This window comes from Solanum dulcamara, chromosome 9, assembly GCF_947179165.1.
Source record: "Solanum dulcamara chromosome 9, daSolDulc1.2, whole genome shotgun sequence".
Classification (NCBI taxonomy): Eukaryota; Viridiplantae; Streptophyta; class Magnoliopsida; order Solanales; family Solanaceae; genus Solanum; species Solanum dulcamara.
Genome location: NC_077245.1, coordinates 13,125,503 through 13,197,591, shown reverse-complemented (window position 1 = coordinate 13,197,591; position 72,089 = coordinate 13,125,503). Strand labels below are relative to the sequence as shown.

The 72,089-nt window shown below is 35.8% G+C and overlaps 4 protein-coding genes, 1 long non-coding RNA gene, 1 other non-coding gene and 2 pseudogenes across 9 annotated transcripts; 1 reads left to right on the top strand and 7 right to left on the bottom strand.

Annotated features, from left to right (window-relative positions):
- Positions 1-535: 535 nt before the first annotated feature.
- LOC129903542 (uncharacterized) lies at positions 536-1,601 on the bottom strand (the record flags this gene model as incomplete). Its single annotated transcript, XM_055979094.1, has 2 exons — positions 536-608; positions 1,243-1,601. Coding segments are annotated over 2 exons (432 nt in total), but the record flags the coding sequence as incomplete, so codon positions are not given.
- A 28,085-nt stretch (positions 1,602-29,686) lies between these two features.
- Positions 29,687-30,558, bottom strand: LOC129903541 (actin-like; annotated as a pseudogene).
- Positions 30,559-31,477: 919 nt separating this feature from the next.
- On the bottom strand, positions 31,478-34,820 carry LOC129903490 (actin-53). Of its 4 annotated transcripts, none has more exons than XM_055979057.1 (5): positions 34,773-34,820; positions 33,005-33,074; positions 32,525-32,918; positions 31,832-32,445; positions 31,478-31,685 (listed from the first exon to the last, which is right to left on the bottom strand). In XM_055979057.1, the coding sequence occupies exons 2-5, from the start codon at positions 33,062-33,064 to the stop codon at positions 31,620-31,622; spliced, it is 1,134 nt and encodes a 377-aa protein (XP_055835032.1). In that variant the 5' UTR covers positions 33,065-33,074; positions 34,773-34,820; the 3' UTR covers positions 31,478-31,619. The 4 variants fall into 4 exon arrangements, with proteins under 4 accessions (XP_055835032.1, XP_055835033.1, XP_055835031.1 ...); XM_055979058.1 differs by lacking the exon at positions 34,773-34,820 and adding an exon at positions 33,825-34,275; XM_055979056.1 differs by lacking the exon at positions 34,773-34,820 and adding an exon at positions 33,190-33,280.
- On the top strand, positions 33,784-33,897 carry LOC129904815 (U5 spliceosomal RNA). The gene has a single exon (XR_008770492.1). It is a non-coding gene; the product is annotated as a U5 spliceosomal RNA (small nuclear RNA).
- A 3,308-nt stretch (positions 34,821-38,128) lies between the features above and the next one.
- LOC129902186 (pentatricopeptide repeat-containing protein At2g32630) lies at positions 38,129-42,082 on the bottom strand. Its single transcript, XM_055977268.1, has 2 exons — positions 39,510-42,082; positions 38,129-38,462 (listed from the first exon to the last, which is right to left on the bottom strand). The coding sequence occupies exon 1, from the start codon at positions 41,995-41,997 to the stop codon at positions 40,177-40,179; it is 1,821 nt and encodes a 606-aa protein (XP_055833243.1). The 5' UTR covers positions 41,998-42,082; the 3' UTR covers positions 38,129-38,462; positions 39,510-40,176.
- A 6,484-nt stretch (positions 42,083-48,566) lies between these two features.
- LOC129902187 (uncharacterized) lies at positions 48,567-49,235 on the bottom strand. The gene is made up of 2 exons (XR_008770057.1): positions 49,137-49,235; positions 48,567-49,061 (listed from the first exon to the last, which is right to left on the bottom strand). It is a non-coding gene; the product is annotated as an uncharacterized LOC129902187 (long non-coding RNA).
- A 6,140-nt stretch (positions 49,236-55,375) lies between these two features.
- LOC129903539 (pentatricopeptide repeat-containing protein At4g11690-like) lies at positions 55,376-63,729 on the bottom strand (annotated as a pseudogene).
- A 6,124-nt stretch (positions 63,730-69,853) lies between these two features.
- LOC129904120 (F-box protein At5g07610-like) lies at positions 69,854-71,187 on the bottom strand. Its single transcript, XM_055979652.1, has one exon. It carries the CDS (start codon positions 71,114-71,116, stop codon positions 69,854-69,856), a length of 1,263 nt encoding a protein of 420 aa, XP_055835627.1. The 5' UTR covers positions 71,117-71,187.
- Between the last annotated feature and the right edge of the window lie 902 nt (positions 71,188-72,089).

The following is a 72,089-nucleotide window of genomic DNA, read 5'->3' as shown; positions in this document are numbered from 1 at the left end:
ATTTATGTGCATGAAAGCTCAACTTTTCCTATATTTTGGTGTTCAAAGATATTAAATCCATTCACTCAGGATTTCACCTCCTGTGGTAGTGGGGATTTGACATTGGCCCCTATCTTATTTATTACTAATATAACCAAAAAGCTAGTACAAGGAGGGGAACAATAAACCTTACCTCTACAAGATCCTATTCACGCTAGTTCTTGGCTGGTTGAATTCCAATGCTAAGTTCGTAATTGTTTCTTAAGAATTTAATTTATATTATTGTTAGTATAAAGATTTTTTATACTATTACGCAGACAAATAAGAGAAGAAGAGGTCTTATAGATTTGTCGTACAAGTGGGCTACTTTGGTTATAATCAATGAAAGATTATCACAATAGAACTTTCACGTGATTAAGTAGGTTCTCAATTGAAATAATAAAGAGAATTCAATTTTCATAATGATGTTACTACTGTTTGTTCAACTTTAAATGACAATCTAATCAGCTTTAAGTATTAAGCTGTCTTGAAAGCGGATTTTAAGTTCTCACAAAGCTTAGAGACACAGCCTGTGGAAAATTGAGGGACCAAATTCATCATACTCACCCTTCGTTATCAACATTTGCATAGGATGTAGTTATTAGTGTTGAATCCCTTGATCTTAAAATCGTAACTCCTTGGAATGGCGAAGTAGTGGCAGTTACAAACTATTTTATAGTACCAGACTGTGTGGATAAGGATCTCAAGGCACTTGAAATGATAAAAGTTCATGAATTTCGAGAACTCCTCTCCTGAACTTGCTTTCATGAAGCTTTTGATGGCTCGTTGCCTTACACTATAGAGGTGATAGTTATGCCTACGAGATCACTCGAGGATGATGGATTCTAGAGATTGTACCTTGAACTCGAGATCACTCGAGGTTGATGGAGTCTAGAGATTGTACCTTGAACTGCTGCAGTTTCCTCCAGCATCACCAAATGTCGACATACTGCTTGAAGAATTCCCTGATGATAAGTATTAATTTTAGCTAGCTAAGTTATACTATTATTATAGCCACATTAATGATTTGTCAACATTAAGTTTCATTTGTGCGCATGACAGCTCAAAGTTTCCTATATTTGGGTGTTCAAGTTAATATCATATATTGACAAAAATAATTCAAAAGTGTTTTGTTATATTAAATCTATTCACTCAGGCTTTTACCTTCTACAGTGGTGGAGAATTTGATATTGACCCCTGTCTTGTTTATTACTAATAACCAAAAAACTAGAACAAGGAGGGGACCGAATTGATACTCCTATCCAGGTGATGTACTTCCTCTCAGGTGGATCAACTAACTCGATCGTTGTGTTGCTTGGAGCAACAGCGGTGATTTCCTTGTTCATGCGTTCTACTATGCCAGGAAACAAAGTTGAGCCACCACTAAGCACAATGTTTGCAAATAAATCCTTCTTAATACCAACATCACTTTTCATGATTGAATTATAAGCTTTTTCATGGATTCCTATCGGTCCATTTCCGACCAATGATGGATGGAATAGGACTTCAGGACAACGGAACCTCTCAGCACCAATATTAAGGTCTTGTCCGCCAGGAAGCTTAAAGACCTTCTCAACAGAAGATCAGCCATCTTGTAAGGACTTCAAAAACATAGTATAGTTTGATTCTCTTTTCTAGCTCAAGGATAGATACGATTTTCATATTTCTAGTTGAAATCACTAGCTATTAACACAAGAACGAGTAATTTTCTGCCTGTGAAAAGAAAAAGAGCAAAATGCTGAGTATTAGTGAGGACACTTATGCGGGTAATCTAACGAATTATGTGGGTAATCTGAAATCATATTCGATAACAAATTAAACACTGAATCCGATGTATCATCAAATAAAATTGAAGCATATGCATCTTTATGGGAAAACAGAGGACTTTTTCTGGTATACACAAAAATCAATCCATGAGATTTATGCAGAGAGAGAGAGAGAGAGAAAAATGAAACTTACCCAAATCATCATCGCTACGTAACATGAAATAGGGGTATCAAATGGGCAAGTTGGGCTAATATGAACAAATTAAACTTGGATTTGAAATAAGTGGAGCGCTTACCTTCTAACCTATAGTATGACTTAGGGTGTCAAATGGGCAAGTTGGGCTCCTATAAATAAATTAAAATGGGTTGGGCTCACCTTTTACTCTGGCCTCCCCCCCCCCTCCTCCACTATCCATCGAGGGTAGCCTTCGTGTCCAACCCACAACCTCGACCATCACCTGATGAAACCCCATCCCGACTTAGATCCAACTTGACCAAAGACCTAACACAACCCAATCTCTAATAAGGACTCGATCCCCAATCCTAACCTAGGTCCCAACCCTAACTCGAGACCCAAGACCCACCCCTACCCTAACACTCAACCTTGACTTGGGACTTGATCTCGCCCCGACCCAACCATTACCTAGGACCCGAGCCCCGAACCTTGGTCATAACCCGAGACTTAGACTTGAGACCCAAGATCCGGATTGGACACTAACCTAACTTTGACTGGAGATTTGAGACTCGGGACCTAAACCTCAATTTTGACCCTGACTCTAACCCTAACCCAAGATCAAAGACTCAAGACGTGAGACCTAACTTTGACCCATGACACAATCTTAACTTGAGACCCGAAACACCACCCCCTACTTTGACCCGAGGCTCAAGCCCTGACCCTAACCTAAGACCTCACCTCATCTTGAGAACTGAACAAGATGTGAGACCCAAGCCCCAACTCACAAAAATCAAAGTAAATCTCAAGTAGTAAACACAAATAGAGTGAAACATAAAAAGGGGCTAGAATTAAGCTCAATTGAAGATTACCTTAAAAATGAGTTATGGTGGATTGGGCTAAAATGAGCCTAGTAAGAAATTATCTTGTATCCAACTCATAAAATTTTGAGTGGGTGGACAAGCCATTAATTTTTGGGCCCGCATCTCTAGTATGACTTGAGATTAACACAATTTTTTTTGTCAACTTGTTTAGATACCATATACCTAGTGTCAAGTGAGAGTGTGAATGTGGTTTTGAGAACTATTGAGTTTTCAGATTGTTTTGTCCACAACATATGATTTGATATATATTTTATTTTGTATATTTGAGATTATGCAACAACCTAATTTTTTTACATTAAAATTATGTATAGATTGTTTTTTCCATTTAAGTGCATATATATTAAGGCTTTTATATAGGTAGTATGTATAGAACTTGTTGATGAACATTTTTTTCTTTTAAAAAAAGGTTTTAAATAAAAGGAGGCCATAAGGCATTTACATTGCTTCCCACCCAAATCAAACTGCGGGCATCTTGGCTCTTGCAATGGAGTGTTTAGATGGGGTCAATGGCGGAGTCAGAATTTTCAATAAGATGATTCAAAATCTAAAAAAGTAGGCACACGAACTAACCGAAGTGGGTTCGATATCTACTATTTATACATAAAAAAATTATTTTAATCATGTATAAATAGTATAATTTTTGGTCGAAGGGGGTTCCCCCTTAACCACCATATGGCTCCGCCCCTAGTTGTGGTGTCTAGACGTATATTCTCAAAGTTTGAGAGCTTAGAAGCAAGTTAAAGCCAAGTTAAGGTGTCCATCTAATGAAATTTTGTCTTGGATTTATTCATAAATGTTAAAATTGACAAGATTCTATATAGTCTTAATGTAACAACTTGGTAGGTGAAAGTTAGGTGAAAGTTCGGGAAACTTCGTAGGTGAAAGTTTGGTAAACTTGGTAGGTAAAAGTTTGGTAAACTTTGACATGTTGACAAAATGTGATGTCATGGATGACATCAAGAGAGAATTTATTCCAAACAATAGGTAGTTCTTAATTCATTTGAAACACACATCAAAAAAGTTTCTCTCTTGTCTTCTCATATTTTAAGGCATTTACAAAATACATTAGAAGAGTAGAGAATTGATAGAGCAATTCTCTTAGTTGTATTTGGGATCTCTCTTCTTTCTTTGTTAATATAAAGGCAGTTGTTCTTTGGTGAACGTAGGATCATTCTGATCTGAACCACGTTAAATATTGTTGTTCTTTCTTGTTATTTATATTTTCATATTTAAGCTAACAATTGGTATCAGAGTCAAGGTTCAATTTGAGTATGCTCTATGGTTGCAGCACAGTCTGAACTTCTACATCAAAAAAGAATTACTTTGGTTTTCTGTATTTCTAAATAGTTTCTAGTAGAAGAGGAAGAACAAGTAAAAATGAGTTCAATGAAGTTTGAAATTGATAGATTTAGTGGGCGCAACTTCTTCAATATCTGAAAAAACCAGATGATGGCACTTCTACGAGGGAAGGTTCAATCCACGCTATTAACAAAAAGTACCCTGATAATACATTGTGTTTCCGACAAGGCAAAGATTAAATAGGATGCATTGAGTGTAATCCAACTATCCCCTGCACCTAATGTGCTTTGTGAAGTGAGTAACCTAGGATACGGTCAAACAGTTATGGAATAGGCTGGAAGGGCTTTATTAGGACCGGTCGGTTACAACAAGGACGTTACAACGACATCTTCACACATTTAAGATGGAGTCAGTTACTTTGTTGTAAGACCATCTAGATGCATTCAATAAACTTGTGATTGACTTACAGATTATCAAAATTAAGAAGGATGATGAGACGTTTGCATATGTTTTGCTATTTTCATTGACTTTAAAATATCGTAATATTGAGAATTCAATTATGTATAGCAAGGCTCCTATCACTCTTGAGCAAGTGCGGAAAATACTTAACTCTTGTGATGTATGAAGGCATTTTGAAGGAAACAGATATGATCAAACTAGTGGGCTCTTTATAAGAGGTCGTACTAGCCAACAGGGAAGGAGCAAATCAAAGTACAAACCAAAATCTCATATGAATAAGAAGAATACAAAGTGTTGGGGCTTCCACAAGAATAGACACGTTTAACGAGATTGTCCTATGTCAAAGTCTAAAAAAAGGCGAGTGCATCCATTGTTGAGTAGGTACATAATTCAGATGATGAATATGTACTAACAATAGCATGGAATAGTGGAGTCTATGACAACAAATAAGTGTTGGACTCTGATTGTACTCTACATATGACATTTCGAAGAAATTGGTTCAGCAACTATGAGAAAAATGGAGGAACTATAGTAATGGGCAATAATTCAACTTGTAAAATAGTTGGCATTGGTTCAATTCGGGTTCGCTGCCATGATGGAATCATGAGGACTATTACCGAAGTCTATCATGTTCCTGATCTGAAGAAGAATTTGGTATCTCTGGGTACTCTAGATAATCAAGGCTACAAGTACATGAGTGATGGAGGTACAATGAAAGTGGCTAAAGGTTATTTAGTCATGCTGAAGGCCAAGCTAGAGGATGGCCTCTACACACTAGCAGGAAGCACCATTGTTGGCTCTGTTAATGCATCTACAGTGCAGAAGTTATCTGATGATGATAAGGCAAGATTATGGCAAATAACACTAGGCCATATGAGCGCACGAAGACTGGAGATGTTGAGAAAACGTAACCTTTTGAACAGTGAGAAGATCATCACACTTGAATTTTGTGAGCATTGCGTCCTAGGGAAGCAGAAGAAAGTCAGTTTCAGCACTAGCAAGCACAAGATAGTAGAAGTACTAGACTATATCCATTTAGATTTATGGGGTCCCTCTCAGCTTCCATCGAAGGGAGAAAAGAGGTATTTTCTCATACTCATTGACAATTTTTCACGAAAGGTTTGGGTGCGTTTATTGAAGGCAAAAAATAATGCTTTTGAAGCATTTAAAGAATGAAAGATTTTGGTTAAGAATCAAATGGACAAAAAAATCAAGTATCTTCGTACAGATAATAGCTTGAAATTTTACAGTGAAGAGTTAAATAATTTCTGCAAGGTTCATGGGATAGCAAGACATAAAACGGTCAGGAACATACCACATTAGAATGAAGTTTTTGAGAGAATGAACAGAACTATTCTTGAAAAGGCTCGTTGTATGCTCATACAAGCCAAAATATCCAAAGTATTTTGGGCTGAAATAGTTCACACTGCTTCTCATATTGTCAATTAATCTCCAGCATCAGCGATTGACTTTAAGACTCTGAATGAGGTATAGTCAGTTAAACCCTCTAACTATTCATACCTTTGAATATCTGGGTGTCCGGCTTATTATCATGTTAATGAAAGAAATCTTGAACTAAGGGCTAAAAATATATTCGTAGTGTATGTAGATGGAGTAAAAGGGTACAAATTTTGGTGTTTATCTTTACTCAAATTTGTAGTTAGTAGAGATGTTGCCTTTGATGAATCCTCTATAGTTGATTCTCGTAAATTTTTTGTGGAGTTATCAAGAAACAAGAACAACGAGCAGGTGGAGATACCGGTGGAGCATACCAAGGAAAAGGATCAAGAGACTCAAGTTGATGAGTCAAAAGATACAGATCTTGAAGAACATGCTGTCAATAAACCATACACAATTGCGAAGGAAAGGGACAAAAGGCAAATACAGAAGCTGAAACATCTTATAGAGCAAGAAAATCTTATTGTCTACGCGTTCGTAACTACAGAAGAAGAGATTAAAGACCTCGAGCCCTCTTCGTATATTGAAGCAACTTCTTGCAAAGATATTGCACAATGGCGGTTAGCCATGATGGAAGAGATAAAGTCTCTTCACAAAAATGACACATGAGTCTTAGTTGAAAGGCCAAAAGGAAAGAAGACAGATGGATACAAATAGATCTACAGAAAAAAAGAAGGTATTCCTAAAGTGGAAGATGCTAGGTTCAAGGCGATATTGGTTGCAAAGGTTTTAGTCAGAAAGAGGGAATTGACTATAATAAGATCTTCTCTCCAGTCGTGAAACATAGCTCAATTCGCATGCTACTAGCATTGGTTGCATAATTTGATTTGGAGCTTTAATAACTTGATGTCAAAACTACTTTCTTACACGGTGATCTAGAAGAGACAATCTATATGGAACAGCCTAAATGTTTTCTAGCTGGGGGAAAATAAGATCATGTATGCCAACTGAAGAAGTCTTTTTATGGTTTGAAGCAATCCCCTAGATAGTGGTACAAAAGGTTTAATGCATTCATGACTACACATGGATTCTCGAGGAGTGAATTTGATAGTTGTGCGTATCATAAGAAAATGTCTAGTAATTCTATGATTTATTTACTATTGTATATTGATGATATGCTTATTGTTGCTAACAACATCACAAAGATAAATATTTTGAAGAAACTATTGAGCAAGGAATTTGACATGAAGGATTTGGGAGCGGCAATGAAAATTCTTGGAATGGAGATTTCAAGAGAAAATGGTGTTGTACATCTTTTTCAGAAGAGGTACATCAAAAAGGTTCTTGACGAATTCAATATGCAGATAAGCAAGCCTGTAAGTATACCGTTTGCTTCTTATTTTAAGCTTTCATAGTTACAAACGCCTCAGTCTGGGGATGAGGTGGAGCATATGTCAAAATTTCCTTATGCTAGCACAGTTGGTAGCATTATGTATGCTATGATGTGCACACATCCAGATATTGCTCAATCTGTAAGTGTGGTAAGTAGGTACATGGCCAATCTAGAAAAAAGGCATTGGGGAGCTGTCAAATGGATATTGAGATATCTCAAAGGAGCTTTTGATGATGGCCTAACCTTTCAAAAAAAGTAAAGGTATTTCAGTTCTTGGCTATATGGATTTTGACTATGCAGGGGATCTTGATACATCTTTACTCTCGTTGGCAGTGCCTTTAGTTGGAAATCGACTTTACAATCTATTGTCTCTTTGTCAACAACATAGGCAGAATATAAGGCAACAATAGAGGCAATGAAAGAAGCTATCTGGTTGAAAGGTTTGGTGGCAGAATTGAGTTTGGTTCAGCTGGAATCAACTCTAAGATATGATACTCAAAGTGCTATTCATTTTATTAAAAATCAAAGATTTCATTAGCACACCAAACATATTGATGTCAGATTCTATTTCATTCAAGATGTTGTTGAAGAGGGAGTTATCAAGGTCGAGAAGGTTATCACAGATGATAATACTGCAGACATGTTGACCAAGATAGTCCCGCTTGCCAAGTTTGCACACTACAAGGACTTGGCGGGAGTATGCATCAACTGATGCAAACTCTTGGAGAAGAACTGCTAGGTGGAGCTAGTGTGTTCAACAAAGGTTTGATTCTTCTTGTTTCTTACGATGAGATTGCTCAGTAAACGTAGAAGTTTTGGACCGAGTTGTTCATACACATGCTCGAAACGCAAACCATAGTAGAGATTGAAAGAGTTAAGGTTTAAGACACAATCAAAAGTTGCGGAAAGAAAGTTGAAAATGGAGAATCTTGCCAGGTGGAGATTTGTTAAAATTGACAAGATTCTAGACAGTCTTAATGTAGCAACTTGGTAGGTGAAAGTTAAGTGAAAGTTTGGTAAACTTTGACATCTTAACAAAATGTGATGTCATGGATGACATCAAGAGCAAGAATTTATTCTTATAAATAGGTAGCTCTTGATTCATTTGAAACACACTTCAAAAACACTTATCTCTTGTCTTCTCATATTCTAAGGCATTTGCAAAATACATTAGAAGATAGAGAATTGATAGACCAATTCTCTTAGTTGTATTTGGGATCCCTCCCTTTTCTTTGTTAATATAAAGACAGTTGTTCTCTGGTGGACGTATGATCATTCTAATCCAAACCCCATTAAATATTGTTGTTCTTCATTGTTCTTTATATTTTTACGTTTCCGCTAACAATAAAGATCACCTACACCAAAAACTGAGAGGTATGGAACAAAGGCATTTGCTTGCAAACAGGTAACAAATGAGTATAACAACTTCGAAGCAAAATAAAATTCAATTCGAACCCACAGTATAGGTATTTGCAGAGATAATTTTGGAGCTATGGTAAAGTCTTTTCATGCTTAGAAAAGATATAGCAGCAACCTTGTGGAGGTAAAGGCAGCCCTTTTTGGCTTGAGATGGTGTGAGAATATAATGGTGTGAATCATTTATTCTTGAATGCGACTCTCTTTTGGTCGTTGATATGTTACAAAGGCAAAAGCATACCTCCATAGCAGATGCACAATACAATTCAGAAAGCTAAGAAACTAATCAAACAGAGAAATTGTCGGATTCAATATTGCTATAGAGAATTTAATCAAGTTATGGATGCTTTGGCGAAATATAGTAAAGGAAGAGCAAATAGAGAAATTGCCAGATTCAACATACCTTTGTCAATAAGAAGTGGTCGAATATCCTTCCCATCAGCCATCCTATAAGGACTTCAAATATTTATCTCACAAGTACAATTAAGATGAGAAACAACTGGCATGAATATAGAGAAAAAGTGAAATTGTTCATAAAATCAGCCCAGTCAATGACCACGTAGGTTATTGTGAGACGGATTCGAAATCAAACAGAACAAAGTTTCCAATGGTACCATGGAAATAGTTGGTGGAAAAATCAATCATCGAATATATCTCCAATATGCGTACAATTCTCATTCCTTTTCAGAATAAGACTGATCACATAATTCCTCATAATAGTTCGGTCTCGGGGAGTCAAGGTTCACTGGAAATCCTATTTTTCAAATGCTCTACCGACACATTTTTCAATATTTATTAGTGCTTCAAAATACTCACATTAATATGTTGACAAAGAGTCAGTGAAGAAATTTAACTACAGAGGATATTAAGTTCTCACCAAGTTTAGAAACACTTCCTGTGAACAATTGAGGGACCAAATTCATCATATTCCCTATTTGTTATACACATCTGCAAAGAACGGCCTGGTTTGCAACATATATGGCTGGAACATTGAATGTCTCAAACATGAGTCATTTTCTCTCGGTTTGTCTCGGGGTTAAATGGTGCCTCAGTAAGAAGAACAGGATGATCCTAGGCAGAGACATGGAGCCCATGGTAAAATGTATGATGCCAGATTTTCTCCATATCATCCTAGTTTCCTACTATGCCCTCTTCAATGGGATATTTTTGTTGGGGTGAGAAAGCACCACAACTAAAGTTTGATATGATGAAAATAATGAAAATAAATTAGACACGAGAATTTTACATGGAAACCCCTCTAAAAGATAGAGGAGAAAAACCATGGGGTAGAAGGATCTCACTATTTTATTATGGAGTACACAGCTCTTAAATACAAGGAGAAAACAACAATTAATACTTCTCTCTTGTAAAAGGAATAACTACTAAAGAGGACACTCAAGACTAAAATATTTATCTTAGTGTATAACTCTCTTTGTTTTCTTACTCTCTCTTTCTGAGATGGGATAAATGAGGGCAAGAGGTCTTCTATTTATAGGAAACTAGAAACGAGTAAAATCCGCATATTGAACCTCCATTCTTGACTACGCATTCAAAATGCGTTTTGTTCCTTTTTTGACTATGCGTTCAAAACGCGTTTTGTTGACTACGCGTTCAAAACGCGTTTTGAATATCTTGCATTCTTGCATTCTCCCACTTGAAGATTTAATTGAGAATCAATTAAGTCTTCACACCATCCTTTCGACCCAATTACTGTAATGTTACGTTTCTGCTAGGCCAATAGAAGATCGACACCATATAAATTTGTTACTGTTGATCAGCTTCGTAAATATATCTGCCAGGTTGTCATTGGTGTGAATTTTTTGAATATCCACACTGCCTTCTTCCACCTTCTCACGGACAAATTGATACTAAACTCGTATGTGCTTTGTTCTTGAATGAAATGCCAGATTTTTTACAAGATGCAAAGCGCTTTGACTGTCACAAAACAGAGCAACCTTCTCTTGTTTGTGCCCGAGCTCCTCCAGTAACATTTGCATCCATATTACCTCTTTGCTAGCTTGTGTAGCTGCTACATATTCTGCTTCTGTTGTAGATGTAGCCACGATAGATTGCAGTTTTGAAACCCAGCTTACAGCTCCTCCAGCAAGAGTAAACACATAACCTGTGGTGGACTTACTTTTATCAAGATCACCTACATAATCTGAATCAACATAACCTTTAACAGTAAAGTCTGATCCTCCATAACACATTGTAACATCTGAGGTACTCTTGATGTATCTCAGGATCCTCTTAACAGTATTCCAATGCTCTTTTCCAGGATTAGCCATGTACCGACTAACCACTCTCACTGCTTGTGTAATGTCAGGTCTTGTACATACCATGGCGAACATTAAACTTCCCACTGCTGATGCATACGGTACTCGAGACATCTCCATCCTCTCTACTTCATTGCTAGGACTCATACTTGAGGATAACTTAAAATTAATAGGAAGTGGGGTAGAAATTGACTTACAATCTTGCATCTTGAAGCGTCTCAAGTTTTTTCTTCAAGTAGTCTTTTGAGAAAGCCAAATCTTCCTATTATTTCTATCTCGGTGAATTTGCATCCCTAGAATCTTGTTTGCTGGTCCCAAGTCCTTCATTTCAAACTCCCTAGCCAACTGTGCCTTTAATTTTGTAAGACAATCTTTGTTGGGGCCTGCTACCAACATGTCGTCAACATACAACAGCAAAATAACAAAATCGTTATCACCAAATCTCTTGTAATAAACACAAGGATCTGAACTATGTCTGTTGTATCCAAGGCTTATAATGAGGGAATCAAATCTCTTATACCAACATCTCGGCGCCTTTTTGAGACCGTATAGAGATTTTTTCAATCTGCAAACTAAGTTCTCTTCTCCTTGTTTTTCAAAACCTTTTGGTTGGAGCATATAAATTTCTTCTTCAAGCTCTCCATGAAGAAATGCAGTTTTGACATCTAACTACTCTAAGTACAAGTTAAATGTAGCATACATCATCAGAACCACTCGAATTGTTGTGAGTAGAACCACCGGAGAAAATATCTCATTGAAGTCTATACCTTCTTTCTGAGCGAATCCTTTCACCACCAATCTTGCACGATACTTCTCCACTTGATCATTACCATTATGTTTGATCTTGTAGACCCATTTGTTTCCAATGGCCTTCCTTCCTTGTGGTAATTGAACAAGATCCCATGTTTTATTTTTATGAAGAGCTTCAATTTCTTCTTGCATTGCTGCCACCCACAGAGATGATTCTTGGCCTTTCATAGCCTCATAAAAATTTGAAGGCTCTCCATCTTCTGTTAGTAGACAGTATGCAATATTACTCTCTATAGAATAATCTGAGTGCCAAGATGGTTATCTTCTCTCCCTAGTTGACCGTCGAACTTATGGAGTTTCGATCTCAGCTTGCTCTTGTTCTTCGTGCTCTGGTGTTGCTTTAGAAGAAACTGGAACTTCTTCTATTTCTTCAACTTCAACTGTAGTAGTCTCTGATTTTTCTTTTAAAGTGTTATTTTCTTTTGCTTGTATCTTGTTTTCAACAAATATAACATCCCTGCTGATTACCACATTGCGGGCTATGGGATCCCACAAGTGATACCCCTTGACTCGATCATCATACCCTAGGAAAATGCATTCCCTGGATTTTGGATCCAACTTCGATTTTTCTTGGGTGTTGTACATAACATAAGTAGGACTTCCAAATATATGTAAGCGAGAATAATCAGTTGATTTTCCTGTCCACATCTCTATTGGCATTTTCAGATTAATTGCGGTTGATGGTGACCGATTGATCACATAACAAGCGGTTTTGACTGCTTCTGCCCAGAATGGTTTTTTCAGCCCTGCAGTTGCCAACATAGCTCTTGTTTGTTCCAACAAGGTTCTATTCATCCGCTCTGCTACTCTATTTTGTTGTGGAGTATATGCCACCGTAAACTTCCGTTTAATACCTTCTTATTTATAGAAGTTATTAAATTCATCACCAGTGTATTCTCCTCCATTATCTGTCCTCAAATACTTGATCTTTTTCTCAGATTCAAGTTCCACCCGAGCTTTAAATTCTTTGAAAACTGGAAAAAATCCGCGTATTGAACCTCCATTCTTGACTACGCGTTCAAAACACATTTTTTTCCTTTTTTGACTACGCGTTCAAAACGCATTTTGTTGACTACGCGTTCAAAACGCGTTTTGACTATTTTGCATTCTTGCAGTTTCAGAGTCAAAATACCTCTATTACACAGAGCTTGATCACCAACTTAAGCATCTTTTTGTCCCATTCCAACCATGACACCAGTATGACGAGGACGACTAACTATACTTGGGAAAACAGCCCTTGGAGAATCATCCCCAGCAAATCCAGCCTAAGGAAACCAGGACACAATTAACACCAAGCATGGAGCTGAAATTGCAAGCAGTTTAGTTTATTTCTAACTAACCTTGGTCAATCCACTTTCGCTGTCAATAACAAGTGTTTGAATATCCGTCCGGCCAGCCCTCTTGTAACGACGTCAAATAAAGAGTATTTATTTTGCTAATTGAGACATCACTGTTATATGTACGGATCGAAATCAAAGTGAAAATTGTTCATAAAATCAGTGCTCAAGAAAACTCTAGCAATGCCATTTGGTCATCATATATACCCAAGTGCCAAAACGAATCTAAATCTTACCTTTACGGAAACAAATACAATTGCTACTTCAATAAGAAAAATCAATTGATGAGAAAAGCTACAATGTGTTTGATTTTGGTGTAACAAAGAGTGAGAAAATATAAAATCAAAAAATATATTTTTTAATGAAAGTCACTCAACTTTGGAAAAAGTTTCATGGTTGGTCATTCGTATGTGCTAGGCCACCACGACTATAAGGCCTCTAAATATGGTTGTTTCTGTTGTTAAATAAACTAAATACAATAAAATAAATCGGAGAGAGTAAGTAAAGGAAAAGAGGACAAAAGAGAGAAAAGAGAAATTTGCACTATATGTATTTATGCGTGTTTTCTGCACACTTAGAAATGGCAAAAAATTGCCATATTTATAGCAAAGAAAGCCAAACAAGTTGTCCAACTTGCCTAGTGGGCCCCACCTTATCAAATTGGTAGTGGGTTCCACTGAAAATAACATTCATTACTTAACACTCCCCCTTAGATGTCTATGTATATAGGTCTCCTAAAAAAAACTTTATAAAGGATAATATACATATTTATCCTGAACATCTATAGATGTTATGCCTCGTAAAACCTTATTAGGAAAAATCCAATGGAAAAAAGTCTAATGAAGGAAAAAGGAGTACACACATCTGGTAATACGTCTTGATTGCTGCCTCATTAAAAACCTTACCTGAAAAACCCAATGGGACAAAACCATGGTTGAGGGAAAAAGAGTGCAGCGCGTATTTTACTCCCTCTGATGAAAACTTCATTTGATATTTTGGAAACGATGCATTCCAATCTTATATCTTAGCTTCTCAAAAGTTGATGTTGGTAATGCCTTTGTGAATAAATCTTTAAGACTATCACTCGAACGAACTTGTTGTACATCAATATCACCATTCTTCTGTAGATCATGTGTGAAGAATAATTTTAGTGAAATATGTTTCATTCGGTCTCCTTTTATGAAGCCACCTTTCAATTGAGATATGCACGCGGCATTGTCTTCGAATATAATTGTGGTACTTTAACATCATTTTTCAGACCGCATCTTTCTTTGATGAACTATATCATCGATCTCAATCACACACATTCTCTACTTGCTTCATGAATTGCTATTATTTCAGCATAATTTGAAGAAGTAGCAACAATGGACTGCTTTGTAGATCGTCATGATATAGCAGTTTCTCCGTGTGTAAACAGATAGCCTATCTGAGATCGAGCTTTATGTGGGTCTGATAAATAACCTGCATCTGCATAATCAATAAGGTCTGTGCAACCTTTGTTAGTATAAAACAAACTCATATCAATAGTACCTTTTAGGTATCGCAAAATATGTTTGATACCGTTCCAATGCCTTCGCGTTGGGGATGAACTATACCTTGCTAGAAAATTAACAGAAAATGTTATATCAGGTCTAGTTGCGTTAGCAAGATACATAAGTGCACCAATAGCACTGAGATATGGTACTTCAGGACCAAGAATTTCTTCATCCTCTTTGGTAGGTCGAAATTGATCTTTTTCCACTTCAAGTGATCGAACAATCATTGGAGTACTTAATAGATGTGCTTTGTCCATGCAAAATCTTTTTAAGATTTTCTCAGTGTAGGCAGATTGATGGACAAAAACCCCGTCTGCTAAATGTTCAATTTGCAGACCTAGATAAAGTTTTTTCTTTTCAAGGTCTTTCATTTCAAATTCTTTCTTTAGATACTGAATCGCCTTTTGGACCTCTTCAGGGGTTCCAATGAGATTTATGTCATCAACATAAATGGTGAGTATAACAAACTCCGATTCTATTTTCTTAATAAAAACACATAGATAAATAACATCATTTATATAGCCTTCATTTATTTTTTTTATTTTTTTTACGGGAACAGACCCTACACGAGACTCCCACCTCTCATGCACAGCCAGGGGTTGAGCCGCACACCCCCAAGCCTTATGATACATAAAACAGAAAAATACACGGAGGGGGATATAAACCTAACCTTCAATCCTATGGTGGTTCATAAGTCGGCCATCCTACTAAGGTCAGTCAACTCATCCCCGATACAAGCACACGAAAAGAAAACCTAGAAACTATGCATCTAAAGAAGAGAACTCCTCTCGATACAAAGAAACTAGGAAAGCATAAATAAGGAAGACTCGCCCTTTATATAAAATAAAGGAAAATTCTAAATAAAACTGGGGATGAATCCTCATAAAAGTTATATACAACAAAATTTTAGCGTCAGCGAGGATCATCAAATAACATGGCTAAAAATATAACATGGAGACAAACACTGCAATTGGGCGTTCAATCCAATGCTGCAACACAAGTAGTAGATCCTAGAGGCTTCTTAATCCTTTTGGTCTTCCTCCGTCTAAAGCTAGGTAGGCCGGCTCTATCTAGCATGTAGTATCCTCGTGTACCCCGAGGTAGCTGTTGGAGGGTGGTGTAGTGGCCTGAAGTGGTAAGAGTGTGACTGTGCTTGGAGAGAGCATCCGCAGTGAAGTTTGCCTCCTTGTATACATGCCTGCAAGAAAAGAAAACAAATAATTCGGAAATAACAACAAGGTCATGAGTTACCCAGTGAAGGCTCCACGGAGGTTTCGTCTGATGATTGATCCATTTAGTGATCAACTCCGAGTCGACTTCTAGGATAACGTGTTGAAAGACCTGTTGAATGCACCATTTAAGCCCATAAACTGCCGCCTCTAGTTCAGCTTAATTGTTGGTTCCCTCCCCTAACGGTATGGCGTAGGTGAAGATGAATCTACCCATATGATCTCTTAAGATGCCACCCCCCCAATTGCCCCCGGATTACCCAACACGCTTCTGTCAGTGTTCAGCTTAACGAAACTGAGTTGTGGTTTAGTCCACGAGACTTGAGTAATCTTCATTTCATGAGCACACTTATCTATGCAGGAAATAGTGTGGATCCAGTTCGAAGGCCAATGGATATAGGGGTACGCGACTCTAAGTAGATTAGAGATGTCTTTGAAAATGGCAAATTTCACTCTCGCCAGGCTAGAAATCTTTCCCCCGTATTTGCTCGCACACCTATTCTTCTACAAATTCCAACATATAAATATTAGGGTGGAGTGAAGGATAAGTTTGTGAGCTTCTGTGCGGTACTTGTGAAGCCACCAACTCATAACAAGAGGTTTGAGGGGTGTGGCTTCATGCTTTATGCCTAGGGAGTCAGAGAAGTAGCGCCAAATATTCATAGTGAAGTGGCCCGTGTTGAAAATGTGCTCTATGGTGTCCGGACCTGGACTGTGGCAGCAATAGCATGGAGTGGAAACATGACCGAATGCAATGATCTTTTCCTCCGTTGGCAGCTTGCCTCTAAAAGCCCTCCACAGCAAAAAAGAGCATTTAAAGGGGATGTTTTTGTACCAAGTGTAATGGTCGGAAAGTGTCTTGGTCCTATGTTCCCTCACAAGCTGCTATGCAGAGGAGCATATGAAGTTCCCATTGGTATTCAGCTTCCAAATGGCCTAGTCCGGTGTGTTTCCTTGCAGCTGAAGTGTGGAAGAAGTGATGAGAGGAACTAGTTGCGCTGGTGCCAATTGATTTAGCATATCGATGTTCCATTGCCCATCTATAAGAAAATCAGCCACCCTAGCATTGCTTGCTCTTCCCAACTCCTGCCTATAGTTGGCTAAGGGTCTGATACCTAGCCAATCGTCCCACCAAAAACAACATAAACCCGAGTGAATCCTCCATTGAATGTGAGGTTCGGCAATGTGTTTGTTGTGCATCATGTGTTTCCACACAAGCGACTGGCCAGAATGGAATTTTTTTATGATGGGGTTGGCTCTCTGACAGTATTTGGCTCTAAGGAACTCACCCCACAACGTTGGTTTAGCTCTAAATATCTACCATTGCTTTAACTGGAGAGATTTGCACACATCTATAGTTCTCCTTAACCCAATACCTCCTTCGTCATAAGGGTAACAAAGTTTTTTCCATGAAGCCCAATGGTATTTTTTCTTGTTATCCTTCCACCCCCAGAAAAAATCAGCGGTGACTCTCTTAATCTGTTTGAGAGTGGTACGGGGGGGAGTAATGGCCGAAAGAAGGTAAATGGGGAGCGACTAAAGTACGTATCTCACGAGTGTAGCTCTACCGCCGTAGCTGAGGATTTTGGAGTGCCACCCTCTAATTCTATTGACAACCTTAGAAACCATGTCCGTGTAGTACATGACTCTCTGCCTGCCAATGTACAGAGGGCATCCTAAGTAGGTAATGGGACTATGCTTCTGAGTGAAACCCGTAACCTGTTTTACCATTTCCACATTATCTTGGAGCGCACTGGGATGCATCATGAAGTGGCTCTTATTCTTGTTTATAAGCTGCCCCGATGTCTTTTCATACAGAGTCAAGGTCTTCATGATAATCTGAAGAATTTTCCTCCTTCCGGAGGAAAAGATGATAATGTCATCCGCAAAACTCAAATGATTAATCTATGGGCCTCTTTTCTCCATATGAAAACCATGGTAGAAGTGGTAACTATGAAGACTATTCAACATTCTTGACAGCACCTCCGCTCCCAAAATAAATAAGGCGGGAGAAAGAGGATCACCCTGTTTGAGCCCTCTGGTGGAGTGGAAAAAACCATGTCTAGACCCATTAACGATAACAGAGTACCAGTTGTTAGACATGATTCGCCAAATCATATCAATAAAGGTCTCACCGAAGCCCATCCTTCTCAGTACCAGACAAGTATAGGACCAGGATACTCTATCATATGCTTTGGCCATGTCTAACTTGATAACCACGTTGTCACCAATAACAGGCTTTCGGATATCGTGGATAATCTCCTGTGCTAGCATGATATTTTCCGAGATGCTTCTTCCTTTTACAAACCTGGACTAATTGGGAGAAATAAGACCGGGGAGAATCGGAGCAAGCCTGAGGCAAATGAGTTTTGATATGATCTTATTAGTGAAGTTACTGAGACTAATGGGTCTATAGTCAGAGAGTGTGTTGGGGTGATATACCTTTGGGAGCAGGATCAAACAGGCATAAGAAAAGAACTTAGGCATAGCATACCCCCCAAAGAAAGAAGTAACCACTGCTAGTAGGTCTTCCGAAATAATCTCCCAACAAGCTTGGAAGAATTTTCCATTCATACCATCTGGACCAGCTGTAGAATTAGGATTCATGGAGAAGACTACCTGTTTCAACTCCTCTATGGTAGGCGTGGCTTGAAGGTTTTCATTCTGAGCATCTGTGATCATTCTAGGAACATAATTCAAGATGTTCTCCGGAATCGGAGACTCATCGCCTGTAAATATTTTCTGAAAATGATCGCATGCTGCTCTAGCAATGTATTCGTCGCCTTGAATCCAATCCCCCTCTTCGTTGGTAACTTTGTGAATGAACAGTCTCCTTCTCCTACCACGGATTAGAGCATGGTCGTATGCTGCTCTAGCAATGTATTCGTCGCCTTGAATCCAATCCCCCTCTTCGTTGGTAACTTTGTGAATGAACAGTCTCCTTCTCCTACCACGGATTAGAGCATGGAAATACTTGGTGTTAGCATCTCCATCCTTGAACCAATGTAGCTGACTTTTTTGTTTGAGAATGTTCTCTTCAATTTTAAGAAATCTGATGTATTCGGCATTGAGAGCATGCAATTGCATCCTGTTCTCTTCATTATTGGACACTATCAGATTTTCTTCGGCACTTTTCACCAATTCTTCATATTCCTTAACCTTGGCAAAAATGTCGCCGAATTTCACTCGCGACCATTTGCTAAGGGTGGAGGAAAGTCTTTTCATTTTTTGGTGGAAGGACAACATTGGATTCCCTGTCATGGGTCTGCCCCAGCAGGACTCTACAGTTTCGAGAAAAGTAGGGTTATCCACCCAACAATTCAAGAATTTAAAATATTTAATCGTGGAATCCTGCCTAGCATTCATCTCTATTAGTAAAGGGTTATGGTCAGAACCAGTAGAGGAAAGATGGGTAATTGAAGTGTGAGGCATAACGGCTAACCAATTATCGGACACCATAGCTCTATCGAGTCGCTTCCAAATTCTTTTATGCATATCTCGTTGATTACACCAAGTGTAGTCTGAGCTATAATACCCTAAATCTGTAAGGCCGCAAGCTTCAATAACGCTGATAAACTCGAAGCTTTGTCGCATGTTATAAGGGATTCCACCTAGTTTCTCATTAGTGGAGGTAATGACATTGAAGTCTCCAACTGTGCACCAAGGAAGGTTAGTAGGAGCGTGGTGAAAGAGCCTATCCCAGAGCGGCCTTCTAAGAGTATCTTTGCATTTTCCATAAACAAATGTTATAAGAAATGCATTTTGATGCTCTACGTGTTTCACCTCGCAAGTGATCTGTTGGTCGTCAACATCAATAACTTTACAATCGACATCTTGAGTCCAGAAGATCCAAATCTTGCCATTAGGATTGCAAGCGGACCCATCCATACCAAGGTTGATTCTAAAGCTTTGCAGATGAGCATTGTTAGAAAAAGGTTCTAGGATGGAAATTATGGACGTTTGATGGATATGTTTGAGTGAGTTTAGTCTATCTACGACTCCTTTGGTATTGATACCTCTTGCATTCCATACAATTGTGTTAATCATTGATGGGATCTAAGGTTGTGGAGCCTAGTGTTTGGTCTGCTAATAGAAGCACGAATAGTTGTAAATTTTGGATTGTGATGAATTCCTCTAGTTGATAAGCCTTGCTCACTAGCTAGTTGGTTCATCTCGTCATTCGTGACCTTAGTAGTGGTCTTGGATGGAGCAGCTGTTTTAATGGACTGTTCAGTAGTCTCTTTTTCATCCTCAAATTCAACCTCACCTTGAAAGTCTTGGTCATATTCATCCTCCGAATGAATAACACCATATTCATCATCACTAGTAGGAGTTGAAGTTTGAGCCTCATTGTTAGTGCATAGGATGTTGGTGGCATTTTTAGGTTGCATAAAAGGAGTTGGCTGAATATTCAAAGGGGTAAGATTAAGGGGATCTTCACAACCAAAATCTGGACTTCTTATTGGAGTGGTCTGATCTAGGAGAACATACTGTGAGCAAGAGTTTGAAACCACCTCACCATTGTTATCTTTTTCACTTGTATGATCAGTGGTTGTAGGGGTGGAGACTGCAACTTCTTGTTGCTTTTCTAGTTTCTTCTTTCTAGCTCTCTTTCTCCTTAGAGTTTTAGAGGTAGCAGGCTGATTAGAGTTGCTAGGGGTAGCTAAGAATTTCATATCATTAATGTTGTAAGTGTCTTGTTGTTTGGAGTTTGAATCTTGCACTTGGTAGGAGCAAGAACTAGACACTTGGTCACTTAAGATTGCGCTGAAACTGCAGCTAGTAGCTTGGTCATTTTTAGCCCTCTCAATGTGACCAAAACTTTGCCTTTGGTGCTGAAATGATGTAAGTGTAGGATCCATAGCTTGCACATTTTTTTCTTTCAACCTAGGAGCTGAACTAGCACCCAAAACCTGCAAATTTCCCTCCAAATCTACAGTTGAGGCATGTCCCAAAACCTGCAGTTTTTGAGACTGCATATGGGCTGAACAACCTTCCAAACCTTGATGAAGTGAACTTAGTTTAGGGGTCACAGTATGCACTCTATTTTCATTCAAACTAGAAGCTGAATTTGCACCCAAACCATGCATATTTTCCTTTAAACCAGTAGCTGAACTTCCATCTAGTAGATGCATATTTTGATCCTGAACTGAAGCTGCAATTTGACCAAATTCAATATCAGTACCAGCAGGTCTGAAATCATGCACCTGAACAACCTATTGAGGTTGTTTTGGGGGCTGATTTGCTCCCACATCTGCACTCACATTAGGGGTCAGTTTGGAAGCCATTCTTTGAGCATTAATAAGGTCTATTTTGTCACTTTGCTGGGAAGAAGGATGCTGAACCATATTTGTAGTGGTAGCAGGGGCTCTAAAGTCATTCCTAGGGTCAACCAAAAGATTCTCATGCAAAACATGAGACAAAACCCCCCCTCTGGACACCCCATCCTACAGGTTAGTTGGCTTCTCCTGAATACCATCCTCACCTCCATCAGCTTCAGAATCAGACAATATAGTTAAAATATTGTTCGGGGAGCCATGGGGGATTGGGAGCATTGAGTCAATACCTGGTTGTCGACCGTTTTGTCCTGTTTGCATTTTAGTAACAATATCACAATTAAGATGGGGACTGGGGTCTGGGAGTACTGAGTCAATACTTGTAGTCTTGGCTTGAGTGGGTTTATAGACCTGTTGAGTGTTACTTTTTATCTTTTGGGTGTTTTGCACAGCTTGAGTCGTACCTTTGAATTTTCTTCGCTTTTAGGTTTCCCATTGGTCGTTTGAAACTTCATTCCTGTTTTGATTGGTTGAGTGCTCCTTAGCCTTGCAGCTTCCTTCTTGAGTTGAGGTGGTGGTTTCTGCTAGTGGTACCTGTTGCCTGAAACTTACAGCATTAGTTAAGACAATAGGAGTAGAGATCATACCTGTGTTTTTTGGCGACGCATCTTTCTTTGGCTCTTCTTCCTTGCCTTTGGCCTTGTTTCGTTCTATATCTCTTCTACTGACGGGGCAGGCAAGAGGAGTATGACCTTGGTGTTTGCAGTAAGTACAATAAAGGGGCACATCTTCATATTCGATGTCCTGCCATCTTCCTTCTCCATTTAGATCATCGTTTTCGTCGAATCCAATCATACACTTTGGATTCTAGGATTGGTGATGTCCATTTGGACTTTTGCTTTTGCTACAATCCCCCTTGTCTTTTGCATGAAGGCCATGTCCAAGTACAACACTTGTCCCATGTCCGCAAGCAAGAGCGTAACAAATTCTTTATGGAAATAATGCCAAGGGAGCTCCGATAGTATGACCCAAACTAGGAGAATGGGGGTTTCATAGTTTGGATCGAAAGTAGGGGTCCAAACTTGAAATCTCATGAACACACCGTCGATGTACATTCGCTTACTGTCTAAAATAGTAGCTCTATCATGTTCATTGTCAAGATCAATATATATATGTCTAGAATTAAAGTGGGTGATCTTGACCTTACCCCGAAGTTCAGTTTGAGTAATGAACTTCTTTCTTATAGCCTCCATCTTGGGCATTGGACTATAGAACTTGCCTATGAGAGTATACTTACATGATTCAGCCATCTTAATCACGTAGTCTTCTCTCTTAAATATGATAGCCGGACAACCTTGTTTTGTTACCCTTTTTGGAGTTGTTAGGTCGATTTTGGTTGTAGGCTCGGCTTGATTAGCTCTTAGTCTTGTAGCCATGGATTGCTTTGCGATAGGGGGTGGAGGGTGGTTTGTAGTTGTGGGTTGGTTGTTAGGGGACTTAGTCTTTGGAGGTAGTGCACTAGGGGTTAAGGACACTACCGGATTTTTAGTGTTTTTCGGGTCGAATTTTTCAAAATTGGATGAAATGGTAGGAAATTTTGAAACTGTGGGGTGGTTGGCACCTTTGGGATCAGTGGAGGTATTAGGATTGTCTGAAGCAGTGGCATGATCAACTAATACACCGCCGAACATTAAATCACTGTTTTCGGGTCTATTGGTAGAAGTTGAAATTTTGGAATTTGAGTTTGAGGTGCCTAAAACTTGAGATTTTTGGTTTTTATTATTTCTAAGGGTATGAGGGTCGTTCTGGGTTGGAGAATTGTTTTGGGCGTTCACCGGAATAGTGATTCCGGTGGCATTTTTGAGAATTCCAACACTAGAATTGACATTTGAAATGATGGGGGGGTTGTTTTTTAAAAACTTTTGTTCTTGAGGGTTAGTTGGATGCTGGGGAGTACAATTTGATCGGAAATTAGTTTTTCCGATAGTCGGAGCTCCGGCACCACCACTGTCGTCGGGACTAGAAACATTGGAAGCCCTAATTTTGAAATTCGAATTGTTAGGGGCCATACCTGATGGGGCTTTTTGCATGGTTGGGCTCCTCTCATCTTGCTGATCAACTTCGCATTGCCAATTTTGAATTTGGGGCTCTGCCACTGCCCCACCTCCGGCAGGCGGAGATGTAACCCTAATTGTCAAATTGGAGGAGCTCGGAGATGATTCTGATGGGGCTTTAAGGATGGGTGTACTTATTGATGAGTCGCTCACAAAACCCATTGAAAATTTTGACTTTTCGCCACCACACGCGGTGGCGCCGCCAGTGCCAGAAATCGCCCCGCCGCCGGAAATCTTTAGATTGATATTCGACGAGCTAGGCTTTGTATATGTTGGCGATTTTTGCATGGTTGTATTCGTAATAAAATTCTCTACAAGATGGCATTGGTCTCATTGGTCGAATACCGTCGGATCTCTGTCGTCGGCATTCAACAGTTCCTCGTCGGCGCCACCATCAGCCAATGGATCTGGGCTTTTAAGAAGAAGTGCGCCGTGGTGTGGGCAATAAAACCCAGGCGGAGCACCACCTCCAATCCCATCGGAAGTGGGTCAATTTTCTTTCCGAGACGCCGACGTTTCACTGGAGTAGTGTTGAATCTTCGCAGGGTCATTTCTTTCAGATGGGACGGTGAAATCGTTTGATTTTTCGATATGTAGTATTTGAGATGTTAAACTATCACCCCCAATTTTTTGTTCATCACAAATCATCACAGAATTTGATTGAGAAAAGATTTCTCGTTCGGCAGCTTTGTGAGGTTGGGGAAGATGAACAGTGGTCGCTACTGTGTTTTCCAAATTCCCGGAGTTTTGAGAGTCCGATTGAGACGATTCTTTTTGCGTTGAATTCGTCTCGTCGAAATCTACGACTCTATCTTTTGAACAAATTTTTTGGAGGTCCAGAGCTAGATCCGGCTCCATGGTAGCCTTGAGCTAAAGGTTAGCCTTCATTTATTAAGTACTCACTAAGGCGATTATACCACATATGCCCTGATTGTTTCAGACCATATAATGATCTCTACAGTTTTATTGAGTACATTTCCCTAGACTTTTTACATGCTTCAGGCAATTTTAATCCTTCTGGAATTTTCATGTAAATTTCATTATCAAGTGAACCATAAAGGTAAGCTGTAACTACATCTATTAGATGTATTTCGAGATTTTTATGTACAACTAGATTGATGAGATATCGAAATGTTATTTCATCCATAACATGTGAATATGTTTCTTTATAATTGACTCCAGGTCTTTGAGAGAATCCTTGTGCAACAAGGCGTGCCTTATATCTTACAATTTTATTTCTCTCATTTCGTTTTCTAACAAAAACCTATTTATAGCCAACTGGTTTTACACCTTCAGGGGTTTGGACTACAGGTCCAAAAACCTCACGTTTAGCAAGTGAGTTTAATTCTGATTGAATTGCCTTTTGCCATTCCAGTAAATCACATCTACGTCGACATTCTTCGATGGATTTAGGCTCATGACTTTCACTATCTTGCATGAGGTTAAGTTCAACATTATATGCAAAAATATTATCAACCGTGACTTTAGATCGATCTAAATTTATTTCATCACCGAAAGAATTTATTGAAAGTTCTTCATTTACTTGAGTCTTGGGTTCACTGATTTCTTCAGGAATATCAGGATTACTCAAATCTTGATCTTTTTCAGGAGGTTCTATTGTAGTATCATCTTTATTATTTTTCACGCTTCTCTTTCTAGGATTTTTATCGTTTGAACCCAACGGTCTACCACGCTTGTGGCGTGTTTGGGATTTAGAAGCTATAATACTTGTAGATGGTCCTTTTGGGACATCAATCCGGATAGGCACATTCACTGCAGGGATATGTGACTTAGTTATCCGTTTTAAATTAGTAAATGCATCTGGCATTTGATTTGCTATTTTCTGCAAGTGGATGATCTTCTGGACCTCCTGTTCACATGTGCGAGTACGTGGATCAAAATGTGATAGTGATGAAACTTTCCACGCAATTTCTTTTTCAGGTTTCTTTTTCTCTCCCCCTAATGGCGGGAAAATTGTTTCATCAAACCGACAATCTGCAAATCAAGCAGTGAATAAATCTCCAGTCAACGGTTCAAGGTATCTAATTATGGAGGGTGAGTCAAACCCAACATATATGCCCAACCTTCGTTGAGGGCCCATTTTTGTACGTTGTGGTGGTGCTACAGGCACGTATACCGCACAACCAAAAATTCTTAAATGGGCTATATTTGGTTCATGACCAAATACTAATTGTGACGGAGAGTATTTATTATAATGTGTCGGTCTGAGACGTACAAGTGCTGCTGCATGTAAGATAGCATGACTCCAAACAGTAATAGGCAGTTTTGTTTTCATTAGTAAAGGTCTTGCTATTAATTGTAGGCGCTTTATAAATGACTCTGCAAGGCCATTTTGAGTATGAACATGAGCAACAGGATGTTCAATTTTTATCCCAATTGATAAGCAATAATCATTAAATGCTTGGGATGTAAATTCTCCAGCATTATCAAGGCGAACGGCCTTAATTGGATAATCGGGGAATTGCACTCTCAATCTTATTATTTGTGCTAACAACTTCGCAAACGCCAGGTTGCGAGATGATAACAGGCACACATGAGACCATCTAGATGATGCATCTATTAGGACCATAAAATATCTAAACAACCCACTAGGTGGATGAATAGGGCCACATATATCCCCATGTATATGCTCAAAAAATCCAGGAGTTTCGATGCCGACCTTCAGGGTCGATGGTCTGGCAATTAATTTGCCTTGATAACAAGCAGCACATGAAAATTCATCATTTGTAAGAATCTTCTGGTTCTTTAACGGGTGTCCAGTTGAATTTTCAAGAATTCGTCTCATCATTATTGATCCAGGATGACCTATTCGATTATGCCATAGCACAAATGTATTTGGATCAGTAAACTTCTGGTTTACGATCATATGTGCTTCAATTGCACTAATTTTTGCATAATATAGGCCAGATGACAGAGTTGGTAATTTTTTCAAAATATATTTCTAGCCTGAGACACTCTTGGTTATACCAAGATATTCAATATTCATTTCATTTAATGTCTCAACATGATATCCATTTCTGCGGATATCTTTAAAACTTAACAAGTTTCTTGGGGATTTAGAAGAAAATAGTGCATCTTCTATAACAATTTTTGTCCCCTTAGACAAAATTATAGTAGCTCTTCCGGAGCTTTCTATGATTTTTGAATTACCAGATATTGTATTAACATTAGCTTTTCTTCTAAGCAAATTGGAAAAATATTTCTCATCTTTAAATATAGCATGGGTTGTTCCACTATAAATTATACAAATATTCTCGTGATTTATCAATGATCCAAACAAGATTTGAGGCATTTCCATATTTTCTTCAATAAGAAATAAAATATGTATTAACACATGGTATATTACACAAATTTTATTTATTTACATCGATTAGGAAAATACAAACATCATATTTAATACATATTAAAATAAAAATATATACATATTATTAGTCTTGTCAATATTCATATTTTCGTCTGGAAAATTAAAGAAATCAGCTACATCCAAATGCATGGGCTCAATATTATCTTTAGAGATAAAATTTATCTCTAAATTATTTTCTGCCATTTTCAGAGATGCCTGATATAGCTGAACAAGGCACTTTGATGACCGACAAATACGCGACCAGTGCCCCACACCTCCATATCTATGACATATTATTTCTGAATTATTCTTCGGTAAAGTTTCTGGCTTTTTACCCTGCCTTTTATATTGCAGGTTATTTCTCGGTGTCATGGCCTCTTTCTAGTTTGGTTAGAATTTGCCTGATTCACTTCAGCGAGTGACAAAGAACCAATTGGCCGACTATCATGATTTTTCATTAATAGTTCATTATGTATTTCATCAATAAAAAGGTGAGAATGTAATTCAGAATATTTTTTAAATTCTTTTTTCGCGATATTGCTGCTGTAGGAGCATATTCGCGGGTGGAAATATGGAGTATGTTTTTTCTAGTTTATCCTGCTCAGTAATCTCTTCTCCGCATAAATTTAACTGAGCTATAATTCTAAATAGAGCAAAATTATATTCAGTTATATTTTTGAAATCCATTAATCTCAAATTTAGTCAATCATGACGAGCTTGTGGAAGCATGACCAACTTCAGGTGGTCATATCTTTCTTTTAAATTTTTCCACAATTTAAGGGGGTCTTTTAATGTGAGATATTGTAATTTTAGCCCCTCGTCAAGATAGTGACGGAGAAATATCATGGCTTTAGCACGGTCTTGATTGGATGTCATATTGACATCTTTAATGGTGTCTGTCAGATCCATTGATTCTAAATGAATTTCGGCATCAAGTGCCCATGATGAGTAGTTTTTTTCAGAGATATCAAAAACAGTAAATTCAATTTTTGAAATATTTGTCATTGTATGAAAATAAATTTAAATAAAACTCTTACCACTTTTGTTACCTTGAATAAATAGCAGAGCCTCGTGCTGATAACATGTTGTTAAATAAATTAAATACAATAAAATAAAACGGAGAGAGTAAGTAAAGGAAAAGAGGACAAAAGAGAGAAAAGAGAAATTTGCACTATATGTATTTATGCGTGTTTTTTGCACACTCAGAAATGGCAAAGAATTGTCATATTTATAGCAAAGAAAGCCAAACAAGTTGTCCAACTTGCCTAGTGGGCCCCACCTTATCAAATTGGTAGTGGGTCCCACTGAAAATAACATTCATTACTTAACAGTTTCAATTTTTTTGGCCCACTTCTTTTGTCTTTTTAAAGGATAACTAATACAAATCTCACTACTTTAGATTTAGCTATGTGAATCTCCTATACATATCAATTAGTGTGTCTAATCTTTTATATATATATATAATAAAAAAAAGAATTCTAGATCCGGTGACGTGGCACATTCTGGAGTAAACATTAGTATTTATCTTCTTTCTTCTACTTCTTTTTTTTTTTGCAGTTTCTCCTATATTTAATTTTACAAGAAATCAAACAAACGGTAAGATTATAAATAAGAGGTTTTTAAGGAGACTCCAAAAGTTACTACTCATAACTGCAAACAAAAAAGAGCCCTCGCACCTCTTCTTATTCAGGATCTCTGTTTCGAGTGAAACACATGACATGAGTTTTCTCGCCAAAGCAATCCCCAACAATGTCAGCAGGTAATCTCTTCTCCTATTCTCCGTGCTACTCTTTTTACCTTTTCTTTTTTTAGAGGTCATTGCCTTTGCCTTCGCCTGCTCCCGTCGTTCTTATTCCATTTGAGTTGGTATAACGTGAGTTTGCTGATACAATTTTGCTTTTGTTCTTTGTTTATTTTGATATTTGCTGATTTCATAGGTGTTTTCTTTCTTTCAGATTTCAACATTCATTATTTGCTTGATTAATTTGTGTGATCGAATAATTCTCGCCTAAGTTTACCTTTGCAGATTTTAGCAATTCTCTCTGTTATCAATTATAAATTCTATCTATCAACAACTGTGAGCAAAATACCTTCAAAATCTTTATCCCTAAATATTATGCAGAACAAAAATGGAATGAAATCAATTAAAGTCGTGAAGTCGTTTCATTCAACTGTTGTAAATTGAACAGACCAAATTAGAATCGTCTTATTCTCTCTATTATCAATTATAAATTCTTGTAGCGGTAGCTTTAGTGTACCGGGCTGCCCTTTTACTGTTATTAACAACATGTGGTTTGCACATAATTTCTAGATAAATTTTAAGAAAATGAAGATCTTTTAATACGTATATGTTCCATGTTATTCTTGTGAGTTGCCACATCTCATTTAGTTCTAAGTTTGTAAATAACAAACTCGGACATTAGCAAGACGATTTAAAATTTGTTTCGCACATAAAATAGTTCTGAATAGCACAAAAGACAAAGACAGAGGCATATGTATTGCATAAGTTATGGGTTCATCCATAGTTACTTTGGCTCAGACCATTGAATAAGGACAAAAATTTCACTAAATAAATCAAATAATAAATTTTGAACCCAATAGACAGAGTGGATTGTGGTAGAATTCTTAACTTGAGATCATAATGTTCAAATTCAAAATCCGCTTGCCAACACATAGGTTGGGCAACTGAGTCCTCCTGATATATAAAGAGCTTGTACATAATTACTTTCAAACCATAATAGAATTCTTTCATATCAGCTCTTGCAAATTGAATAACTTACGTAAGCCTTTTATAACATCTTGAAAGCTAAATCAAAATTCAATTCCAACTAAGTACAAAATCCTACAAAACTTTTTTCCCTTTTCTTACCAAAACCTGAAATTGAATGACATTCATTTGCATGAATTTAACTAGGGAGTATTTAAGTTATCAAACCACTCTTAGATGCACATCCTGTGAGTAGGACCACACTCATCATACTCGGCCTTTGGTATCCACATCTGCACACCAAGTACAAGTTAGTGTTGAATCATTGAGCTTAAAAAAGTTATTCAACAAGACATTCACAATTATGACAAATTATTTATTCGGGAATGATAGACGTAGCCAATTGAATGACTGATCAGTAAAATAAGCCAAAAAAGAAACTAACTTTTTGGAAAGTACTGAGGGAAGCTAGAATTGATCCTCCTATCCAGGTGCTGTACATCCTCTCAGATGGTGCAACCACCTCGATCTTCGTGTGACTCGGAGCAAGAGCAGTGATTTTCTTGCTCAAACGTACTGCTAGGCCAGGAAACATAGTTGAGCCACCGGTAAGCACAATATTTGCAAATAAATCTGTCCTAATATCAATATCGCATCTCATGACTGAGTTGTAGGTTTTTTTCATGAATTCCTGTCGCTTCCATTCCAACCGATGATGGCTTGAAGAGGATTTCAGGGCAACGGAATGTCTCAGCACCAATATTGATAATTTTTCCATCAGGAAGCTCATAGCCCTTCTCAACTGATTTTGAGCAATTTTTTGCCTTCTCAATCTCCTGTTCAAAATCCAGTGCAACATAAGCAATTGTCTCCTTCATATGATGAGGCGTATCTATTCCGCAATTGTTAAATATGTAAGGACCCTCCATGAGAATCTTGATGAGATAATCCGTAAGATCACGACCACCAAGAACTAACCGTGAGATAGCATGGGGAAGTACATGTCCCTCATAGATAGGGACAGTGAGGGTCATAGTATCGCCAGAATCAAGCACAATACCTTGTTGAAAAACAAAAAACGAAATTAGTGTGACTAACTAAAACAGTAGAGAACCAGGCATTCCAATCTGCTTCTTACCAGTTGTACGACCATTAGCAAAAAGAGAAAGAACAGCCTGACTTGGATCAAAAGAAAACCAAATGAAATCATCATACCCAATCTAAAATAAAAGTACTCAAAAGCCCAAAATTTTAGCAAACAATAAACAAGAACATAAATACAAGTGAAACATGGACAAATCAAATTCGATTGACAATGGAACAGACCTTTATGGAGACGAACCCAATGTTGTGGGAATAACTGTAAATGCAAATAAAACTGAAGCTTCGACTCAAATCAATATTCCTCTTTGACCAATTCTTTTTTGTTTGTTTGAAATTATCTTAACTAACTCTTCTATTTGACATATTTTTTTTCTTTTTAAACAACCCCAACAAGTGATTAATTTTCTAAGGTTAAAATTGGAATTTAAAAGCACGAGTCTTCATAGGGCAATCGTCACTGCTTATGGATCCAAACCTGGATAATCTATTCATGACCAGGATAAAGCTTGGGTGAACCTAAGTGGAGGTCCAAGCTGACTGAGGTTGAAGAATCAATGAATGAGTTGTGGTTAGGGATGAAATGTCACTTGAACCCCGAGCTAGCTGGTTCTCCCCGAAATGTGTTGTGATTAGGAGTGAAACGTCACTCAAACCCGAAATGCATTGAGGCGCAACAGTTAACTGGACTTTTAGCGGTAAATCACTATTTTGATGCAGGCCACTAGAGCGATACCATATTTATACAGACGATACCAATTAGGAGTAGTTTTTGAAGGGGTCGCAGTCAACAATCAATTTATATTGTCAAAAAGGAAACACCAAGAATACCTTTGGCCTTAATAATTTTCAAATCATATTGTGATTCATCAATTATTATAAACTACAATTTGGCTTGAGGTTATATTCAAAATAGAAAGACATGAACAAGAATCTAGGCTTGCAATTTCAATAACATAAAGTGTTACCAAACAAATTCACATTACACAAAAGGTAGAGCTCTAACAAATAGAATTCATTTGATGGGAAATTAACTAAATACGATTAAAGTTCTCAAAACCAATCTTAGAAGCACTTCCTGTGGACAATTGCTGGACCAGATTCATCGTACTCGCCCTTCGTTATCCACATCTGCAAAGCAAGTACAAGTTAGCCGATACAAAGTAGAAAACCAACTATTCGAGATTGAGGCGTAGATGATTGGTTTGATTGGCGTAGATGATTGGTTTGATTGATCGATGACAACGGAAAAAAAAAAGAAGGAAAAAGAGACTAACTTGTTGGAAAGTACTGAGGGAAGCTAGAATTGATCCTCCAATCCAGACACTGTACTTCCTCTCAGGTGGCGCAACAACCTTGATCTTCATGCTGCTTGGAGCAAGAGCAGTGATTTCCTTGCTCATACGATCCGTTATGCCAGGGAACATAGTTGAGCCACCACTGAGCACAACGTTTCCGTATAAATCTCTCCTAATATCGACATCACACTTCATGATTGAGCTATATGTTGTTTCATGAATTCCAGCTGCTTCCATTCCAATCAATGATGGCTGGAAGAGGACTTCAGGGCAACGGAACCTCTCAGCACCAATAGTGATTATTTGTCCATCGGGAAGCTCATAGCTCTTCTCAACATCCTTGCCGTTTTTTGAAGTCTCGAGCTCCTGTTCATAATCCAGTGCAACATATGCAAGCTTCTCCTTCACATCACGAACAATCTCCCGTTCAGCAGCAGTGGTGAATGAATAACCTCTCTCGGTGAGAATCTTCATAAGATAATCTGTAAGATCACGACCAGCAAGATCTAACCGCAAGATAGCATGGGGAAGTGCATATCCCTCATAGATAGGAACAGTGTGGCTCACACCATCACCAGAATCGAGAACAATACCTTGTTGAAAAACAAACGAATTAGTAACAGAAAGCCAAAAAGAACTAGTATGTGGTCCTCGTCAATATGTGCTGCTTACCAGTTGTACGACCACTAGCATAAAGAGATAGAACAGCCTGGATTGCAATATACATGGCTGGCACATTGAATGTCTCAAACATGATTTGAGTCATTTTCTCTCGGTTCGCCTTGGGGTTAAGTGGTGCCTCAGTCAGAAGAATGGGATGCTCCTCTGGAGCCACTCGGAGCTCATTGTAAAAAGTGTGATGCCAGATTTTCTCCATATCATCCCAGTTGCTTACTATACCATGTTCAATCGGATATTTTAAAGTCAAAATACCTCTTTTGGACTGAGCTTCATCACCAACATAGGCATCTTTTTGTCCCATTCCAACCATGACGCCAGTGTAACGAGGACGACCAACTATACTTGGAAAAACTGCTCTTGGAGCATCATCCCCAGCAAAACCAGCCTAAAGAAACAAATAGCGCTGTTATTGTACATAAGTAAAGTCACATAGAGAGTAATAAGAATTGCAAGAAGTTTTTCCTAACCAACCTTGACCATTCCAGTTCCATTGTCAACGACAAGTGGTTGAATATCTTCTCCGTCAGCCATTTTATTATCGCTACAAATAAGTAAAATTTAGGTAATACATCACTAGTACAAACACATAATCAATGTAAAAGATGTTCAAAATATAAGCTCATCTATGTGAAAGCTTTTGTGTATAAATCTCTTACTTTATGTATTGTTATTTCAACCTCGTCTCAACTAGAGGTGAGATAGACATAACATATTTTTAATAGAAATCACCAACAGAGTGGAACAAGTAGTAGGGGATTCATGCAAAAGAAACTGCAAAGGAAAGGAATAAGAGCTGTCAATTTGTGCAGTGGCAGTTCATTCATGCACTTGATGACACATTAAGCCTAAATACCAACAGATAACAGTAAGAGTGAAAATCAAAATCCATTTCACCCAAGATAAGTTCCATTACAATTACATATTCAGTTGCCACTTTTCATATTAACATATCTACTCAATGCTCTATAGAAGTATGTCCATTTTAAAAGCCGAAGAGATGAATTTTCCAAAAATTTCTAATCATTTGGCCATGAAAATTAAAAACCAAAACAACTTTTTTCAAATTTCACAATGAAACATAGCCAAACACGTTTCCTTTCTCTCACCAGAAAGAAAGAGCAAAAGGCTGAAGAATTGCTAGTACTAAATAGTTTTCTAGTTGCACAAGACAAATTCACATTCGTAAAGGATTGGCTGCATAAGAATCACTAAAGTTGACAAAACATGACAAAAAGGAGAAGTGGACAACTTAACATGCAATGCGTTATGCAATGACGAACTATTCTTTCACCTTTTGCTACAGAATACCGTGTGCTCGTTGCAAATGGTGGCATACCCCTATTTTTGGATTCACTCAGAGTGCATTCTCTAGGTAGCAATTATGTATCTAATTAAGACGCAGAATGTTAGCCTCACCATTATGAAGCTCTAGTAATCTTAGGGCTTATTTGGTTGGGGAACAAGTTATCCCGGAATTAATTACCCCGGGATAGTTTTTTTTTGTTTGTTTTCCATCCGATGTTCGGAGCCCGTGCAACCCCTACTAAATCCGGATCGTGCACTGCAGGCCCATTCGAGGGTGGCGCTCTAACAGGATTTTTTTTATTCCCAGTACTCGCAACCCAAAACCTTTGGTTATTCCACTCTCAATGTGGAATAAAAATAATGTTATATTGCGATTGTATCCCAACCAAACATGAGATAAATTCATTCTCAAATTAATCCCTGGTTAGTTATCCCTTATCCCTTGGTTAGTTATCCCTTATCCCTTGTACCAAACGAGCACTTAATGATTAAGAAGACACTTCCGATCACATTCGATAGAATTTACGTTCTAATGTAATCAATGTAGTGCTTGTTGGCTACTTTCTGTTTAATTAAACAAAAAAGAATAAACCATACTAGTTCAAAAATATCACTTGTTCCCACCAAAACATGTTCAAAAAAACTTCCATCAGAACCACATGAAATCAACCTAACAAAGTGTCAAAAGTGATTCTGAAACCCAAAAAAAGTTTAACTGGTCATACAAACGAATAGTTGCAGTACATAATCCATTAAAAAAAATATATCAAAAGCACATAACCATTTATTGATAAATATGTATAAATTTTAGTTATTAACTCCATTTGGAACCCATAAAATTCAAATCCTGGCTCCGCAGCATAAAACTGAATACAAGAAGTGCAACCGAAACAACCCAAATTCAAATAAATTATGAAGCAGAATTAAAAATTACCTTTGGATGAAATTGGTTGCAAGTTCAGTATAGGGTTCTTAAGAAAAAACAGAGGATTTTTTTTTTCTTCTGGTAAAAAACAGGGCAAAGAATTTTATTTATTTTTTTATTAGAAGAGAGAGAAAATCAAGAATTCGAAACTCATCTTCTTTTCTAGACACGTATCCTTGTAAATAACTGTAAATACAAATGAAATTTAAATTTTAAATCAAAATATATTTCCTGTCCTTTTTTGAAATTTGTTTCCTTTTAAATGATGAAAAAAATAAAATCTCTTGTAATATGCCGTACTAGTTTCAATTATTTCAACAGATTATCCATTGAAGAAACAAATAAACATTTTGATTTGAATTACTGTACTTTAATTTTAACTGATTAATTTATTGAAATTGGATCAATAATTATTTTAACTGCAAAATTTCAATTCATGTATCGCACTTTCATTACTCGACCAAAACTCAAGGCTCAAAATACTGTTTAATTATCGTAAAAAAATTATTGATTTTAGTCTAAATCACAAAATGAAATAAGTGTGTACCTCAACCAAACACACTGTTATTTACATATTACATTCACCCTCATCCATCCTCTTAAAAAAATATTATTTAAAAATCTCTTATTTGGAACGGTGATAGACATATTTCTTTCCACGAATTATTATTTTTCAAAAAAAAAAATAGATAGAAAAATAGTTGTACCATTGAAATTGGAAAATTAGTTATACCATTTAAAATTAAACATGTTTTAATGACTAAAACATTTATTTAGAGTAACTGCAACATTGAATAGGAATTCATGAAACGCAATTTAATTTAATGAATAAAAATCACAAAATATTTTAGGTAAATAGATCTTTTCCATATGAATAGGTGTCTCCTTAGAATTAGAGAAAAAGATATCGAATCATTCATTATTTTCATTATTATTTTTCCTGATTTGATTGATTTTAGGTTACTCCAACCTTCTTTTTTCCCTTTATTATTATAGGCAAGTTTACATAAAACAATTTATTATTAATTACTCCACATAAGGTATTAATATCTTCATAATATTTTTCGTGTTATGATTAAATTGGATTGGAGAACTATCCTCAAGAATCGTTTAAAATATAGTTGTGAATCATTTTGATTTGACGACTAAACTTTTTACTATTTTAATTATTATAATATTTTTGTAATTCTTGAAACACCTTTTTCAAAATAAAATCTCTCACTACATTTGCATAATCATTTTTTTCATTTATTATTTTTCATGTAAAAATACTTTTAAATAGAGCTGTTACCGGGCTTGGATTAAATAAATGAATAATTATTTTTTATCAAAATGGCATAAAAATAAGAAAAAAATAATCCCTTCGACTGCCACTGTATTCATCCGACAATTTTCACTTGCATCTTCCTTCAATGCTTTTACTCCTCTTTCTATTTCATTCATTTTCTTGTCTTCTTTATTAGACTACATCTTATTGTTATGTTTTTTGGTGTAGTCAATTATACACCAATGATACTATCTATTATTGATGTTTTTAGACTCAATATAGACCGAAATTAGTGGTAAAAAAGAGTTAGAAAATCAAAAGGGACATTTTTTGAACCTTAAAGACCAAAAGGGATCCTCTCTAAAAACACATATCAAAACGGACAGTTCGCTCATATGACTAACAAATTTAATTCCGTTATCCGTCAGTTAACTCCAAATTCAAAACAACATTACACAAATTTTAAAGGTAGTTTGTCACAAACGGGCGAACTACAATTCTTTTTATTAACTTCTCATATGAAGCTATATCTTTTTCTTCAATAAGAAATATGGGTTATTCACTCCACATTTTCTCATTCATCTTTCTACTTTTTTCTACTTTATATTTTGATTTTAGAAATTTGATAGCCATTTCTCAACAATCCCATGCCTGAAATTATAAACACAACCCCTTCAAATCAATTGTACTGTATAAAGCACATGTCTTCCATACAATGACGCTAAGACTATCAAATCACTTAAATGATAACTACGGGTAACTGATTATATGACAAGTTACGTGTTACGTACAATTAGTAAAAACACACTAACAAATCAAAATTCTTTATATTGTCACTATATGTAAGTTAATCCTTTTTAACAATATTCTCATGTCTCATCAAGCTAATAGCATAGTAATTGAGCATTATTTGAAGGGATCTTAACATTTTTATCTTGCAAGTGAATTGGAGCAAGAAGAAGAACAAGAAAGGTGAAGATGACACTATGTTGTAAGTCATTTCTTTCTTTCTTGATTAAGCTTAATTTGAAGTTGTCTGATGATGGAGATAGAAGGATAATGTGCACCAGCTATATAGTGAGCTGGGGATGGATTTCTTGCTCTAAAATAATTAAGAAAACATAAAAAGATGTGATAACAGATTGAGGGATAAAAGTTTGTGGTGTATTGGGATGAAAGAAATTGTTAGGTGAAAAGGTGCAATTTAAGGTGAGTTGAGAATAATATGTTATGTACAGTTAAAATGCAGCTGCTAGCTTGTTTATGAAGGGGCAAAAAACAGCTGAGGAAATGAAGTAAATTCCTTTGTCTAACACCATTTAGTTTATCTTCTGTGATTTGAGTTTGATAAATTAGTTGAGCAAAAATATATCAAGTTCCTTGTTTTGCTTTTAAGTGTCCGGTATCTGAAACCTACTAACTTGATTATCCAGATTCACATAGCATAAGACTTACTTAAGGCTCTATACCTGTAGTTTCTTTATTCTTAGGACTAGAACCTGAGATTTCTAGTTAAAGGTGAAATTTTCACCATAATTCTTAGTGGTACTATTTTCAAGTTGCTTGTATACAATGGCTGCATAGGTTACAGGACAATCATTAATGATCACTCATGGATTGTGGGACAAGAGGCTAGCTGACAATAATGTAATGTAAGATAATGAATGATAATCCCACCAAAATATTTGTTGCATTATCTACAACTTTTTGCAATGTCAACCATTATCAGCAAATGAGCTAAAATTTTCAGGAGGATATGAGAATGATGCTGTGTGTTATCAATCTGGATTAGTAAAGCATCGATATCACATTTTTTTCTGCTTATAACATAGTTACGCTTCAATTCCAAACAAGTCAAAATTGATGTACGAATTTGTGTTGTCCATGTTGCTTCGTTTAAGTCCATCTCTCTTAGTGTTTTGTCCCCTAACTACATTTTCTTCTTGATATGCACTCTTTTCACCTCTGAGCTTCTGAATTTCTATCCGGGAATGTAATAATCTGTTATCTGCTACATAATGTATCAGCCTAGACAGCACAAATGAACCTGTTATAGATCCAAATAAGGGGTCTATCGCTGCGTTCAATCAACAATGACTTAATAATTCATGCACATATATATATATCAATAGCCATCATATGAGTTTCTTACTTGACCAACAACAACAAAAAGCAACTATGCTCAATCCCAAGCAAGTTGGAGTTTCTAATTTAAGTATGACGACAAATTCTAGGGGCAGCATGGTACACAAAGCATCCCGCCTTAGCATTTAAGCAAGGCCTAAAACCGTATCCACTACCAGAAAACTCGTCAAATCCAATACCAGGAAATACTCCTTCAAAGTGGAATATATACAAGCTGCCCCGCTCCGCCAATGGATATAATCCTCCTCCTCCTCCCCCTCTTATTCATGAACCCGCCGGATAAGAATCTGCAAAGAGAAGTAAAAGATACCCAGACAAATAGCAGAATGTCCAAAAGGCAACATTCTTTTCTCACCTCACCATGAAAGCAAAATAGTAACAAGGTGCAAATGGGAAAGGGAATTAGCAGAGTAAAAAGACAAAGTATATTCAAGAAAAGAACATCTCATACTGCAAAATATATTAGCATATTGGCATACACGTTGAAGCAAACTATAAAGTGCCACAAGCATCATGAGTTCTTTATCAAACTAAAGAGATTGTAAAAAAGAAATTCCAAAAGATTATAGAAAGATCTTAACCAAACAAGTTTTTGACAAACAGAACCTCATGCTTCATTTCTTTCGAGAGTTACAGACAGCTTCAGAAAGGATTATGAAAGTAGAATATTGAAAACAAGTACAAGAAAGTCACATATATGGCCAGTTTATCGCTTGCATGATAAAATACATGTAACTGAATGCTACTATAAATCAGCAGAGAGTGTTGGCAAATTTGACGAGTGTGCTTATGTCAAATCCAAGTCCAGGAACAAAGGTCATCGCCATGTTAACTAATTAACAATTGGACTGGGTGCTGCATAGATATTGTGCCTCAGAAGCCACAATGATGAGAGTTGCCACATGACCTTTTCTTTCACCCCGGTATTAAAACAGACTGCATTATCTGAAAAGTCTTTTCCATAGTCTGGTACAAGAAACACATCGCCATGTCAAATCCAAGTCCAGGAACAAAGGTCATCGCCATGTTAACTAATTAACAATTGGACTGGGTGCTGCATAGATATTGTGCCTCAGAAGCCACAATGATGAGAGTTGCCACATGACCTTTTCTTTCACCCCGGTATTAAAACAGACTGCATTATCTGAAAAGTCTTTTCCATAGTCTGGTACAAGAAACACATCTCACAACATTCTCTTTTTGCACAAGAATGACACAATTGTTGCACAAGAATGATCCAACTTCTAAACCACATCATGCTTTTGGTAAAAGCTTACGCCTGGTATAGATTAAGATTAGAACTAGGCCACTCGGCTGAAAAAAAGAGATGTTACCTACAAACTTGTCATCATCCACCAGCATCTCCATGGTGACACACTTCTTTCTTCGGGTTCTTCCATTCTCCAGAAAATATTGCACTGGAAACAAAGGAAGCAACATAGCTTATATAAAAAACGTGTGAACTAACAAAATATTTTGAACCAAATGCCTCTAAAGTTTGAGATAATACACTAAGCAGTGGTTTTCTCATCATGACCGCGTAAGTAAACAGAACTTATCTTCAAACACCATAACCTAACCCACTCTAGGTCGTTCATGTTGCTACAAAAAGAGAAGGATCTTACACTGTACAGTCCTCCGAATACTTACAGATACCATAGCCTGATTATCCTCTCTCATAAGGTCATTGGGCTAAAATCATAAGAGGAATCAAGCAGCTTAAATCTGATTATCTGAGCAATGCTTTGCTCTTTCGTGAGTTTTATATAAATATCAAACCTTGAGATTATGGCGGACCATGTCCAAGGACAACATAAGATCTACATTAACAAGCAACAAGCCAGGCACATTGAATCTCTGAGAATGTCCTGCAATATATTGAACAATCTGAAGGATATATTGAACAATGAACAATCTGTTATATCTCCAATTACCTAAATCTGATTTACTTGAAGTTTATGATTACAAGTTCCTAGAACAACTTCACACACTAAATAAACATCAACCATGAAGACTGCCCACAAGAGCAGAATATGCGCTAGCATCAGGTGTAAGGCCTGCCTCTATCATCTCATCATATAATCTGAAGGCTTCATCTGATCTGCCCTCTTTCGATAAGCCAGAAATCATTGCTGTGTAAGTCACCACATTTGGTACTAAACCCTCTCTAGGCATCTCATTGAAAAGTTTCAGAGCATCATCTACCTTTCCTGATATGCATTCCGCATGTACAAGTGAGGTGTATGTATAGAGATCAGGCTTCAGGCCCTTACATTCCATAACAGTCTTTAGCTTATATGCTTCCTTCATCATACTCTTCTTGCAATAACCATCTATCAAGGTATTGTACGTTGCCGTATTAGGCTTAACTCCCTTAGTTTCCATCTCATGAAGTGTTCTTTTTGCTTCAACAAAATTTCCTTCCTTAGAATAAATAGTGATCAAAGTTGTATAAGCAACTTCATTTGGAGCTACGCCTCGATCTACCATTGAGAACAACCACGTCTTTGCTTCATCGCGCCGATCTAACTTACACAATCCAGTAGCAATTATGTTATAAACATATACATCAGACTCATGCCCTTTGCCCTCCATAATTTTCTGCAGCCTCCATGCTTCATCTATATTACCTTGCTTACAGTAACCATCCATCATTGTATTAAATATAACTCGACTTATGTCAATCCCCTTACTTTGCATCTCATTAAGTAAAACTTCAGCTGCTTGCATCTGTCCAGCCTTGCACAAGCAATTTATCAAAGCTCCATATGTGTGAGCATTCGGAACGAGACCTCTCTCCACCATTTCATCAAACACTGAAAAAACTTTTTTGACATTACCTAACTTACTAAAACCACTAATCATAGAGGTGCATAAATGAACATCTGGCTCTATGCCTTTCCCTTCTATTTCCCTAAACAACCTCTCAACCTCTTTAAGATTACCAAAATTACGATACCCGTCAATCAGAAGAGTATAACTTGTCACATTGAGATCCAACCCCTCTTTCTCCATTGTCATCAAAATCTCCTTCAGAGCCACGAAATCTGGCTTCTTCATACAAGCATCTAATAATGTATTGTAAGTGTACACATTTGGTTTCACCCCTTTACTAACCATTTCATCCATGAGTTTTCTTGCCTTGCTAACCTCTCCTACTTTACACAACCCGTCTATAACCATCGTCATAGAATACACAGTAGTTCTCACATCAAATTCAACCATCATCTCGAAAAACTCAACCAGCGAGTCATACTGTTTTCGCCTTTTCATAGCAAGTAAGTAAACCATACAAGACCTGTGATCTATCTCAAACCCACCATTCCTCATATACTCAAAAACCTCAAGAGCTTCCTTAAACTTCATATTATCAACATAAACCCTAAACAGCATGTCAAACATCTTCCCCATAACGTTATGTTCTACATGATTTTCACCCAAAAAAGAAGCTATTTCTGAAATTGGTTTCCTTATACTATCATCAGCAGCAACAGTATGCAATGTACTTTTGGCTTCAGCAAACTTCCTGGCTCTATACAAGCGCAAAAACAAGGATATATGTGCTTCAAGATTGGGTCTTTCGAAAGGTTGATTTTTTTGGAGAATTTTAAAGAAACTTAAACAAGATTGTGTAGGGACAGATGGGTTTGAAAGAACAAGATGGGTTACTTGGGGATTTAGGTAGGGAATTAGAGATAGGAGAATTTCCTTTGTAGACCTGAAATTTTTTATCAGAGTATTGGAGATCAATTTAGCAATTTCTTCATTTGGTTTTTTGGGAAAAAGTTGCTGTGCACTTTGGTAAAACTTTTGAGTCGACATTTGAGCATAAAGCTGTAATTTTTACAATGGAAGTTTACTCCGGTTTCCGGCGAGGTTATATACGAGTAGAAGGTGTAATTTGTTTCTTAACGGCGTTAACTGAATTTTTAGCCCTTTTATAATTTTGAAAGAGTTGAAATTGGCCCATATGCTTTTTGAAACACCCGTTAGGTCCTTGTTTTTAAAGCTTATGTAACAAAAGGTAGTATACATTCTATTCTTTCAAAACTCTGTTTATAAAATTAAACTTGTTATAAATTAACTAACTCGGCAATTAATAAAGAAAAGGAGAGTAAGAGAATTTAGAGAGAGTAGAATTGATTTTCTTGTTTTCGTTTCTGTGTCCTCTCTTCTCAATGCCAAGAACGGTATTTATAGAAGATGAGAAAGCAGTGCAACAATCTCAAGTGGGCAACTTGCCCACTTTTAAGTGGGCCCCACTTGAGAAAGAGACATACATCATCTAATACTCCCCCCCTTGGATGTCAAAAAAAATACATATATTCTAGTTAAAGAATAATTATACATAGTTATCTTGAACATCTATAGATGTTGTGCCTCGTTAAAATCTTATTAGGAAAAAAAAACCAGTGGGAAAAGCCTAATGAAGGAAAAAGAGTACACAGATTTGGTAATACGCCTTGATTGCTGCCTCATTAAAAACCTTGCCAGGACAACCCAGTGGGACAAAACCGTGGTTAAAGAAAAAATAGTGCAGCGCGTATTTTACTCCCCCTGATGAAAACTTCATTTGATATTTTGGAGACGGCGCATTCCAACCTTATGCCTTAGCTTCTCAAAAGTTGATGTTGGTAATGCCTTTGTGAATAAATCTGCAAGATTATCACTTGAACAAACTTGTTGTACATCAATTTCACCGTTCTTCTGAAGATCATGTGTGAAGAATAATTTTGGTGAAATGTGTTTCGTTCTGTCTCCTTTTATGAATCCACCTTTCAATTGAGCTATGCACGCGGCATTGTATTCGAATATAATTGTGGATACTTTGACATCATTTTTCAGGCCATATCTTTCTTTGATGAACTGTATCATCGATCTCAACCACACATATTCTCTACTTACTTCGTGAATTGCTATTATTTCAGCATGATTTGAAGAAGTAGCAATAATGGACTGCTTTGTAGATCGCCATGATATAGTAGTTCCTCCGTGTGTAAATAGATAGCCTGTTTGAGATCGGGGGCTTTATGTGGGTCCGATAAATAACATGCATCTGCATAACCAATAAGGTCTGCGCAACCTTTGTTAGTATAAAACAAACTCATATCAATCGTACCCTTCAAGTATCGCAAAATGTGTTTGATACCATTCCAATACCTTCGCGTTGGGGAAGAACTATACCTTGCTAGCAAATTAACAGAAAATGTTATATCAGGCCTAGTTGCGTTAGCAAGATACATAAGTGCACCAATAGCACTAAGATATGGTAATTTAGGACCAAGAATTTCTTCATCCTCTCCTGGAGGTCGAAATTGATTTTTTTCCACTTCAAGTGATCGAACAATGATTGGAGTACTTAATGAATGTGCTTTGTCCATGTAAAATCTTTTTAAGATTTTTTCAGTGTAGGCAGATTGATGGACAAAAACCCCGTCTGCTAAATGTTCAATTTGCAGACCTAGGCAAAGTTTTGTCTTTCCAAGGTCTTTCATTTCAAATTCTTTCTCTAGATATTCAATTGCCTTTTGGACCTCTTCAGTGGTTCCAATGAGATTTATATCATCAACATAAACGGCGAGTATAACAAATTCTGATTCCGTTTTCTTAATAAAAACACATGGACAAATGACATCATTTATATATCCTTCATTTATTAAGTACTCACTAAGGCGATTATATCACATACGCCCTGAGTGTTTCAGACCATATAATGATCTTTGCAGTTTTATTAAGTACATCTCCCGAGATTTATTACATGCTTCAGGCAATTTTAATCCTTCTAGGATTTTCATGTAAATTTCATTATCAAGTGAACCATAAAGGTAAGCTGTAACTACATCCATTAGGTGTATTTCAAGATTTTTATGTACAGCTAAACTGATGAGATATCGAAATGTTATTCCATCCATAACATGTGAATATGTTTCTTTATAGTTGACTCCGGGTCTTTGAGAGAATCCTTGTGCAACAAGGCGTGCCTTATATCTTATAATTTTATTTCTCTCATTTCGTTTTCTAACAAAAACCTATTTATAGCCAACTGGTTTTACACCTTCAGGGGTTTGGATTACAGGTCCAAAAACCTCACGTTTAGCAAGTGAGTTTAATTCTGATTGAATTGCCTTTTGCCATTCTAGCAAATCACATCTACGTCGACATTCTTCGACGGATTTAGGCTCATGGCTTTCACTATCTTGCATGAGGTTAAGTTCAACATTATATGCAAAAATATTATAAACCGTGACTTTAGATCGATCTAAATTTATTTCATCACCGAAAAAATTTATTGAAAGTTCTTCATTTACTTGAGTTTTGGGTTCACTGATTTCTTCAGGAATATCAGGATTACTCAAATCTTGTTCTTTTTCACGAGGTTCTATTATAGTATCATCTTTATTATTTTTCACGCTTCTCTTTCTAGGATTTTTATCCTTTGAACCCAACGGTCTACCACGCTTCTGGCGTGTTTGGGATTCAGAAGCTATGATACTTGTAGATAGTCCTTTTGGGACATCAATCCGGATAGGTACATTCACTGCAGGGATATGTGACTTAGTTATCCGTTTTAAATCAGTAAATGCATCTAGCATTTGATTTGCTATTTTCTGCAAGTGGATGATCTTCTGGACCTCTTGTTCACATGTGCGGGTACGTGGATCAAAATGTGATAGTGATGAAACTTTCCACGCAATTTCTTTTTCTTTTTCGGGTTCCTTTTTCTCTCCCCCTAATGGCGGGAAAAATATTTCATCAAACCGACAATCTGCAAATCGAGCAGTGAATAAGTCTCCAATCAACGGTTCAAGGTATCGAATTATTGAGGGTGAGTCAAACCCAACATATATGCCCAACCTACGTTGAGGACCCATTTTTGTACGTTGTGATGGTGCTACAGGCACGTATACCGCACAGCTAAAAATTCTTAAATGGGCTATATTTGGTTCATGACCAGATACTAATTGTGACGGAGAGTATTTATTATAATGTGTCGGTCTGAGACGTACAAGTGCTGCTGCATGTAAGATAGCATGACCCCAAATAGTAATTGGCAATTTTATTTTCATTAGTAAAGGTCTTGCTATTAATTGTAGGCGCTTAATAAATGACTCTGCAAGACCATTTTGAGTATGAACATGAGCAACAGGATGTTCAATTTTTATCTCAATTGATAAGCAATAATCATTAAATACTTGGGATGTAAATTCTCCAGCTTATCAAGGCGAATGGCCTTAATTGGATAATCTAGGAATTGCGCTCTCAATCTTATTATTTGTGCTAACAACTTCGTAAACGCCAGGTTGCGAGATGATAACAGGCACACATGAGACCATCTAGATGATGCATCTATTAGGACCATAAAATATCTAAACAATCCACTAGGTGGATAAATAGGTCCACATTATCTCCATGTATACGCTCTAAAAAGCCAGGAGATTCGATGCCAACCTTCAGGATCGATGGTCTGGCAATTAATTTGCCTTGATAACAAGCAGCACATGAAAATTCATCATTCGTAAGAATCTTCTGGTTCTTTAACGGATGTCCAGTTGAATTTTCAAGAATTTGTCTCATCATTATTGATCCAGGATGACCTATTCTATCATGCCATAACACAAATATATTTGGATCAGTAAACTTCTGGTTTACGATCATATGTGCTTCAATTGCACTAATTTTTGCATAATATAGGCCAGATGACAGAATTGGTAATTTTTCCAAAATATATTTCTGGCCTGAGACACTCTTGGTTATACCAAGATATTCAATATTCATTTCATTTAATATCTCAACATGATATCCATTTCTGCGGATATCTTTAAAACTTAACAAGTTTCTTGGTGATTTAGAAGAAAATAGTGCATCTTCTATAACAATTTTTGTCCCCTTAGGCAGAATTATAGTAGTTCTTCCGGAGCCTTCTATCATTTTTGAATTACCAGAAATTGTAGCAACATTAGCTTTTCTTCTAAGTAAATTGGAAAAATATTTCTCGTCTTTAAATATAGCATGGGTTGTTCCACTATCAATTACACAAATATCCTCGTGATTTATCATTGATCCAAATAAGATTTGAGACATTTCCATATTTTCTTCAATAAGAAATAAAATAAATATTAACACATGGTATATTCCATAAATTTTATTTATTTACATTGACTAGGAAAATACAAACATCATATTTAATACAGAGAAAAATATTTACATATTATTATCCTTGTCAATATTCATATTTTCGTCTGAAAAATAAAAGAAATCAGCTATATCCAAATGCATGGGCTCAATATTATCTTCAGAGATAAAATTTGCCTCTAGATTATTTTCTGCCCTTTTCAGAGATGCTTGATATAGCTGAACAAGGCGCTTTGATAACCGACAAATCCGCGACCAGTGCCCCACACCTCCACATCTATGATATATTATTTCTGGCTTTTTACCCTGCCTTTTATATTGCTGGTTATTTTTCGGTGCCAGCCGAGCATCATGATTAAAATTTCTTCTTTGACCACGACTACGACCACGACTGGAGCCATGACCTCTTTCTCGTTGGTTAGAATTTGCCTGATTCACTTCAAGGAGTGGCAAAGAACCAACTGGCCGACTATCATGATTTTTCATTAATAGTTCATTATGTCTTTCAGCAATAAGAAGGTGAGAAAGTAATTCAGAATATTTTTTAAATTTTTTTTTGCGATATTGCTGCTGCAGGAGCATATTTGCGGGTGGAAAGATGGAGTATGTTTTTTTCCAGTTTATCCTGCTCAGTGATCTCTTTTCCGCATAAATTTAACTGAGCTATAATTTTAAATAGAGCAGAATTATATTCAGTTATATTTTTGAAATCCATTAATCTCAAATTTAGCCAATGATGACGAGCTTGTGGAAGCATGACCAACTTCAGGTGGTCATATCTTTCTTTTAAATTTTTCCACAATTTAAGGAGGGCTTTTAATGTGAGATATTGTAATTTTAGCCCCTCGTTAAGATGGTGACGGAGAAATATCATGGCTTTAGCACGGTCTTGATTGAATGTCATAATGTCATCTTTAATGGTGTTTGCCAGACCCATTGATTCTAAATGAATTTCGGCATCAAGTGCCCATGATGAGTAGCCTTTTCCAGAGATATCAAGAGCAGTAAATTTAATTTTTGAAATATTTGCCATTGTATGAAAATAAATTTAAATAAAACTCTTACCACTTTTGTTACCTTGAATAAATAGCAGAGCCTCGTGCTGATAATGTGTTATAAATTAACTAACTCGACAATTAATAAAGAAAAGGAGAGTAAGAGAATTTAGAGAGAGTAGAATTGATTTTCTTGTTTTCGTTTCTGTGTCCTCTCTTCTCAATGCCAAGGACGACATTTATAGAAGATGAGAAAGCAGTGCAACAATCTCAAGTGGGCAACTTGCCCACTTTTAAGTGGGCCCCACTTGAGAAAGAGACATTCAACCTCTAATAAAACTGATTTTTTTTTTGTTGTTGTTGTTATAGCAAAAGAAAATGCCTTAAATATGTTGTGTAATTATTCTGTTATGAACCAGTCTCGGCCCAATGTCGATATTTACTCGGATGCCATACAATTAGTTATTGGGCAGTAAAGAAGCAACAAAATTAGAAGGCCTTCACAAAGATTGATTTGGAATTCAGGCCCAATTAACAACTAGTTAAAAGAACAGTTTATGCAAATGGTTATGAAGAGTCTATATTCCCTCGTCCCCTTTGTGAGTTTTTAGCTTCTCGTCTCTTTCTAGTTCTTACTATCCTTTAATTCAGTCTTATACTTATTGTTATTTCCCAGAACTTCTATTGTTTCCCTATTGTGTAATTGGAATACATTTATGAGTTGCTTCTGAAAATTGGGTTCGTTATATATTCCTCATTAATTTAAAAATCTTGAATTTGTATTGGTCCCTTATGAACTATAGTAAGATTTTTTTCATGGTGAAAAACGATTATTAAGTTCGATTTGTGAATTCTTCATTTGTATCTATTTCTTATTATTAAGTTTAACAATAAGATTTTTTTCAAAATGAAAAATCATTATCAAGTTTGGTTTATGCATTCTTTATCTTTATCTATTTCTTATTATTGATTTTAAATTTTAGTGAGGGAAGGAACTTTTGAATTCGTATTATGACCTATAACAAGTCTTTTCCTGATGTAAAATGATTAGCAAGTTTGATTTGTACATTCTTTATTATTATTATAGGAAGTTCCCTCACGCAAATGTTTTGGCGAGGGATAAATTCCTCGCTAAGGGAAGCATAATTAGTTTTACTTCTTTTAATGCACATCCCATTATAGCAATTTTTGGCCATACATATACTCGCAACAAGTATAACAAAATGCACAAAAGATTTTCAAGTCAATACAAGATCCATAATATTTAACAAAAATCACGATTGTCATTATTTCACATCACATAATATTCCTAAATAAAGCAAGAATTTCAAAAATATACAACAATGTTTAATACATTCCCAAAAGGAAAAAAAAAATCCCCCAGCTTCCTTTAATTCCCCTGTTTCTAACTTTTTGAGTAACTCCATTCTATCTATCTGTCGTAACGAATAAAATAGTGAGGCTGCACCCCAATAACATACTCTCTTCATTTTATGAACCCTTGTTGATTCTGAACATTGTTCACGAAGGAACTGGACTTTTCATGGTAAAGTAACCAAGCAACATATCATTAGAATGTGGCATAAATGCAGCATTGTCATGCTCTACTACCTCTTCAGTTCTTTCAACATTGTCCTCACCTTTTCGACGTCTTCATAGCTCATCACCTTCATCAAAACTTCTCTTTCAATAATCTCTTCAGGGTTTACAACTCGCCTTTCCACTCAACTGTAATTGAATCTTTTTTCTATACTCTATCTGAAAAAGTTAGTGTATCAACAAACTGATACTAACTGTCTTTCACAAATTTAGAAAGAGAGGAAAGTTGGTGACCTGAGTCTAAGGAAAATGAGGAATGCAGAAGAAGAAGTTCACAGTGCTCCACTGATGATCGAGCACATGCAGCTAAAATGGTCTTCATATGAGTGCAGAAAATGTTAATAAACTGTATTGGAAAATATTAAACAGTAACAGAAACTTCTGAAAATAATAAAAACAGAATCTGAAAATATTAATGCAGAAACAGAATCGAGCCCACTGAGTGCACAGTGTGTCCTTAAGGAAATTATTCCCCTCAAAGTACCCGAGGTTTTTGGAATCTTTCCTCCCAGGATAGAACGATTACTCACCAAAGTAGAGGTACTGCAAATCTTTGATGACAGCGAACCACTTGAAGGATGTATATCACACGATTTTAGGAAGTGCAGAAAGAAGAAGAAGAAGATGGTATGTTCAGAATTTCGTATGGAACATTCTGAAGATTTTACAGATATATATAGACTGTTGATACCTTTTCAGAAAAGGCACCTGTTGGAAAAAGGTTTGCCTGTTGAGAAGGTTTGCAACTTTTCGGACAAGGTTGCAACCATTCAAAAATCCGTTGGAAAAAACGGAGGGAAATTTTAAATTAATCCGGGAAGAAACGGGTCGCGGGTCGCGGGTCGCGGGTCGCGGGTCAGGATTTTTTTCCACTTAATTAATTAATTAAATAAATAATATTAATTAATTAAAAATTTAAAGAAAATTTGGTCCAAAAAGATTATCAATCAATCATATCAATTGACCAAATCCAAATCCAAATCCAAATCCGAAGCCGTAGCCGAAGCCGAAGCCGAGCCGACTTCTTGACCCTTTAGCAACATGAAGGAGTGCTTCTATTTTTAAATAGGAGACTTTTCATTTCCACCACCTATGTGGGACCAAAGCTTATTTAATAAAGTAAGAGAGAACATATCATTTCCTCTCCACTTCTTTTTCCCTCAATTTCTCATTCAACTTATCAATTAAACCCAACAGAAAATGTCCTTGAAGGTACTGTAGACTGCATCAGAGGACATAAAATATTCAGAATTTAATACATCACAGCTGTAACGTACCAGAAAGGTGTAAAATAGAACATACCTATCAAAGTCATAAACATTCATGGTCACTCAATTTATCTGTAATAGAAATTTTTGAGAGGAGATATAGATTTAGATTTGCTCAGTGTAATCAATCAAACAATATGAAAAAGATAAAAATAGTATAGTTATCTGGTGCTTCGATATTTGACAGATGAAACAGAGTGCTAAACTCTACAGAAATACCTAGTTTATGCAGACATGTAATAATTCCTTGGAGTGATGTATCAATAGATAGAGGGATCATCCTAGTGCAATGTAGCCAACATAATCTAGTATATATGCTATATCCTGATTTGTCAAGTACTTCAAAGAGATGGCCTGAACTTTGGAGCTACTGGAGCAATTTAAACTGTGTAGCCAGTATAAAAATCGAGCAAAAATTGAAACCATATTAAAGGATTAAGTTCAATGCAAATGGAGTATCGAGAGAAAATTCAGGACTTAGCTCAGTATATAGCCACAGATTGAAGCAGTATTTTAATGAAGGCAGAAGGAAGATTTCTGAATATTTCCGTAAACAATCACACTGAAGTCTAGGCAAAGTCATGCGGGACTGCAATGGTTTAAAAAAAGAACATATCGCAAAGTCATACTAAAAACTGATTTCAAGGGGAATGGGTTGTTCCCTTGGAAGATCTCTTCTTTAGTGGGAGACATTATTCGATTGGGAAGTGAGAAGCAATTAGTTCCATTTATAAGCTTTGAGAAGGCAATGCACTAGAAGACGGTCTAGCTAACAATGTCGTTGATGCTCAACATTCAAATATATCTTTCATTTATGTCATTTTGCTACTCAGACTGTTGCCATATATCAGATGTAGAACATTGAAATGAAGCCAGACTCTCATTTGGGTAATCTTTTGTTCTTGTAGGAATCGTATGTAACCCAAAAATAGGGTGGTTACCTCTTCTACGCGCTAGATGCTACATATAGGTAGTATATACACGTACAACCAAGGTTGGAAAAATGGCGAAGGCATATCATCGGGCACTGCGATGAAAAGAATGAGAAGATAATTACTTACGACATGGCAAACAGAACTCTTAAGGACATCTATATGGCTCAGACCTTCCAAATTTGAATTTGGACACAAAGTTTTTGATTTTGGACTATCGAGAATTGGCCCAGAAATTGATCAAACACCTATCGGCACTGGCTTACGTCAAAGACTTCAACCTGCTGCTTGACTTGGCTATTGAAGAAGCTATTTGCCTTTAGGCAACAGGAGTAGGCAAAAAAAGACGGGCTTTCCTTCAACTGGCACGATTGAATTAGACAGCTAGGAAGGTACGAAGTGACTCGACTCTAAAGGAGAGGAAGGAGGCCATTGGATGAGGTTACTTCGTTCCTCAATTTTTTGAATTTCATTCTCCCAGGAATTCGGGTTGCAACCAAAAACGAAACTTGGTAGCACTCTAATTAGCTGTGATTCCTCTTGTTGAAAAGAAAGATGCATCTCTTTTTTCTTCAAAAGCTGCCGTGCATTTCTTTTTTATAGGTATACTTGGGCCTTCTATTTGCAGGTACACACACATGAGGATCAAGACTGGATATACTAGAATATCCATGGATGGACTCTGACTCTAAACGAAGGAATCTGAGCTTTATCAACATTGATAAGCTTTCTAGCTTGTGCAGGTAGCTGGTGGAACTCCTCAAAAGAAGAGCAAGGAAGTTTTTTTATTATTTGATCCAGAGTATTTCACAAGGCAACAACTAACTGAGAAATCTGTGGCAGACTGGCTGGCCTGTTATTGACCTTATCTTCCCAAAGGAATGGTAAATTTGGTTGAATTGGTATCCAATTGGGTAAGGACAGACAGTTGGGAAGAGTTGTCGATCCTCGTATTGTAGGCAAGTATGACTTGCTAAATTATGAGAAGACTGCCAAAAATGCTTGGTTCTGGTGTGAATTGACCCACCATACAAGAAGTTTTGTGTCACTTGGATTACGTATTGGACCTCCAAGAAAAAAGATAAAAGAACAAGGCAGCCCGCAAACAATGAAACAAGTTTAAAATATACTGAAAAAGAATTAATGCAGCATCTGAAAAACTGGTAGATCTTTGGCCTTATAAATTGTCCATAGAGAAGAATATTGGTTACTAAGATAAACACTAACCTTTCTCGATAAAACAACTAAACAGGAAGAACCAAGTACGAAAATCACTCATCTAGAAGGATTCAACAGTATGATGAGAAAGGCTATTAACAACAGCTGGATTAAGGGATTCAAAGTTACCAACAGAATAGAAGGAAATGAAAGTTTGTCATTTTCTCTATGCAGATGACATAGTTGTCTTTTGTGAAGCAAAGGCAGAGCAAAACAGCTAAATCAGGGTAATTCTCATTGTCTTTGAAGTTGTTTATGGTCTGTGTGTCAACTAGAGGAAAAGCAGTCTTTTTCCTAACAAGGTAGTGGAGCAGATCCAGGCCCTGGTTTTAGGGTGTAGAGTTGACAACATACCAACCAAATATCTGGGCACACCTTCAGGAAATAGACACAAAGATTTGGACATATGGGATGGAATTGTGGAGAAAACAGAGAAGAAATTAGCTCGTTGGAAGGCCCAATATCTTTCACTTGGTGGCAGGATCACCCTGATCAACAGTGTGTTGAACTCCTTACCCACATATGTTACGTCTCTCTTTCCTATTCCATCTAAAGTGGTTAAAAAGTTTAACAAACTTATGTGGCTGGGAAACAAGAAGGATAGAGGCTTACATTTAGTGGATTGGGAAATTGTTCACCTAGATAAGAGCTCTGGAGGGCTGGGTATCAGGGATTTAAGGAATCAAAACAACTCTCTGCTTCTGAAATGGTTGTGGAGATTCAATGGGGAACATCAAGCCTTATGGAAGGAACTGGTCATAAGCAAATATGGACAGACAAACCATTGGTGTACTGATTTTGTCACTAGAACTCATGGAACCTCTGTGTGGAGAACCTCTCGCCCAAGCTAGCATAGAACATATACTATAGGGTGGAAAGTTCAGAGAAAAATTATGTTCCGGAAAGATCTATGGATAGGCCAAGTGACTTTGGTGCAGACTTTTCCGACTTTCCAGACTTATTCAATATTTGATGTGCACCTAATGTTACAGTGGTTGATAGTTGGTCCCAACCGGGGTGGTATTTGATAGTTTGAAAGTGTTTGTCAACATTTCAGCCTTTTTTTTATATTTTAAATTTTTGAATCCGTCACTGTTCGTCATTACCAAAGGAGATCATTAGTACTCCTCCACTTAACGGTTTGTCATTTAAGATGATGTGGTAGTACCACATGAAAAAATAATATTCACATAGATGGCCATATCAGTCTCTCTCTTTTCCTCTTGAGTTTAGGGGTGTTTTTAATCTTTTTTTATATAATTTTTAATTTTTTCTGAATTTTTTACACCATCACATACCCCTCCCTCCACAACCCTACCTACTAATTTTTTTAGTTATTAATTATAATTATTTTTTAAAATTTTCTACACTACTACATACCCCACACACACACACACAACCCCTCCCCCCTTCCCCGGAAAAATAACTTTTTTGAAGTTATTAATATTTTTTTGAATTTTCTACACCACTACATACCCAATCTCCCCCCCTCCCCCAAGAAAAAAAATTCTGAAAAACTGTTTTAAACGTTTTCTTTTTTGATTCTCTACACCCACTCCCCGCAGCACCCTTGAGCCCTTCCTAAATTTTCTACTTCTTATTTAATTTACTTTTATAAAAAAAATTATAAAAATTAAAGTTGGCATGATCAAAAATTAATTTCTTTTTGAAGGGGATGGTGGGGTGTTGAGGGGGAGCCTTAGGGGTGGGTGATGAGTATGTGGTGGTGTAGAAATTCTAGAAAAATATAAAAAACTTCAAAACAAAGTTTTTTTTTGGGGGGGGGGAGAGGGGGGTGGGGTTGTGGTGGGGGAGTATATGAATAAATTCTCACACTTGGTGTTGGCTTGAGCTACACTATTGGATTTTAGAATTTGGGATCGGGAATTTTGTATGTCACCAGATACAGAAAATTCAGAAAAAAAAGTAAAAACTATTTTTTTAAAAAAAATTGGGGGGGGGGGGATGTTGAGGGGTATGTGTGGTATAGAAAATTCAAAAAAATTATAATTAATAACTACAAAAAAAAAATAGTGGTAGGGTTGTGGAGGGAGAGAGGTATGTGGTGATATAGAAAATTCTGGAAAAAAAATTAAAAACTATGAAAAGAAAGAGTCAAAAATACTCTTAAACTAAAGAGGAAGAGGGAGAAAGGCTGACATAGCCATCCATGTGGATATTTTTTTCATATGGCACTGCCACGTCAGCTTAAATAGCTAACTATTAAGTGGAGGGGTATTAGTGGTCTCCTTTGATAACGACGAGGATATATTTGAGACCAAAAATAAATGAAGGGTACACATGATCTATTTCAAATAGTTCGAAGGTATTTTTGATCTTTTTTCGTATAAAAAAATTTATGTAACTCCTCCTCAACTTTGAACAATAATCAAATTCACCCCTTTAATAATACAAGAAATAAATTTATATTTTGTTCAAGTTACTAATCCATTATTTTCTCATACCACAGCTTGGCCTTACCTCAGAATACAGCACAAGGATAAAACACATTATACTTCGGAAAAGGAGGGTTAGGAGACTAATATCTACAAACTAATCCCCGCAATAAGATACTAATCTATACTTAGCTAACAAAACAGCTTGTATCATCATATCTCAATCTAATCGATGGCATTTGACATATATCCAAATAGAACGGCCTTTTTGCCCCGGCTGGAAGGTGTTGAAAGGAGTCGAAAGAAAATCTTTTTTACTGTTCATAGCCAGCTTTGCCAGGTGATCCGCTACTTTGTTAGCCTCTCTAAAGCAGTGAGGTGCTTTAACATTAGCTTGTTTTATTCTTTGTTGTATCTCCTCAGTAATGAAATTCAGCTTGTAGTTGGATTGCTGGTTGTTCACAATCATCTGAAATAGGACCAAAGAGTGGTGCTTAAAATAAACCCCAATAAATAGTTGAGTTTATTTGGATGAACTTATTTTAAGCAGTTTATAAGTTGAAAACAGCTTATAAGTCAAAAAAATAATAATCCAAACACGCTATTAGTCATAACTAGCAGCCTTCGCTTTTGCTTCTGTGCTGCTGCTACAACTCGAAGGTGAGGAGAAAGCCCAAGATGAGATTGCCTCTATCATCCCTCAAAACTCTCCCCAAACCAGATTTTCCACTAGCAGGGCAGTAGCTTCCATCAGTTTTCAATTTCAGGACACCATTTTCAGGGAACTTCCAGCATACAACAAGTTTTTCACAAAGAGTGATACAAGGTAATGGTCAAACCAACTTTTGGATAAGCTTTAGCAATTATACTTTGAATGTTCCCCCCAATGTGTTGGATCATCATATATCTGTTGAAATTCCTTTAGCTTCCATAATTACACTCGCACCTTTGTTTCCAAATCTCCCAACAGATGAGACCTGGTATAGTTTGAAGAACTAGCTTGTGGATGGAATTATTTGATTTTTGATTCCACCAGTTGTAAATCATGTGCCTGAAGGTGTTTGTCTGAATTCTGATTCCTAGTGGTCCTCCAAAGTGCTTCCACACATTGAGCTGCCTCTCGATGAAGAAAAACATGTTGCACTGATTCTCTTTTTAGGAAGAGTGCAGCAGTTGCATAGAGTATCCTTCAGAATACCAAATCTGCTTATGACTTCGTCAAAGGAAAGTTTGCCCTGCCAGAATTTTTAAACTAAAAATGAGATGTTAAAAGGAATGTTGGAGTTCCATACCTGAGCAATATAGTGGCCTGTTGGTTTCCTTTGTCTAATCGAATTACAAGTTGATTTGTTGGACCATTTCCCATCTTCTGTTAGGTCCCAAAAGACCTTGTCTTGAGTGTCATGCTTGCCAATTCCAATGGTCTTGATATGCTGAATTGTGCTATCTGATAGGATGTTCTGCATCTTTGTATTGTCCCAAGTTCCATGGGTAATGAAATGTCTTACTAGAGTCTCGGTACTCTTCTTAGTTTCATGGTAATCATTGGCTAGAGGACCTTTGTTCCTCCAGTTGTCCCGCCAACAACTACAATTTCCAGAAGGGTAATAATCAGAAAAGAAGATTGTGGAGATTGTATAAACCAAGTATTAGTGTGGTCAAAGACTCGGATGCTAGGTGAAAAACAGGTTGAGTGCTTCACCCAGCCACAAAGGTACTAAAACCTACACTTTAACACCAATGGGCTTTATCCTAAGGAGGCGACACTAAACAATAACTTAAACATAAATTTCTAAATTTTTTTATCCTTACTATAATTCTCATTCGTACACATAATTATTGTTCTTAAATTACATTCATCGTGTTTTACTTTATCCTTCATTTGCACCCTTTCCACTAAAGTCCATGCTTTAATTGTACTTTGCGTTTAAAGGCTTAAGTCCCAACAAAGCTTAAGCTTTTTGCCTTCGATAACACTCCCGAGTATATCTGAAATACTAACCATGCAGAATTTTCTTTTCTATATATGCAACATGCAATGGCTCTTAATCTTTATATTTTCAACATGCAAACTGATATCAGGTTACAATTTACAAGTATGGGGTCTACACCTGTATACTGCACATGAAGACTTTTGTTTTCAAGAAGCACAAGATATGGTCCTTAATTTTAATCCTTTTGACATGCACATGGACATATTAGAATACAAACTCTAGACATGGCAGAAGCATTCTACAGCAATAAAATATACACAAGCACATGTACAGTATCTAATGGTTCAACTCAGTGAATTCCAGTTTAATAAAAAAACAATCTGCTATATATACCTCCGACTGGCTAAATCTAATCCAAATAAAGTTCACGATGTACAAGTTCATAGCGAAGAATTTCTCACAGTTAGTGCAGAGTATGCAGCAGCATCAGGTATTACGCCTGCCTCTATCATCTGATTGCATAATCGGAGGGCTTCACCTGATCTACCTGCTTTTGATAAGCCAGAAATCAGTGATGTGTAAGTCACAATATTCGGAACTAAACCCAGTGTAGGCATCTCGTTGAAAAGCATCAGAGCATCATCTACCTTTCCTGATTTGCTTCCCCTTTTACAAGTGAGGTGTATGTATAGACGTTAGGTATCAAGTCCTGAGATTCCATGAAAATTCTTAGCTTATAAGCTTCATTCATCATACCTTTCTAAAAATAACCATCTATCAGCGCAGTGTATGTTTGGGTGTTAGGCTTAACTCTGTTACTTTCCATCTCAATAAGTGTCCTTTTAGCTTTAACAAAATCTCCTTGCTTGCAATAACCATCTATCAACGCAGTGTATGTTGTCGTGTTAGGCTTAACTCCTTTGGTTTCCATCTCAATAATTGCCCTTTTTGCGTCAATAAAATTTCCATGCTTGAAATAACCATCTATCAGGGCGTTGTACGTTTCCGTGTTAGGCTTAATTCCCTTGGTCTCTGTAATGACCCATTAGGTCATTTTGAGAATGAGCCCTCCTCCTTTCATACGAGACCCTTCCCGTAAAATTTTAATGGGTTATTTGGACTATTCGATAACTTTGGTTAATTAGTTGAGAGATAATTTTAGAGGATTAATTTAATTGATGGGCTAAAGTGTTAATTTATTTAATACCTTATACCACTTTTCTTATATTTATTAAAATAGATTAGTAGGATTTGTAAATTTTAATACATAATTAGTTTGGAAAAGGAAAAAGAATAATAATAAAAGAAAAAAAATTATATATATATATATATAAAATCTGATGGCTTAATGCCATCAGATGTAACGATACGCCGATGAAAAGAAAAAAAAATTAGAAAGAAAAAAATACGGAGGAAGAAAGAAAAGAAAGGGGGAAAGAAAAATAAAGGAGAAGAGAAAAATAGGAATTTTCATTCCAAAGCATCAAGGTAATTATTCTCATCCTTTCCATTAAATTTTCATGTGATTATGAACATATTTTTAGGGTATATTGGTGGAGAAACAATGTTGAAATAAGAAAATATGACCCTAGGGTTCTTCATATAAAATCTTGATTTGGGGATCGAATAACGATCCGTTTTAGCTGAAATTTGACATGTGTGTTTATTTTATCATGAGTGAACATAATCGGAAAGAAAATTTCAGATTTGACTTCAATGACATAGAATGAGTTAGTTCCCGAATTTTAATATATTGAGATAGATAATTAAATATTAGGTATATTATATTTTATGAATTCCATTAAATTTATGATATTGGGGAAATTAGAACCTAACCCTAGGCTTAAAATTTAAAAATATGAGAGTTGACATGTTATTTGACATCAACATTAGGAACTTGATTATAGATTTGGATAGGTTTTGGGTCTAGGCTAGACATATAATAATATGGGTGTTGTTAGTTTCAAAATCTTATTGTGGTTATTTATTTGATTAGATTATACTTATTTGGAGGCCCAACGAAAAGGGAAGGCTCAAGTACCGGAGTAATTGCTTGATTAATTAAGGCAAGTGAATTTCTAAACCTCAGTTTAAGGTTCTAGATGCTTGTATTTTCGTGTTATGTGTATTGGGGAGTAATGAGAATTGGAGTGGGTTATTGACTGTATGGTTGGCTTTAAAAATGGAGATAAGGGGTATAAAATGGTGATCTAATGACATGTATTGGTGGAATTGATATGTTGTGATTATGGGTTTATCTTGGACATGTGAAATGACTATGTTGATGTAAGATAGGAAAAATTATTATTGTTGTCATGTTATTATCGTGAATTATATGAACATGAATTGATTGCATTGGTTCTGACATATTATGTGAGACTGAAAATGATACGAAACAAAAGGGGTCGGGCCACACGCTCTGTGGCAGGTAATATGAAACAAAGGGGTCGGGTCACACGCTCCGTGGCGGGTATTATGAAATAAAGGGGTCGGGCCACACGCTCCGTGGCAGGATATATATATTGAGGGGACGGGCCACACGCTCCGTGGCAGGTTACATGGACAGAAATGTCCCCCATGGGTTCCGGACTGTAATTCAGCGGATGTGTACCGATAGGACAGACATGCATCATCTCATTGCATTTCATCACATTTTGTTGATATTTGTGAATTCGTGTTTACCCCTTTATTGCTCTGTATATGCTGAACTTGACTTGATATGATTCATTGATGAGACTATTGATGAGTATTCGTGGACTGTATTACTGTTATTATTGTACAAGTGGAGAGTTGGGCTGATTTTATGCAGGTTGTAGTTAAGGAGGTTCGGTTGGGAGGACAGGAGTACTTGTATCTATTAAGTTTTGCTTAGTTTTAGTTATCCACTTGCTGAGTACTGTGTTGTTTGGTACTCACCTCTTGCTTCCACACTTGTGTAGGTTGTAAGCCCAGACCTGCTTGATCTCCTACTGTTTTTTTTACTACATCTGAGGCTATCATTCCGAGTGTTGAGGTAGCTGTTACATCCATCTAGCGGACACCTCTTACTCTTTTATTATGTTTTAGTCCTATTCTAGAGACAAAGACATTGTGACTGTATTCTCTTTCGTACTTCGGTAATTTATTAGTGGCTTGTATACGTGACAACCAGTCTTGGGGAATTTTGAGATTATTTATTTGTTTTTGACTAAGTTAAACCTTGTTTTATCTCAATTACTTTCGCGTGTACTTTTCGTTGGTTATTAGGCTGACTCATCTCGGTGGGTTGAGATGAGTGCTATCACACCCGTATTTGGGTCGTGACAGTCTCCATCTCACTAAGAGTCCTTTTCACTTGAACAAAATCACCCTCCTTGCAATAAATATCGATCAAAGTCGTATAAGCCAATACATTTGGCGCTACACTTCAATCCACCATCGAGAGCAACCACCTCTTTGCTTCGTCATGCAAATCTAGCTTACGCAAGCCTATAGCAATAATATTATAAGCATTTGCATCAGGCTCAAGTCCTTCATCCTCCATAATTCTCTGTAACCTCAGTGCTTCATCCACATTACTCTGCTTACAGTAACCATCCATCATCATATTAAATATGACTCGATTAATACAAATTCCCTTGCTTTGCATCTTATTAAGCAGAACTTCCGCTGCTTGCATCTCACCAGCCTTGTACAAGCCATTTATCAAAGCCCCATATGTGTGACCATCAGGAACAAGGCCTCCCTCAGTCATTTCGTCGAACACTTGATATGCCTTTCTAACATTACCAAACTTACAATAACCACTGATCATAGATGTGTATAAATGAACATCTGGTTTTATACCTTTCTCTTCAATTTCCATAAATAATGTCTCAAAGGTCGTTTGGATTGGCTTATAAACTGTTTTCAGTTTTTTTTTTTTGAGTGTTTGGCTGGTCAACTTAAAGTTATTTTGTGCTTAAAATAAGCCCCAATAAATAATTAGGTTTATTTGGATGAACTTATTTTAAGCGGTTTATAAGTTGAAAACAACTTATAAATTAAAAAAAAAATTGGTCATCACCTGCTTTTTAAGCAGTTTTCAACTTATAAACTGATTAAAAATAAGTCAATCCAAACGGCATATTAATTTCTCCAAATTCTCCCAAAGTTAAATAACGTTTAATCAAAAGCTTGTAACTTTTAACGTCGAAATCCCATAATTCCTTCTCCATTGTCCTCAAAATCACCTTCACAACCAAAAAATCTGGTTTCTTTATGTATGCATTTAGTAGTTTTTTATAAGTGCAATTATTTGGTTTCGCAAATTTTTCATCAATGAACTTTCTTGCCTTAGAAAAACCCCCTATTTTACATAATCCATCAACTACCACTGTCATCGAATAAACTGTAAATTTCACTTCAAACTTAACCATCTTTCGGAAAAAACTCGAACAAGGAAGCATATCGATTTTGCCTTTTCATAGCAAGTACACCATATGAGCTCCAACATTAATCATTTATTTCAATGGTTACCGACGGAAATTAAATGTTACGTTCTATAAGTATAAGTTACCGGCGAAAAGAGGTAACAGCCATGTTTTCCGGCGACACTCGACAGTGACTGATTCCCGACAGAGGGAAAGAGGTGTAATTTGGAGTTCTTCGGGACTTCTGAAAACTGTGTTAAAAAAAAGTTGGTGCATTTCAATTTTTTTTTTAATTTATAAACAGTTTTTAATTTATAAATTAATTAATAAATTTATTTATTAGATTTATTTTAAATATAAAATAATTTTAATTAGCCAGTTAAACACTTCAAAAAAATTAAAAATAATTTATAAATAGCTTATAAGTCAATTCAAACAGGATCTTAGTGAAATGAATTTTAGCTTGTATGATTTTGAAGGAGTCGAAATTGGCCCCATATACTTTGGGAAGCTTCAATTAAGTCCTCATATTTGATACTTATGCTGCAAAAGAAAGTCCTTTCAACTACTCTACTCACTTTAGTCAATCTTTTGTGTAATTATCCCTCTTCATCAACTCAATTTCAATCTCCTGCCATATATGCAGTTGAAAATAATTTCAAATAATATTTTTGGTCCGTTTCAAAGTAAATATTTCTTTTTTTAGCAATTTAATTCTAATTTTTCATATTACATGTTTAAAATCACAAGATTAAAGGACATTTGGTATATATATGATATAACATATCTTTAATTTAAGACTGTAATACTCAAATATTTTTTTTATTTTCTTAAATTTTGTATCAAGCCAAAATAAGACAAACAAATTAAAAAAGAAAGAGTAATATATATATATATATATATATATATATATATATATATATATATATATATATATATATATATATATATATATATATATGTATGTGTGTGTTATTTTATTGTCTATAACTACAACAATAGCATAATAGTGTGCAAGTAGCCTTATTTCTATATTATGAATTGTAAAAATAAAAAAATTGTTTTTGATTGGTCGTCCTGTTTTTATCGTCCATCTTTTAATTAATGAATTTCTAGGTTAGGTACTAACAATGACTTACACCAAGGCATATTGGTCCCTTATGTCTCCAATTTCACTTGTTTTATTTATCTGTCATTTAAATGTGGGTATGGCACAACAACAACAAAAATTATTGTTTCAACTTTTCTGGATCATTAAATGAGAGTAAAAAAATATTGTTATATGCCTTTGTCAGACGAAATTTGGTTAGTGATGGTCCAGGTGATTAGATAATGGGAGAGTGATTAGATAATGGGAGAATTAATTACACAAACCTCTCTTAGATTTAATTTTGTAATACGTACATTTGTTTTGTGATTTTAAATATCACACGTAACACGTACGTCCATTCTTCAATTACTTTTATGTAACAAGATTATATTAACAAAACTATATTTTTCAGATTTTATTCAAGGGAAAAAGTTCTTATTTGCTTTGTATTTTTTGACAAAAAAATCTAACTTTGTCACCCATTAAAAATTTAGCTTATTTTTATCCTTGAAATTATAATTTTCACTCGAAATTGCCCTTAATCACTAACTAATCAATATTATATTAGAAATAGATCTAAATTTTCTCTTGTAATATTTGAAAAGCCTAACTTTGCTCTTTCGTTTGTGAATGATTTAACTTAGCCCCATGATGAAATGAATACCCAAAATACATTAACAAAGAAATCTACCGAAAAAAAATAAAATGAACTAAAAATCGAAGATCTAAATGATTCATTAATTTTGGAGTCACGAAAAGCAAAAACTTCCTTGTTATTATAAACCTAATTTTGTTGTTATTATAAACCTAATTCATAGAAATTTCGTACGATAACATTGCAAAATTATAGATAAAAATATTGCAAATAAATTAAAGTCATTGTGACACCCATCAAAGGAGTAGTTCCTAGAAAACCATTTGTTTTTCTTTATCTTTCATTCCATTAGATGATTCTTTTTAGACACGATAAGGACAACAAGAAAGAGTATGCATAATTCAATGGAATATTTACTCATACAACAAATGGAAGTAACCTTCATTCTGGGAATCATTATATTTTTAGCATCAACTTTGGAACAATAATTAAATTACATAAAACTACAAGACAATAATAACATATTCAGTGTAATTCCACAAATAGAATTTGGGAAGGATATCTTGTGAAAGTAGAGAAACTGTTTTCCAAAGATCCTCAAATCAAGTAAAAATTACATACAACTAGAGAGGTATCATATATATATACACCTCAAGAAACACAATGAACTAAGCCAAGAATTTGAAAACTTATTCAATTTTTTGTTGTTCTCCATGAACTTGAAGTTGTTTGTGCAAACATTTAGTGGTTGATGATCATGATCAGGAGGTTCTGCAAGAACTTGAACTTTGACAATAGATCCATCTTTGATATTATAAGCAGATAGAAATTGATCGCTTTTCATTTCTTTAGACTTATGATAAAGTCTCATGTATTCATCTCCCCAAACCTTTTTGATTATTTTCATCAATTCTCTCACACTACTTTTTTCTCTCACTTGAGCATAAAATTCTGATGTTGGAGACTCAAATTTGATCTTCATGATTCTTGGTTCACCAGCCATTGTTTGTACAAAATGGGGGAAGGAAGAAATTGAAGATTTAAATAATATAGAGTTGTCTTGGAATGTTGAGAGGATATCAACGTTTTTGAGTATAAATAGGCTTTTGGATGGGATATTGGTGCTTTTGGTAGGTGGAATAAGAATAATAATTTTGGATAAAATTTGAGAATAATTTTACCTTATATTTGATTTGAGGTATTAGCCAATTATTAGATTATATTATATTAGATAAAATAATTCTATGAATATCTCAACTCATAAAATATCTTTGTTTATCACATCCCGCATAAAAAATAACTTGTTAAAGGTTTAATTAATCATAACATGGATTAAACTATTCCACACGCCATTAAGGTTTCTTAATAGGCACAAAATGTAAGTGTTCACATGATTTGTATATCTATATATCCAAAAAGATATTTTATATCCTGGATTTTTGATGGTATATTTAAGAGGCTCATCCAAGATTTTATGATTTTAGAATCATAACTTTTTTTGTTTACTCAAATCTATCGAATTCTGTCGAAATCCTATATATATAATTTTAATCATCAATAAGTATTGTACATGAATGAGATCTCCGCATATCCTTTACTAGAAATCTCAAGTTTGAATCGTGAAAAAGAACAGCTTCCTCTTTACAAGCCCCAGGCAATGTGAATATAAGTTAATTGAATTTCGATAGGTACTGAATACCGTTTGATGGCTATAAGAAAATGATATATTATGTAACTATTAAAGCTTTCGAAACAAAGAATAAATATGTAAATTGAGATGTTTAATCTTCATATTTTATATTCCTTTCTTTGCATATAGGGAAACAACTTCTTTTTTCTTTTTTTTTTGGTTGCGGGGGGAGGGAGGGTCGTAATTGGATTGGATCGGAGAGAACAAATCATTATGTACTTTTTAGTCAAAAACAATGCACACGCTCTTTTGATTAAAGAACTATAAAAAAAAAAAATCAAATACATAAATACCATTCTAAACTTAATATTTTTTATTCGAATTCTCTTTGAATTATCAGTAATCTTATTTACTTCTTTAAATTTAAGCATTTAATAACTTTTACCCTCCTTGAAGTAGAAACTATTAGTAGTCTTAATTCCTAACAAAAATTACTTCATATTCAAATTTTACGGAATCTGAAATTTCTTAGTTCTCTTCATTTTTTCATAAATTTTCGCTCCAAAGGTAAGCTAATTTTTTCGCTAATTCGTATTTTGATTCTTAGAACTTAGAATCATGGTTGATTATCCTTGGGGGAGGGTTTTCGATTGAAATTAATGGTGGAAAAGCCCTAGTTGGGCATTCGGATCATGAGTTTGGCCAAGGACTAGTATTTTGTTATAATCAGGATAAATTAGGCTATTTTATTGATCTTTTGCATATGTGTAATTGTTTTTAGACCAAGAACAAGCCGAAGACTTCGAAAAGAGAAAACTCCAACTGTGTAGAGTTTTCAAGGCTTGATTTCGAGGTAGTTGATGGTTTGTTTTCCCGTCTGTGTCATATATGCCTGTTAACTGTTTCATTGTATGCATGTATGTATGTGAAAATCAATACTCGAAAGCTTTTTGACCCTTCCTCCCCCATTGATTTATCAATAAGGACGGAAACAGGTAGTTACACAAAGGTGGGGTCCACAAGTTAGGGCAGTATTACCTTTTCAGAGGACATATAAATAAATAAAGGGAGGAAAAATAGCCAAGAATATCCCTAACCTATTGAAAATGGCTCAAAAATACTCATTTTTTACCCTTTGGTCTAAGAATAACCTTAATCTATTGAAAATGACTCAAAAATACCCTTCCCCTCCACTTTTTGGTCTAAAAATACCCGCCACCTTTGTTTTTGGTTCAAAAATACCCCTCCTTTCATCTTTTAGTCTAAAATTACTCTCAAACTAAATTTAATTAAAGGGAATAGGCTCAAATATGCCATCGAACTTTGAGAAAAGGTTTATTTATGTTATCCGTTAAAAGTTTGGCTCATTTATGCCATTTTTATTTGAGAAAATGCTCATCCATGCCATTATTTGTTAACTGAAATGACATAGATGAACCAAACTTTTAACGGATGGCATAAATAAGTCCTTTCTCAAAGTTCGATAGCATATTTGAACCTTTTTTCATTTAAAAAAATAACTTAGTTAATGACGTGGCCGAATCATAATTGACCACGTATACAAAATAGTTTTGCAAACGAAAAATATTTTTAGTTTACAAATAATGGCATGGATGAACCCTTTCTCAAATAAAAATAGCATAAATGAGCCAGATTTTTAACGGATGGTATAGTCGTATAGATGAGTCTTTTTTCAAAGTTCAATGGCATATTTAAGCCTTTTTCCTATAATTAAATTTAGTTTGAGAGTAATTTTAGACTAAAAAATGGAAGAAGGGGTATCTTTAAACCAAAAACAAAAATAGAGGGTATTTTTAGACCAAAAAGTAGAGAAAAAGGATATTTTTGAGTCATTTTCAATAGGTTATGAGTATTTTTAAACCAAAAAGTAAAAGAAAATATTTTAAAGTTATTTTCAATAAGTTAGGGATATTCTTGGCCCTTTTCTATATAGAAATGTGCTTTGACATTTTTTCCAACAAAGCAATAATATAACAATAGTAGCATTTAGTACAAGCCATTCAGAGCAATTAATTTCTGATATATCCAAATTGCCCCTTGATCGGCAAGTAAGCATGTCGACCAAGAGCTGCTTGTTGTAGCCATTTTCATATATTATTTTGTCCGTCTCATTTTATGTGATATCGTTTAACTTGATATAATTTTTAAAGAAATAAAAATAATTTTTGAAACTTATAGTGTAAAATAATATTCTTAGATATTTACGTGGTTGAGATTTGTTTCATTAAGGATACAAAAAAAGTTTAACTAAATTAATTCTAATTATGATAAAGTAACGTTCTTTTTTAATGCATTAAAAACAAAAGGATGTTAATGGAACAGAGAAAGCAGTAATTATCATGAAGAGGAAATAAAGTAAAAGCTGAAGAAAAGTACTAAAAGTGTAAACATTCACATCAAATCTCTAAAATATATATATATATATATATATATATCCTTCCAACAATCAAAAATTAATGCTTTTATTTTAACTAGTCAATTCAACTTGCTCTGTTGAGAAAGAGTTGCTGTGGAGGAAAAACATTATGCAGAGGAAAGCTATCCAAAAGTAAGAGCTTCTCCTTTATTCAGACAAAAATCATCCTTAAGTTTGGGTTAGGTTTAATATTGTCCTTCAAATATAGTCCTACACATATTTAGTCCAAGTATAGCCCTGCACATATTTAGTCCAAGTATAGCCCTGCACATATTTAGTCCTTCAAGTTTATGTATATAAAGCAATTTTGATCTCTATTAGTTAAAGCGAACGAATTCTCAAATTCTCAGTCGTTGAAGTCAGTGATTAATCGAAAACTGCATTTTACAATACTGTCAATTAAAACGCAAATCTCCTCTTTAGTAACATAGAAAATGCTTTTGATGAGGTCATTAATTAGAAAGTAGTAGAAATAATAGATCTCAAAATTAATATAAAATATTTTTTGATAAACGAAATGAAATATTAGTACAACATTTATACATTCATCGACTAACGTTTTATTTTATGAGTCACATAATCATTAATCAATATTATTACTTGACAAGTCAATTCGTGGGTCTCACTTGCTTACTTTAAGACAGAGAAGTTAAAAAGACAAACAACTTGAAAGTCTAACCCAAAAAAAAAAAAAAATTATAACTAAACCTAAATACTTTGTTTCTCTTCTTCTTCAACACTTTGTTTCTCTTCTTCTTATTTATTTCGGAGAAAGATCTAAAATGCCCCTCAATTATTTGAATTGGTATAAAATTATTTTTCATCTATTTTTTGGTCCTCAAATACCTCTGACGTCAATCTTTTGACTCAAAAATATCCTCTATATTAACCCTTTGGCTTATATTTGCCCTTATTTTTAACAACCCTCCTAACGTAAAATCATTAAATATTTATTTATTATATTGGCCTAAATTTAAAGCATTCTCAAATAAATAACAAAAATCACATATAATTCATATTTTGACCTAATATGCTTGAAAATAATATTCAAAAAAATATTAATTTCATGATATCTTTCTATTGGCCCATTTTAGATTAGTGCTCAATTTATTATAACCCAACTCATAACTGAGGATCCATCTAAAATTCGTGTCGGAATGTCTATTTAAAAAATATTATTATTTTTTATTAACATAAAATTTTCTATTAATTATCCAATTGTCTTGTTCATTTCCTCTTTTTGCCTCGGTGGAAGACAAGATGCGGGAAATGCGACTGAGATGGTATGGACATGTGAAGAGGAGAGACACAGATGCCCCAGTGCGGAGGTGTGAGAGGCTGGCCATGGATGGTTACAGAAGAGGTAGGGGTAGGCCAAAAAAGTATTGGGGAGAGGTGATTAGACAGGACATGGCACAGTTACAACTTACGGAGGACATGACCTTAGATAGGAGGGTGTGGAGGATCCACATTAGGGTAGAATGCTAGTTCATAGTCTCGTTATTCTTCTCTATTCATAGGCGTAGTAGTGCATTACGATCTCTTGCGCTGTGAATTCTGATTTCTGTTATTTATGTTATTATTTATTACTTTCTATGCTTTGATTACTCTATTGAACCTGTGACGCTATCATTATTTATTTAATCGTTATTTGTTATTTGTATTTATTTATTTGTATTTATTTGTTATCTATTCGTTATTTGTTTGTTGTTTTTCTCATAAAGCTTTTAATTTTCTATTCTTATCTAACATTTTTTTATGCATTTATGCTTTTACTGAGCCGAGGGTCTCCAGGAAACAGCCGTCCTACCTTGGTAGGAGTAAGGTCTGCGTACATTCTACCCTCCCCAGACCCCATGTTGTGGGATTTCACTGGGTTGTTGTTGTTGTTGTTGTTATTCTTTTTTAATCTCTTATTCTTAATTTGGATATCAGAGATTCAAACTTAATGAACTTACATGTTCATATTCTATTAGTTTATATTATTATCTTGGTGGGGTAAGAGTGGGATAGGAAAAAAGATTATTATTTTTTGTTTATTTTAAATTTTGGGTACAAACAAAAGAAAAGATGCTATTAAATTATTTTCTATTGAACTAATTATTTCTATATGAATGTCATTATTATTTTCTTCCTTTTTTCTCCCTTATTTTGTCATAAGTTTAAAAAAAAGTAAAATTTAAAATTGTGGACAAGATTCCAAAAGAAAAAAAATGGAAGAGAGAGGAAGTGAAGGAGTGGAAGGTGATTTTACTACTTAACGTATAAGGGTCTAAAATACCCTTAAACTATGAGATTTGATACAATATTGTCCTCCATCCACCTAATGAGTGTGAGCCGTTAAAAATAAGAGCATTTTTGAACCAAAATATTGACGTCAGGGGTATTTGGGGGTCAAAAGATGGACGGAAGGTAATTTTGTACCAATTCAAATAGTTGAAGGACATTGTAGGCCCTTCTCCGTATTTATTTTTGTGCTTAATTTAACTAGAACAAAAGTCAATTTTTAGGTTGCTCTTTTTAGTTTCATGTTTTAATAATAAAGGCAGAATAGGTAAACAGATCCTTGAACTTGTTGAGTTTTTCCTTTCAGGCACCTCAATTACGTCATCTTCCTATTGAACCCATGAAACATCTATAATGTGTAACTTTTATACACATTTGCCTGGCATGGAACAAAACGTGTTCTCATGTCTCTTGAGTGCATGAAGATGCTTTTACAAAGCTAATGTGGATTCCACAACGGTCTTCTTCCCCCTTTTTTGTCTATTTAACCTTAATTTTCCCCCTTCTTCTCATGTTTCTCTTTTCTTTCTCTTCTTCCTTATTGCCATTTTTAAGTTAGAGTTGTTCAAAGTATCTCTCTTCTTCATCGATTTCTTCGACCTCATGGACACACTCCAAAACTGGACGTAGGTTCCTTTGTTGCAAAATTCCAAAGCCCAAAAACTCCTTACATGAACAATAAAAACCCTAAAAAATTTTAGATATTTATTAAGTCAATCCAGGAAGACAAATTGTTTTTTCCAAATTACATTAAAAAAATAAAAGTAGTTGACCTCACATACAAAATAAAGATTCAATATATTGGAAAGCACTAAACCTATTAAATTGCAAGGAAATAGGGTCTTCATAATCCTCATCTTCATCCTCAAATTGATTTTCTTGAATACTATTATTTCCAAATTCACATAGCTTGTAAAATGTGTAATCCCTCAAATTATAACGTATGACCATTTTGGGAATGTGCAAAATCATGAAGGTGTCCTCCTCTTTCTCCCCTCTAACAACACAAAGCACACTCATCGCTAAGTAATAATTCCAGTCTGTTGAGTCATGATAATGTCGAATCATATGAGGGAACTTGTTAACGACATCTTCAACATTCACTTGGTATTTCAAGTACCACTCCATGCCGTCATTTTTCATTTCATAAATGTTGTAGAAAGTGAGCTTCTTAATGCTATACACTTGTACTAGATGCAAATATCCACAAGACTCTCCGTAATAAGCAACTCTACTCTCCTTATCATCATCCCAACTTCTACCAATGCTAGGCATGGGAAACTTTTCAAACATTTCTCGTTCCACATTGAAACGTAACGAGTTGTCACCACATTCCCAATAAATTGCACCATTCCAATAAACTCCAGTATACGCGAATCCTATATCGTAACGAGCAAGGAAAGGTGGTCCCACGACTCTCCATTTCTTAGTTTCAGATGAATAAATGTCGACCTGATAGTGTTGATCATCAGGAAACACTTCATCAGACATTCGAATGCAAACCACTTTATAATGTGGCGATTTCCATGGATCAAACGCTAGTTTCATCCCAATAACAGCCTTGGAAGTTTGTCTATACCCTCTCAGTCTTGGAAGTGTGACGAATTGTTGTGTCGTTGGGTTGTACACATAATAGTTTCCGTTAGGCTGATCATGAACGCGAAAGCTACGACAAAGCAAAAGTCCATTACAAGATTGCAGAATTCTAATTCCATAAGGATCGTCAACGAAATTGAGCATGTGAAATGGTGATTGAATTGGATTTTCGAGGGTGAAGGGTACAAATTCGTTAAAAGGGTTGATCAAAAAAGAAGAGCAGTGCAGAATGAGGCCACGAGCAGAGTTGAAACAGGGGACTCTGAGGCGGGTGAATTCGGGGCTAGCGATTAAATAATTCCATTTTTTCCCGACGCATTTGCATCGAACGAGTGATTTTACTGGAAGATGGAGGAAGATCTCTATCAGCAGTTCTTCATTAGAAAACACTTCATTTGCAGAAAATGATGATATGCAGGTTGTTATTTTGATTATCTTCATTCTGATTTCTGTGTAGGAGTTGGAGCATCTGTTACTTATTACTATATTATATAGTTTGCTGAATATTTAGCTTGCTGAGAACGCTTCTTCTCAACTACTCCAAGTGGTGTAATCTTTCTCTTCACAATAAGTGAAAAGCCAAATGAACATTAAATTTTGACTTTGTCACACTCACAAAAAAAAAAAATTAAATATGTTATCGAATTTTGAAAAAAAGTTTATTTGTGTTATCCGTTAAAAAATTGGTTCATCTATGCCATTACCGTTGGAGAAAAGACTCATCTACGTTATTATTTTTTAACCTCAATTTTTCAAAATCACCTAAACAACTTTTAACACTTTTCTATTTAAGTTTTGAATCAAATGTACTTTTTTTGCTTTTTCTTCTTCAAAAATACCAAGAACATACGAACAATACCAAAAATTCAAATTTTCAACTTCTTCAATTTTTCACGAAATCACCTCAAATTTCAATAGTAGCATCCATCCGAGTTAGATATCAAAATTCAATATCTTTTAAACTTGAATTTAACCTAACACAATAAGACACACTTAAAATTTTTTCAAAGTTTTAAAACTTTAATCTCTTTTAATGATAAAATTTTCTTCACAACTCAAAATCACTTAAAATAGCATTTTTAGATCTACGTTCAAAATTTCAAGTAATTGGAAATTGTGGCGAAAATTCCACCATTAAAGAAAGTTAAAGTTTTGAAACTTTGAAGAAATTTTAAGTGTGTCTTATTGGGTTAGGTTGAATTCAAACTTAAAAGATATTGAATTTTAATATCTAGCTTGGAAGGATGCGGCTATTGAAATTTGAGGTGATTTTGTGAAAAATTGAAGAAGTTGAAAATTTGGATTTTTGTGTTGTTCATGTGTTCTTGATGTTCTTGAAGCAAAAAATGTATATTTGATCAAAACTCCAATAGAAAAGTGTTAAAAGTTATTTAGGTGGTTTTGCAAAATCAAA

Excerpts from the sequence above, each read along its gene's own strand:
- LOC129903490 (XM_055979057.1), bottom strand. The coding sequence starts at position 33,064 with ATGGCTGACGGAGAAGATATTCAACCACTTGTCGTTGACAATGGAACT. Across the intron at positions 32,919-33,004 it reads ATGGAACTGGAATGGTCAAG|GCTGGTTTTGCTGGGGATGA; the intron begins GTTGGTTAGGAA and ends TTGTTTCTTTAG. Across the intron at positions 32,446-32,524 it reads TGCTAGTGGTCGTACAACTG|GTATTGTTCTCGATTCTGGT; the intron begins GTAAGCAGCACA and ends TTTTTCAACAAG.
- LOC129904120 (XM_055979652.1), bottom strand. The coding sequence starts at position 71,116 with ATGAAGATAATCAAAATAACAACCTGCATATCATCATTTTCTGCAAAT.
- LOC129902186 (XM_055977268.1), bottom strand. The coding sequence starts at position 41,997 with ATGTCGACTCAAAAGTTTTACCAAAGTGCACAGCAACTTTTTCCCAAA.